Source organism: Lepidochelys kempii, chromosome 2, assembly GCF_965140285.1.
Source record: "Lepidochelys kempii isolate rLepKem1 chromosome 2, rLepKem1.hap1, whole genome shotgun sequence".
NCBI classification, from domain to species: domain Eukaryota; kingdom Metazoa; phylum Chordata; order Testudines; family Cheloniidae; genus Lepidochelys; species Lepidochelys kempii.
The window spans coordinates 270,128,318-270,198,783 of record NC_136381.1 but is presented as its reverse complement, the minus strand read 5'-3'; the positions used below and the strand labels follow the sequence as shown (position 1 = coordinate 270,198,783).

The 70,466-nt window shown below is 51.8% G+C and overlaps 2 protein-coding genes across 6 annotated transcripts in view; one reads left to right on the top strand and one right to left on the bottom strand.

The window, feature by feature from the left end:
- Positions 1-29,074, top strand: part of LOC140906205 (uncharacterized) — a 30,849-nt gene extending 1,775 nt beyond the window's left edge. Inside the window, exons 2-8 of the mRNA XM_073329697.2 lie at positions 1,191-1,311; positions 2,032-2,145; positions 2,932-4,300; positions 16,118-16,655; positions 20,093-20,219; positions 26,549-26,659; positions 26,778-29,074. Coding sequence (XP_073185798.2) covers positions 1,191-1,311; positions 2,032-2,145; positions 2,932-4,300; positions 16,118-16,655; positions 20,093-20,219; positions 26,549-26,659; positions 26,778-28,162 — 3,765 coding nt within the window. The 3' untranslated portion in view covers positions 28,163-29,074. The remainder of the gene's footprint in view (positions 1-1,190; positions 1,312-2,031; positions 2,146-2,931; positions 4,301-16,117; positions 16,656-20,092; positions 20,220-26,548; positions 26,660-26,777) is intronic.
- A 10,098-nt stretch (positions 29,075-39,172) lies between these two features.
- Positions 39,173-66,096, bottom strand: LOC140905768 (uncharacterized). Of its 5 annotated transcripts, none has more exons than XM_073329217.2 (3): positions 65,759-66,096; positions 62,569-62,695; positions 39,173-59,797 (listed from the first exon to the last, which is right to left on the bottom strand). In XM_073329217.2, the coding sequence occupies exons 1-3, from the start codon at positions 65,849-65,851 to the stop codon at positions 58,002-58,004; spliced, it is 2,016 nt and encodes a 671-aa protein (XP_073185318.2). In that variant the 5' UTR covers positions 65,852-66,096; the 3' UTR covers positions 39,173-58,001. The 5 variants fall into 5 exon arrangements, with proteins under 5 accessions (XP_073185318.2, XP_073185317.2, XP_073185319.2 ...); XM_073329216.2 differs by having other exon boundaries at positions 39,173-59,800; positions 65,759-66,095; XM_073329218.2 differs by lacking the exon at positions 65,759-66,096 and adding an exon at positions 61,253-61,389 and having other exon boundaries at positions 39,173-59,800; positions 62,569-62,655.
- Between the last annotated feature and the right edge of the window lie 4,370 nt (positions 66,097-70,466).

The following is a 70,466-nucleotide window of genomic DNA, read 5'->3' as shown; positions in this document are numbered from 1 at the left end:
TCCTTGCCACAGCATGATCCCTTCGCCCCGCTTCTAGCTCTCCTTGCGTTTCTCCTCTTTCACTCAGTTAGCCCATGTCTCCAGTGATTCAGGATCATTCCCCTTCCCCCACCCTTGTCCCTTTAACCTGGATCATCCCATAGCCTCCAACACAGGAGGGTTGAACCCTGGCCGGGTGATGTACGCAATGCAGAGGAGCAATCTAGAGCGGCATTACTGTGCAGTCTGACCCTTTCTCTCACTTTCCCCGTTCATAGAATCTTAGAATATCAGAGTTGGAAGGGACCTCAGGAGGTCATCTAGTCCAACCCCCTGCTCAAAGCAGGACCAATCCCCAACTAAATCATCCCAGCCAGGGCTTTGTCAAGCCTGACCTTAAAAATATCTAAGGAAGGAGATTCCATCACCTCCCTAGGTAACGCATTCCAGTGTTTCACCACCCTCCCTAGTAAAAAAGTTTTTCCTAATATCCAACCTAAATCTCCCCCACTGCAACTTGAGACCATTACTCCTCGTTCTGTCATCCACTACCACTGAGAACAGTCTAGATCCATCCTCTTTGGAACCCCCTTTCAGGTAGTTGAAAGCAGCTATCAAATTCCCCCTCATTCTTCTCTTCCGCAGACTAAACAATCCCAGTTCCCTCAGCCTCTCCTCATAAATCATGTGTTCCAGTCCCCTCATCATTTTTGTTGCCCTCCATTGGATGTTTTCCATTTTTTCCACATCCTTCTTGTAGTGTGGGACCCAAAACTGGACACAGTACTCCAGATGAGGCCTCACCGTTCTTGTCTTAACCCTTGATTTGCAGGATTACTGGATGCGTTTAAGTCTCTCAACCCACCCCAGCCACCCCCAAGACTGAAGGGCCCATCATGCATCAGGAACTAGTTACTGCCCCTGTGTCTTGCTGGACTTACTGCAGATTCAAAGCAGAGAGATTTATTGAAATAACCAGCAAGCAGTTTTGTTTTATCCTTTCCCCAGCAGCCCCTCGGAGCTCACCTCCTTGCTGTCAGTTTTCAGGTAATGCCATTACTGGCAGACAGGCCTGGTGGGGAGCGGGGAGCACACTGTGTGGCCTAGGACCAAGGGGGTTTGCCCATATCCGGATCCTACTGCAGTCCCCAGTGTGGGCTCTGGCTATCCGTGCAGCCCAAGATGTTGAGCTGGGCGGCTTGTTGTTGCAGGTGGCGTTCGAGGACGTCGCGGTCTATTTCTCCCCAGAGGAGTGGGCGGCGTTAGCGGAATGGCAGAGGGAGCTGTACCGGGATGTGATGAGGGAGAACTACGAGCTGGTCACCTCGCTGGGTGAGGATCCCTTTCACCATTCTCTCAGGAGCTGGGCCATTCTTATTTAGGTGCCTGAATATGGAGTTAGGCATCTAACTTCCGGTTTCTAAGCTTGAAAATTTGGCCCATGTACTACCCTATCATTAAACATTCCTAGCACACCATGAGTGTATGACAGGTTTCAGAGTAGCAGCCGTGTTAGTCTGTACTCCCAAAAGAAAAGGAGGCCTTGTGGCACCTTAGAGACTAACCCATTTATTTGAGCATGAGCTTTCATGAGCTACAGGAATGCATCCGGGTTAGTCTCTAAGGTGCCACAAGGCCTCCTTTCCATGAGCGTATGGTGCATTCTACAGACATTCAGTGAGACACAGTCCCTGACGTTACAATCTAACATGGACCAGGTAAAACATGGGACAGTGGATCGGGTAAGGAGGCCAGTATAGGACAGATTCCTGCAGAAAGAAGATTGAGAAGTGTCTCCAGAGACTGACAGCTGGAGCAGAAGAGGTATGTAGGGGCAGCAGGACAGAAGACACGAGTCAGAAGTGGGCCAGATAGCTGGAGGTAGCACGAAGGACAGAGGAGTGTGAAATGTTCGTGCGCCATGAATTTGGAGTGGATGGAGCTGAGATCGAGGGGTAGTACCTTTGACAATGAGGATGGAGGAGCCTTCTTCCAGATTCTAATGACATTAATGTAAATGTGAGACTTTGTTGTTCTCCGTCCCTGGAACAGGGTGGCCTGCTGTCAAACCAGAGATCATATGTAAAATTGAGCAAGAAGAAGAGCCATGTGTTGGAGACCCTCCACATCCCAGAGAGTGGGGGACCCCCCAAAGCTTCTGGGCAGGTGAGTAGTAGCAGGAGAATCCCAAAGGATGGGGGAGCTAGACAGAGAAGAGTTGGACATTCGAAGGGTGGCCTAATGAACAGGGCATTGGACTGAGAGTAACATTCATTAAAGGCAATGAGGGGCTGTGATGAAGCCTGTGTGTGTTGGAAGAGCATCCTAACTCTGTTAGTGTGTCGCCAGAATTCCTCCATGGCTGGAGCCAGCTGTGACTTCCCAACAGGACTAATTAACTCATAGCCTGAGTCCCTCCCCATCCCCCACCGCTCCAGGTGCGAGAAAGTTACTGGCTTATACTGCCACTCCAGAGTTCCCGTTCCTGTGAGCTCACGTTCTGCGCTGGGGAAGCTGGGGTCAGAACCTAGGCTGAATAAAATAGAAACATGACTGGCAGGAATCCCCAGTTTATGATCTTGACTGCAGGCTGGCCGGAATGGCCGAAATGTGCTTTCTTAGGCCAGAAGAGCTCTGTTGAAATCACTGGGCTGCACCGGTACGACTGACAGCAGAATCTGTGTCTCCGCGGGGGTTCTCTTTCAGGTCGTGGGAGCCAGACCCGTTTAGGTGAATGCAGCCGGCTTCCACTGTCTATTTCTTGGGCGGTAGAAACTTGGACATGATGGGAATGTCACTATAATTTGTGGGAAGAGAGGGGATTTCCAGAGTCTCTCTGGGAACCCATTGGGATTCCCTCTGGAATGGGGGGGGTCTTGTTAAATGGGCAGTTTTTTTCCATCCTCAGCACCTGAAATAACATCTGGACTCTTCCCCCTGTCTTCTTTCCAGTAGATGATGGAATCAGGATTAAAAAGGAGGAGCAGGAGGAAGACACCGAGACCCCAGAACCTCCCAGTGCATTCTCGGGAAAGTTGGAGGAAGAGAGCAGCCCGCCGCGGTGTGTGAAGAAGAAGAGCAGCCTGGCTCAAAGCAAATCCCACCAGAAGCTGCGAAGCCGTGTGGCCAATGCTCAGGACAAACCCCCGAGGCCTCCTCCCCCAAAAGCCTCTCTAAAGAAGATTCCCCCGACGTGTCCAGAGTGCGACAAAAGCTTCAAGAGTAACACGGCCCTGACCATCCACGAAAGGAGTCACACAGGGGAGCGGCCCTTTAAATGCCCTGAGTGCGGGAAGGGCTTCCCATCCAAGGGGGACCTGAAGAGACATCAGAAAACCCACGTAGGGAAGAAGGATGCTGCCCCCGAGAGAGGGAGGAGCCTTCCTGAGAAGCTGCAGCTCCTCAGGCACCAGAGAAGCCCTCAGGCACCCAAGAGGCCGCACACGTGCGCTCAGTGCGGGAAGAGCTTCAACAAGAGCCGAGACCTCCGAAAGCACCAGCGCACCCACACGGCGGAGAGGCCGTTCCTCTGCCTGCAGTGCGGGAGCAGCTTCCGGCTCAAGCAGATCCTCGTGTCCCACCAGAAAGTGCACAGGGGAGTGAAGCCGTTCCAGTGCTCGGACTGCGGGAAGAACTTCAGCCAGAAGCACCATCTCTTGAGCCACCAGCGCACCCACACCGGGGAGAAGCCCTTCTCCTGCACTCAGTGCGGGCACAGGTTCAGCCAGAAGCACCATCTGATCAGCCACCAGCGCATCCACACGGGGGAGCGGCCTTTTGCCTGCACCGAGTGCGGGAAGAGCTTCAAGGACAAGAAAACCCTCATCATCCATGAGCGGGTCCACACAGGCGAGCGGCCCTACAAGTGCAACGAGTGCGGGAAGACCTGCAGCCAGAAGCAGCACCTGAAAAGCCACCAGAGGGTCCACAGGGGCAAGAGGCCACGTGGCGAAGTGGGGGAAGGCCTGGAGGATGAGGTGGGTTTCTGCCGCCAGAAGGTCCAGGCAGAGGAGAAGCCGTATCAGTGTGCGGAGTGCGAGAAACGGTTCCGGGACGAGCGGATAATGCTGGCGCACCAGAGAACCCACACTGAGCAGGCGCTGCTGAAGAGCACCAGGACAGGCGCCAGTCGGAGCCCACAGCCCGTGGTCCAGCAAAAGCCCTTCGCCAGCACCCCACAGTGCAGGGCAAACGTTAGCCAGAAGCCGCCTCTTAGAGCCCACCAGGGAACCCCGGCTGGAAAGAGACCTTTTGTGTGCAATGAGTGTGGGAAGAGGTTCGTGCAGAGCAGACACCTTGTGCGACATCAGAGGAGCCACACGTGAGAGAGAACCATTTGTGTGGGTGGAACATGGCAAACGCTCTGTCTGGGAGTTGGGATCTGACAAGATGCAGGAGTGAAGTGTCATGAGCACTAAATTAGGCAGAACTGCTCCTGTGAGACAGCATGTCTTCAGAGGCCACCAGAAGCTACCTTCCAACCTGGGTGTGCAAAAGTGACATTTATGACACACAAACTCAACTCCCCAGGCCCATCCTTGCCGTGGGACCTTGCTTAAAAACAACTGACGTGTCAGTCTCCTCTCCAGAGTACGAATTTTCTACAAGCAACTGGATTGGCCTCCTAAATGTATTGGTTGTTTGGCTGCCTAGTAAATACACTAAAATATCTTAACCAAAATATAAATAAGTGCCCCATTACCTACGTTAGCTTTCTAAGTACAGTAGAACTGTGCTACTTTGCACAAGTGTCTGTGAAAATTGATGAATCTTGTAAATGAGACGCTCAGCGTATCATCAAAGAGCAAGGACGCCGCCCTGTAATGAACATGGTTCATTTATTCGGGCATGACATTTAGGTTTATTTATGCTATAGTCTATTAGGAAGTGCTCTGCGGTGTACTTTGTGAAAGTGAGGAAGTCTGAGTCGTATGAGAATTCACTGCACCACTCGATCAGATCTTGGCAGAAAATTGTGGCAAAGCTGTCTTTTTTTCATTTGTTTAGTGACGTAATTAGCAATGGTCTGCTGTGTCTGCTTTGATTTTATCCTTCCCATATAAATCACAGACCATTGTAAACTAGCAGGTATTAGCACTAAGATGCTATTCCTAGTCACACTAAAGTCCCTATGGAATGTTGCAGCATGCTGAATAAAATCCATGTTAATACACACACAAAAGCTGGGGAGGTTTTTCTCTCTAATTAATAAATTAAAAGCTTCTAAAAATGGCAGATGCCCTGTCAGGTGCATGCCATTCCTTGGCAGTCCTGCATTTCTCCTTCCACCTGGCACACTGCTCCTACCCATCCGTATCTCTCTTGTGCCCTGAACCCAAGTGTCTGGTGTGTCCATTTCCTGTCCTTTAAAGCTATTTCTCCTGCCAGTTTCCTATCACCATACAGCAGTGGATTCTCTGTGCTCTTCAAGAGTTGGATCCCTTTAGGGATAATCCAGTCCCACTGATTTGACTTCAATAGGAGTCAGAGTGGGCCCGTTGGGTGTGGGGGTGAGATCTTAGGGTGGCCACCACCTCCCTGTGACTTGTGGAGGTGCCACCCGAGGCTGGGCTGACAGCTGACGTCGCTGCCTCCCCACTGTTCTCTACAAGAGAGTTAATTGGCAGGTTTTCCCCACAGAACCCATCACTTCGACCAGCGATCCTCAGACTGCAGCTCGCGAGCCACAAGCGGCTCTTTACTGTGTCTCCTGCGGCTCTTTGCAGGCCACGGTATTAACACGTGGTGTGATTGAATTATTAATCCATCAGAATACTTTTACTACGTTATTAACCAATTCGGTTGTCAGCTTGCTCTAAGTTAGTAACTTATTTGCTGTGAGAATAATTATATATAAAACCAAGCGTTCCCCCTGTCGGTCACGCTGCGGGGGCTCTTTTGGGTCAAGTTGATTGCTAATTTGGCTCCTGAACCACTAAGTTCTGAGTATCACGGGCCTAGAAACGTCAGTCCATCTGCTGCAGGTATTTCTGATGTTCAGTATTTGTGGTGGCTTCTTGCCTGGGCCCTTGTGGGTTTGATAATCATCTGGTTGCTTCAGGGAGATGTAGGTACAAAATGTAGCCTCAGTGAAGGTTTTGTAAAACCCAACAAATAAACCCACTTCCGTGTTGCTTTTTAGTTTAAATGAAACAACAGGTTTCGGGGTTCAATCCCTCCCCTGCAGGGCTGAAATCCAAATCGCAGCGGCACTGTGAGGGCAGGAAGTGAAATGGACGACAAACGGGAACGCTTCTAGCAAAGCTAGCTGTCTAGCTCCACTTCCCAAGAAGACTGAAGTGCAAAACATGAACAAAAACCAGCCTCATTCATGAGGAGCCAAAGGAGATGGTTTCATTTTTTCTGCGTTAATACTAAGAGCAGAGTTTTATGTATGTATTATGTTGACGGTTTCCCTTTAATAGGTCATGTGGCATATTCTCACTGGAGACTAGCCTGGCCATCAAAAGGCCAGCCGTCAAAAACACAGACGTCAACAAAAAAGTCTTGGTGCAGAGTGGGGTGCCGGCGGCAGGGGCTTAGCCAGGTTGGCGGGGGGCCGAGTCAGGGAACGCAGTTCTGTTCTCTGAAAGCGGATGCCTGAGTGAGGAGCCAGGCAGTGAGTGCTGCTGTGGGGATTCAGTGAATGTACCTTAGCCGCAGTTCTGCATGCTCTGTGTTGTGTGGGCCGTTCGTAACGGTGTAGCACGGTAATGGCTGTAGGTGGTCTTGCTTTTGCTTTCGCTTTCTTTTTCCTTCAAAAGAACAATTAAAATAATATAAACTTAAAGTGAGTGTGTCAGCTGGGACCTCACCAGCCATGCTCTCCGAGGGCACGCGGTAAGGGCCAGGAGGTGGCTGGCGGTAGTGCAGATCCCGTTCTCTGTCCCGCACCAGGAGCCGGTGAGAGGTAATAAAGGGGAGAAGGGCTGCTTTGCAGGAGTCCAGGTCAATGTACAATGGGCATGGAGGCCAGTCCTGAAAAGTGCAGGTGGTGCCCAGGCCGAGCTCTGCAGAACAGATAAACGAGATCAGTGGTCCTCAACCAGGGGTCTGGGGCCCCCTATGGGGCCTCGAGCAGATTTCAGGGGGCCTCCAAGCAGGGCCAGCATTAGACTCGCTGGGGCCCAGGGCAGAACGCCGAAGCCCCTTTGCATGGGACCGAAGCCCAGGCCCCTGAGCACCCGGGGCGGAAGCTGAAGCCTGAGCAATGTAGCTTCCTGGGGGCACCTGTGGCGTGGGGCCCCAGGCAAAGGCCCGGCTTGCTACCCCCTAACGCCGGCCCTAGCTTTTATATGAGAAAACCAGTTGTGGCCCAGGTGGGCCGTGGAGATTTTATAGTATATTGCAGGGGCCTCAGAAAGAAAAAGGTCTCTGACCCCCATCAGACAGACCACTCCAAGGAAAGCCAGGTGATTAACCAGACATGCTGAGCACCACTGTTCGATCAGGCAGCTTTCTATTGCACCCCTCCTATGCCGGCTGCATGGGTCCCAGGGGCCAGCGGAGCAGTGGGAATCGGTGAAGAGCTGGCTGGCTGCATGATGCTGATTTGTTCTGTTTCTAGCTTCTAGATTGCAGCTACAGCGACATCAAATATTTCCCTAGTGTTACTTTTCCATAAAGCAAATTGCTCTTGTCGTAACTGCAGTTTAGCCTGGGATCAAGCCTGGGCAGCGGTGCGAGTGGAATCCATTTCTTACTGGTACGGAGGTAGCCATGGGGGGCACGTGACCCCCCACGTGACTCTGCCCTGCCCCCAGCCTGGGGACCCCACGCTCTCCCCGTCCCCTCCCCATGATCCACCCCCCTTACCTGGGGGTGGGGCTCTGTCCTCCTCCCGCTGCGCCTTCGGAACCACAGCGGTGAACGGAGCAGAACGTGGGGCCACGGGGCGGGGCCACGCCCGCAGCTCCTCCGGCGCAGCTGTATCGCCCCCAGCCCTTCCCCGCAGGACCTCTTCCGTCTGAACAGCAGCCGGCCCTGCCAGAGGACAGGGCTGGGGGGTGGCCCAGCAGCCGTGCCGGAGGAGCCGGCAGCGTGGGGCCACCCAGTGCCCTGACGTTCTCCCTGCCCCGCTGCGGTCAGGGCCCGCCCAGGAACTGCAGCGGGGAAAGCAGCAGACTCCTGACAGCAACGCCGGCGGCTGTAATGCCCCTGCCCTGTCCTCCAGCCGGCCGCTGTCAGACAGAGGAGCCCTGCGGGGAAGGGCTGGGGGTGGCACAGCTGCCCGCCCAGTGCCCTGTCACGTCCTGCTGCTCCTCGTTCCAGAACGCCATATCTGCTGTAAATACCTTGCTGGTACGGCGGACCGGACCGCCCTACTTGCACTGCTGTACCAATAAAATAAAAACCAGCAGGATCTTATTAAAGGGAAAAAGGCAAAATACCACATTTATTGTGAATACAGAAAGAATCATAGTAAGCAGTTAGTTATAGCTATAACATTCCATTCAATCTCATATTTAGTCACACATTCATTCATACAAACACACACCCACACCCACAGGTTCTGCAAGGTTGTTATCATAGTTACCAGCCTTAGAGTTGCTCATGCCAAGCCACTGGCCAGGTGGCCTGGACATGAGGAGGGAGCAGGGCCTTGTCAGATGCTCATCTGATGCTCCTGGAAGTTGGTTTGCAGAATCAGACCCCAAAGTTCTCACTTTTTAGAGTCTATTTTTATAGGAATTTCTTCCTATGCCAGTCTATGGGAATTGCTTCATCATGCTGTTGCTGAATCAATCAGCAGATAGCACATTCCTGACGGCTCCAAGATGTTAACTTGTTCTTTGGTTCTCCCATCCTTGAGGCTGTTGGGTGGATTCCAGTCTGCCCTCCGGGGGGTCCTCTGGTTATTTCCACTTGACGCCTTCTTCAGCCGATGGACACTGGATTCTTAGGCTGGCACCTCCCTGATCATTCAGTTATTATCCACACCAAGCATCCATCCACATACATCCTCTATCTCTATTTTAATCACAATGGTTAATACAACAAAAGGGCGGGGAGTCTCTGGGTGCTGTTTCTGTTGTTAGAGTATTGCTTTGAGTCTCTCTCTCTGTGAACTGCTTTGAGAACAGACTCTGTCTTAGAATGTACTAACACAGTTAGCAGCTTGCAAGTTTCACACATAGAGGGAGAGAAACAGCACCAAAAACCAAGAGACCTCTTAATTAGTAATACCCTGGAATTGAAACTCTGGGGAATCAAACTCATTTGTGATTTTAATACAGAACTTCTTTAATATGATCCAACAGCACTGCTGAGCCTGGGAAAAATAATGGAAAAGCTGAGGAGGGATTGAGTTGATTAAAGAATTAACGGATGTGAATATAATTAATGCCAGACAGCACGGTTTTATGGAACATGGGTCTTGTCCAACAACCGGAGTACATAAGGACAGCCACACTGGGTCGCACCAAAGGTCCATCTAGCCCAGTCTCCTGTCTTCCGACCGTGGCCAGTGCCAGGTGCTTCTGGCAGTCAGAGGTTTGGTGACACCCAGAGCATGGGGTGGCATTCCTGCCCATCTTGACTAATAGCCATTGATGGACCTATCCTCCATGAACTTGTCTAATTCTTTTTTGAACACAGCTATACTTTTGGCCTTCACAACATCCTCTGGCAAGGAGTTCCACAGGTTGACTGTGCGTTGTGTGAAGAAATACTTCCTTTTGTTTGTGTTAAACCTGCTGCCTGTTCATTTCATTGGGTGGCCCCTAGTTCTTGTGCTATGAGAAGGAGTAAATAGCACTTCCTTATCTACTTTCTCCACACCAGTCATGATTTTATAGACTTCTATCATACCCCCCCAACCCCCGTCATCTCCTTTCCAAGCTGAAAAGTCCCAGTCTTATTAATCTGTCCTCATATGGAGACTATTCCATCCCCCTAATCATTTTGTTTCTCTTCTTTGCACCTAAGATATTGAATTCTTTGATGAGATTACAAATTACTATGTAAACGTTAGACTTTTGTAGGAGATTTGACTTAGTACCACATGGCACTCTTATTAAAAAATAGCACTATACAATGTCAACAGAGCACATGTTAACTGGTTTAAGAACTAGCTAACTGATAGATCTCAAAAAGTAGCCATCAATGGGGAATCAGCAGCAAATGGGGGTGTTTCTAGTGAGGTTCCACAGGGATCAGTATGAGGCCCCACACTATTCAACACTTTCATCAGTGATCTGCAAGTAAATATAAAATCCCGGTTGATAAAATTTGTGGATAACAGAGGTTGGCAGGAGGACAACAGGGCAGTCATACAGTGCAATCTGGATCACTTGCTTAAGTGTGCCCATTCAAACCAAACACATTTTACAACAGCCAAAGGCAAGGTCTTATACATTTAGGAACAAGGAACGCGGACCGTACCTACAGATGGGGGAACTGGATCCTGACTCTGAAAAGGGTCTAGGGGTGAGAGTGGACAAGAGACTGTACCCGAGCTCCCAGAGTGTTGCTGTGGCAAACAGGGCTAATGTGACCCTTGGATGTATAAACGGAGGAGTGGTGAGTGGGGCAGGGGGGGGGATTTCACCCTGGTATACAGCACTGGTGAGACTGATGCTGGAATACTGTGTCCAGTGCTGGTGTCCACATTTCAAAAAGGGTGTTGGGCAGAAAAGAGCCACAAAAACGACTCAGCTGAAGAAAATGTGAGAGACTGAAAGAGTTCCATCTCTTTATGGAAAGGGAGCCTGAGCAGGGACTTGGTTACAGCCTGGAAGTACCTTTCTGGGGAGAAAACACCAGGTACCTAGCAGGCTCTTTAATCCTGCAGAGAGAATCATCACAAGAACTAATGGCTGGAAGCTGAAGCCAGACAAATTCAAATGAGAAATGAGACATGAATTTACAACAGTGAGAGGCTTAACCCTGGAAACAAAGAGTCAAGGCAGTGGTGGATTCTCTAGTTCCTGATGTCTCCAGATCCAGACGGCCTGCCTTGTGGGAGATAGACAATAACATACAAGCGGCAAAGAGTCCTGTGGCACCTGATAGACTAACAGACGTATTGGAGCATGAGCTTTCGTGGGTGAATACCCACTTCGTCAGATGCATGTGACGTCTGTTAGTCTATCAGGTGCCACAGGACTCTGCCGCTTTTACAGATCCAGACTAACATGGCCACCCTCTGATGAATAACATACAAGTTATTGCATTGCATTTAGTAAAATACAAGTTACCGGGTCAATACAGAGGTAACTGGATGGTGTTTAATGGCCTGTGAGATGCATGAGGTCAGACTAAGATTGGTGGTTTTCAACCTGTGGTTCGTGGACGCCTGAGGGGGCTACAGAGTGTCTAAGATTTCCAAAGAGGCCCGCACCTCCATTCGGAATTTTTTAGGGGGCCACAAATGAAAAAAGGTTGAAAACCACTGGACTAGCTGCTTGAATGGTCCCTTCTGGCTTTAACAGTAACCAACCTTTACCACTGCTCCTGCTAGCCCCAGCTACACAGCGCTGGCCCGACTGGTGGGGGAGACAGAACCGTTCTAACACTCTCCCGATCTAGCCCTCAGTCCACTCTGACATGGCTCCACGATTCAGTCACGTCGCTCAGCCCTAGTTCTACAGGGGCCCCCCAACGCACGTTGTGCCACAGACTCCCAACAGTTGGGGAAGTTCAGAGGTGAATCTGGATCCAATCTCCACAGCTCCAGCTCGAAGTGAAATAACTCTGCTTCTCCAGCCCAGGATCTCGGGGCACTTGACAGAAGTGAATACAACGAGAGCTTCACAAGTCACAATTCTCCTCTGAGTGCTATGAGAAAGGTCAGTATTATCTCCGTTTTACAAGCGGGAAACTGAGACACAGAGAGGTGATGTGAGTTTCCCATGGTCATCCAGCAAGAGCGTGGCAGAGCCAGAAAGAGAACCCAGATGTCCTGAGCCTGGTCTTGTATCTTTAACCACGAGACCATTACGATCTCAGCATCCTGTCTCCAGAGCCTTCTACAAAGAAGGACCCTGCTGCATTTATAGTGCTGCAGCGCCCAACAGTGCAGCATGTGTGGTGGGTGCAGTCCTGCAAGGCTGGCTAAGGGAAGAGGAGATCCGGCCGCCCCTGATGCCCTCACGATGCCTAACCATATAATAATACCATCATCTTACTATTATGCATGCAACTGAGGCAGTACTATGCACCAATTAAATCTCAGGCAACCACACTAATTTTTCATACTTTCATGAAATGTCTATATGTTCATTGTGTGCGGGAGAGGTTTGTACGTGCAACCGCGGTGTGTGTTGGGGGCCCGTGGTGTGTTAACAAACCGTGGTGCATGGTTGCTTTCACTATTCTATCTGTGGGTAGCATGGATTGAAGTAGGTCTTTCTGTGTGGATTTACAGGTGGCAAGATACCTGGACAGCCAAGAGTAAAGTATTCGGGTGGTTTATGGTCACTGGTGATTTGAAATTCTTTGTCATGGATGAAGAAGATTGTCTGAGATTTTCAACTTGTGTCACGAGAGGAGCAGCGTTAAGGTTGTTTTGATGTGTGTTTGCATTTGAGAGTGGTGGAAGAGGCACCTGTGTGGAATGGGGCTGGGTGAAGCTGGAACAGTCTAAAAGTTGTTGTTCTGTGAATAATACGATTTATGTTAGAATAGCACCTAGCAGCCCTAGTCATGGGCCAGGAGCTCAGTGTGCTAGGCACTGTACAAACACAGACCATAAAGACAGTCCCTGCCCCACAGAGCTGACAATCTAGGTGTAAGACAAGAGACACCAGATGGCTACACACCATGAGAATGGCCACACTGGGTCCGACCAATGGTCCATCTAGTCCAGTGTCCTGTCTTCTGACAAAAAGAAAAGGAGTACTTGTGGCACCTTAGAGACTAACCAATTTATTTGAGCATAAATATACAGCTCACGAAAGCTTATGCTCAAATAAATTGGTTAGTCTCTAAGGTGCCACAAGTACTCCTTTTCTTTTTGCAAATACAGACTAACACGGCTGCTACTCTGAAACCTGTCTTCTGACAGTGGCCAGTGCCTAATGCTTCAAAGGGAATGAACAGAACAGGGCAATCATTGAGTGAGCCATCCTCTGTCGTCCAGTCCCAGCTTCTGGCAGTCAGAGGTTTAGGGACACCCAGAGCATGGGGTTGCATCCCTGCCCATCCTGGCTAATAGCCATTGATGGACCTACCCTCCAGGAACTTATCTAGTTCTTTTTTTAACCCCATTATGGTTTTGGCCTTCACAACATCCTCTAGCAATGAGTTCCACAGGTTGACTGTGCGTTGTGTGAAAAAATATTTCCTTTTGTTTGTTTTAAACCTGCTGCCCCATTAATTTCATTGGGTGGCCCCTCGTTCTTGTGTTATGAGAAGGAGTAAATAACACTTCCTTATTCACTTTCTCCACTCCATTCATGATTTTATAGTCATAGAATATCAGGGTTGGAAGGGACCTCAGGAGGTCATCTAGTCCTCTATCATATCCCCCCTTAGCCGTCTCTTTTCCAAGCTGAAAAGCCCCAGTCTTATTAACCTCTCCTTATACAGAAGCTGTTCCATTCCCTTAATCATTTTTGTTGCCCTTCTCTGCACTTTTTCCAATTCTAATATCTCTTTTTTGAGATGGGGCGACGAGAACTACACGCAGTATTCAAGATGTGGCCATACCATGGATTTATATAGAGGCAATATGCTATTTTCTGTCTTATTAGCTATCCCTGTCCTAATGGTTCCCAACGTTCTGTTCACTTTTTTGACTGCCACTGCACATTGAATGGCTGTTTTCAGAGAACGATCCACAATGACTCCAAGGTCTCTTTCTTGGGTGGTAACAGCTAATTTAGACCCCATCATTTTATATGTAGAGTTGGGATTATGTTTTCCAATGTGCATTACTTTGCATTTATCAGCATTGAATTTCATCTGCCATTTTGTTGCCCAGTCACCCAGTTTCATGAGATCCCTTTGTAGCTCTTCGCAGTCTGCCTGGGACTTAACTATCTTGAGTAGTTTTGTATTGTCTGCAAACTTTGACACCTCACTGTTTGCCCCTTTTTTCCAGATCATTTATGAATATGTTGAACAGCACAGACCCAAGTACAAATCCTTGGGAGGCCCTGCTATTTACCTCTCTCCACTGTGAAAATTGACCATTATTCCTACTCTTTGTTTCCTGTCTTTTTTTCAGTTACTGATCCACGAAAGGACCTTCCCTCTTATCCCATGATAGCTTACTTTGCCTAACAACCTCTTGTGAGGGACCTTGTCAAAGGCTTTCTGAAAGTCCACGTACACTATATCCACTGGATCACCCTTGTTCCCATGTTCGTTGACCCCCTCAAAGAATTCCAATAGATTGGTGAGGCATGATTTCCCTTTACAAAAGCGGTGTTGGTTCTTCCCCAACAAATCATGTTCTTCTATGTGTCTGATCATTCTGTTCCTTACTGTTGTTTCAACCAATGTGCCTGGTACTGAAGTTAGGCTTACTGGCCTGTAATTGCCAGGATCGCTTCTGGAGTCTTTTTTAAAAATTGGTGTCACATTAGCTGTCCTCCAGTCATCTCAGTGATAGGTTACATACCATAGTTAGCAGTTCTACAATTTCAAGTGTGAATTCCTTCGAAACTCTTGGGTGAATATCATCTGGTCCTGGTGACTTATTACGCTTAAATTTATCAATTTGTTCCAAAACCTCTTCTATTGACACCTTAATCTGCAACAGTTCCTCAGATTTATCACCTGCAAAGAATGGCTCAGGTGTGGGAATCTCCTCACATCCTCAGCTGTGCAGACAGATGGAAAGAATTCATTTAGCTTCTCCTCAATGGCCTTGTCTTCCCTGAGTGCTCCTTTAGCACCTCGATTATCCAGTAGCCCCACTGCAGGCCTCTAGCTTCTGATATACTTTTTAAAAATTGCTGTTAATTTTTGTGTCTTGCTACTTGTTCTTTAAATTCTTTTTTGGCCTGACTAATTATACTTGCCTGGCCAGAGTTTATGCTCCTTTTTATTTACCTCACTAGGATTTGACTTCCAGTTTTTAAAAAATGCCTTTTTGTCTCTAACCACCTCTTTTACTCTGGTGTTTCACCATGGTGTCATTTTTTATTTTTATTTTGGTCCTCTTACTGCTTTTTTTTATTTGGGGTGTGTAGATATAGTTTGAGCCTCTATTATGGTGTTTTTTTAAAAAGTTTCCATGCAGCTTGCAGGCATTTCACTCTTGTGACAGTTCCTTTTAATTACCGTTTAACTAGCCTCCTCGTTTTTATGTCATTCCCCTTTTTTTAAGTTGAATGATACTGTGGTGAGTTTCTTTGGTATTTTCCTCCTACTAGGATGTTAAATTTAACTACATTATGGTCACTATTACTGAGCAGTTCAGCTCTATTCATCTCTGGGACCAGATCCTGTTTGCCACTTAAGACCAAATCAAGAATTGCCTCTCTCCCCTTGGGGATTCCAAGACTAGCTGCTCTAAGAAGCTGTCGTTAATGGTGTCTAGAAATTTTGTCTCTGCATCCCGTCCTGAGGTGACATGTGTCCAGTCCATATGGGGACAGCTGAAATCCCCCATTATTGTTGGGTTTTCTGTTTTTGTAGCCTCTCTAATCTCCCTGAGCATTTCACAGTCACTAACACCATCCTGGTCAGGTGATTGGAAGTATATTCCTACCGCTATATTCTTATTACTAGAGCTTGGAATTTCTATCCATCGAGATTCAGTCTGATTCATTTAAAGATGTTTACTATATTTGACTCTATGATTTCTTTCACATACAGTGCCACTCCCCCACCCGCATGACCTACTCTTTCCTGTCTGGGCTTTACTAGAGGTCTTCCTTAGTGGAGTTAGACGTGACTGGACCTTAGCCCTTACCTGAGAGCTTGCTCAGCTCTTCACTGAAAGGGCCAAAGAGCTTTTCTCCACAGTGGGTTTCAGGGGCTCAGTTAAACAGCTGTTACCAAAACCAGATCATAGCCTTTTAACCGGTTTGAATAAAACTCCTTCCTCTTTCCATTCCTCACGTTCGCTTCCTTGGTGTTTTGGTGCCATCGCCCGGCGGCGCGCCCAGGACCACAGGGCCGGCCAGCCCGACTGCGCAGTGTCCCGCCAGCAGAAACACGCCTCGGGCCTCCTGCTCCCTCCCAGAGAAGCGAGACGCGTGCACAAGCCCCGCTCCCCCGGGGCAGGTCCCCCTCGGGGCTGTGTGGAAGCCGCGGGCGGGTACGAGGTGGGCCGGAGGCGCCTTTCCCCGCTGCAGCAGCCCCGTCCCCAGGCGGGCGCTTGCGCTGCGGAGGGCCCCGGGGTGCGACCCTCGCTGCCGGCCGCCCGGCCAGCCTGGGTGCCGGGCCCTGCTCGGGCCGAGCCCGGCGAGCTCCGGGGCCAGGCGGGCGGAGGCGGCGCCGCGCTACGGGCTGCCGGGAGCTGTAGTTTTTTCTCCCTCCCGCAGCAGGGGGTTGCCCGGGTCCCCCCGCGCGGCTCCCCGGGAGAGCCGGAGACCTGCGCGCCCGAGCTCCGGCTGCGCCCCGGGCCCCGCTGCCCCGCGCGCCCCGCGCAGCGCATCCTGCGCCCGGACCGCTCCCAGCCGGGGGCGCGACGCCCTTGGAGCCCGGCGCTCGCCCAGCTTGGTCCCGACGCGCCTGCCGGCCGAGCCCGGGGGACGATGCCCCGCGGGGGCCGGGCGCAGGTAGGCGCCGGCTTGGCCCGGCTCGGGGCGCAGGGAGCGGGGCGCTGCGCACCCGGGGCCAGCCGCGCAGCGGTAGCGCGGTGACAATGGGAGCCCGGGGCCGACCCGGGCCGGGCCGGGCCGGGCCAACAGCCCTGCCCGCGGTCTGTAGCCACCTTAGGGACCGCAGCCCGTGTGTGCCCCGCCCGGCCCGGCCCGGCCCGGCCCGGCCCGGGGGGCGCTGGGTGGCTGAACCCGGCTGGGGCTCGGCTCTCGGGGCCGGCCCGCTGTGGGTGGGGGCCCCGGGGGCGGGGGGCAGTGTCCCCGCAAGCCCAGGGGAAGCCGAGACCGAGGGGCAGGGGGGCGCTGGGGGATCCGCGTTGGGCTCCCTCGGTTTAGCCTCGTATTACGGCCCCGGGGAAGGGGGTAGAGGGCAGGGAAGCCGCAGCCTGCTGTTCCCGGACCCGCCGGGCCGGCTGCGGGGAGGACAGAGACAGGCCAGGCCCTGGGGAAATACAGCTAACAAGGCTGCGCCTGGGAAACGGCAGGGGATCCCCCCTGAGACCCCAAACTTTCATGGGCAGGGGGCGGCCTGGGACCCCTCCGCGCCAGCAGAGGCCGAGGGGTGCCCTGGGCAGCAAATTGGACAGGGACGTGCCATGGCTAGGGGGGCCCTGGCAGGAAAGGCCAGTGCTGTTTGGAGCTGCATCTGCAGAGGCCTCCGGTCTGGGAGCCGAGGAAGGGGCCGTGCACCCCTTCGTGGATCGGGTGGGGTCGCGCTGGGCGCCGCGCCAGGGAGACCCCCTCCGAGAGTCCCACAGAAGCAACAGCAAATTATTCAGAGGCTGAAGGAAAGATTTTAATGCACGAAGTCGGGTGTGTGGAAAGGACGACGGAGGAGGGAAACGTGGTGCAGAGTGTGGGCCTGACGCAGGAAGAAGTGTTCAGACGGCACCAAGACAATCTGGACTCACAGGCCGCAGGGGCTTCTCTACAGACGAGAAAGGGCTCTTTGATCTAAAGGCAGAAGGAAAGCCAGTGGCTGGACGCTGAAGGTCGGTCGATACATTCAGGCTAGAAATAAGATGCAATTTCTGAGCAATGTGGCAATTAACCAATGGAATAATTTACCAAGGGACGTGATGAATTCGCCATCACTTGAAGTCTTTAAATCAAGACTGGATGGCTTTCTAGTAAATATGCCCTAGCTCAACCACAAGATATGGGCTTGATGCAGAAATCACTGGGAGAAGTTCTCTGGCCTATGTTGTGCAAGAGATCAGGCTAGATGATGAGACTGGTCCCTTCTGGCCTTCCAAACGATGAATCTATGAAAAAATCCTGCCCAAGAAACTCAATGGCTTTTTAAAAACCAATGACTAGCCATAGGGGATGAAGTAGTTATAAATCCAGTTGCATTTTAGTTGAGAGTGTGAAATCTTAGGTGAAAAATTAATTTGCAATGACTCATCTAGAAGCACACATCGTGTGGACAGAAAACTGCCTTGAACCCCGCAAACATAGGGCAGTGATAAGCCCTAGTGCATCGGTAGGGACTTCTGAAATTAGACCTTTAGGTTGAGATTTTCAAAGCTGCCTATGGGATTTAGACCCAGAGTCCCCACTGGGAGCTGTGTGCCTCCATGAGATGCACCAACAGGAGAATCGTCTCCATGAGGGAAGTGCTGGAAGCCCTGAGGCTCGGCACATTTCAAACTAACTTAGACAAAGCCCTAACCAGCATCGCCGGGTCACTCCTGCAGCCCTTACTGGTGAGAACTCCCCTGGATTTCAGCGGAAGTTTTGTCTGAACCCAGGCTGCAGAATCTGCCCGGCATGGTGGCCAAGACTGGACTGGCAGAGGAGGCCAGGTGCTACACAACCTCATTTCTGTTCATTTGTGTGGCCGTGCAGGATGATTTGTACACATATAAATTAGAATGAGGTTGATACTGTGGCTCTGAGTCTGTGTCCCGCTGTCTCTTGTGTGGTCATTTACACCTGGGCCAAGTGGGCGTGTAAAGCCACGCGGTCGGAGCAGTTCCATCTTACGCCCATTGTGCACTCCCTTTGCAAACGGTTACACTGGGGCAGGGCAATGCAGAGTCAGACCCTAGGCCTCACAGAGATTCTGCGGGCTGATAAAGCCAGCCAGGAGACACAGTGAACTCTGGAGTGAGGAAGCTATTGCCAGGCTAATGGGCCTTATTCAGGTGAGTCAGTTCCCACCATGCTTCAGCTTCCCCATCCGCAAAACAGGGACCGTGCTACTTGCTAAATGGAGTGCTTTGGGATCGCTAGATAAAGAGCGCTCCACCTGTTACTAGAAAAGGAGGACTTGTGGCACCTTAGAGACTAACAAATTTATTTGAGCATAAGCTTTCGTGAGCTACAGCTCACTTCATCAAATGCATCCTGCTGATCATGAATAAAGAGGGATGTTTGCTCCGAAAGACCCAGGCTGGAGGGATGATCTTCGGGAAAAGTCCAAAGTATTAAAAAAATAAATACTGCAGCTGATCAGGAAGGGCCAGAGATCTTGATGCAGAAACATTTATGGAACCAAATTCCCTTTGCACAGAATCAAAAGAATTATTTGAAAGCTGCCAGGTCCCTTTGCTGTGCTCAACTGCAGATATGGAGCAAGGAGGCAGTGAGCTTAACCAAACGGTTCTGAGATGGGGACCGTGTGGACGAAGCCCTGACACTAAGCAGAAATGCTAATGGAGCGGTGTTTCCGTAGAGCACCCAGCCCCAGGGGTACCTGGAATGGGCCCTCCTGTTACAAGAAAGGGAGGTGTGCGGGCCCTTGGGTGGAATTCCCTGGGCCTTGCCTTGTCATGGACGCTTGTGGAAAGTGGATGCAAACCACGGCCACACTGCTGGGAGCTGGAAGTCGTCTTTCCTTGTGGGCTTTTCCCCTCGCTTGATTGAACCACTCTAAAGCCCATGTCTGGGGCCCTCAGCAGCCCGGAAGGTCTCCGGCAGTTTATTTGCTGGGCTGGGGCCTGGACCAGCCAGGTTAAACAGGACACAAGTGGGGTGAACCTGGCCATTCATTAATATATGAAGGGCATTTTGGAGGCAGCCGCTGCTATTGTTAATATTTCCGAGAGGGCAGTGCTCACAATGCACCGGGCACCGTGCACACAGAGAGGAGGAGATGGGCCATGTCTAAAAGGCATGCTGTGAACCCTTATCAGCCCCCTTTGTGGCATGGCTGATGTAATGTCCTCCTCTGTAACTCATGGAGTTCCAGCACTTGTGAGCCTGCTTCTGACCTGCTGTGTTTTCTAACCCGGTCGATCCGTGCGTAGCCGACGTTGTTTCTGATCAGACACACGTGTAAAACAGCCTCGGTTAGCGCTGTGACTCAGACACATGGAATATCCCCCGTCTGGATGGCAGTCAGGGCTGCCGGTGGTGGGAGGTACTGAATGGGGCCACTTGTTTTGCAGGTACCGGTGGCATTTGAGGACGTCGCCGTCTATTTCTCCCCAGAGGAGTGGGCGGAGTTAGCAGAATGGCAGCGGGAATTGTACCGAGATGTGATGAAGGAGAATTACAAGCTCATCGCCTCTTTGGGTAAAGAGACACTTCTCCTCATGTTACCGAGAGCTGGGTGGTCTGTGTAAGGCTGGTTCCTGGCACTTTCAAGGATTCCCTCTCTCCCAAGAGTGGTAAAGGATTGTTATCCTGAAAGTTCGCAGACCCTTTGCAAATAGAAATGCAAAGAGCATTGTTCTTATGGAATTAATTTGCAGGTGCCCAGGAGAATTGGGAGCTCCTCCCACCCTCCCCAAAGAGGAGAGTTTCAGGCCCCAAAACTCATATATTCAATCCCCCCAAACTCAGACCTGTGGAGCTGAGGTCCCTCTACGTATCCCTTACAAGAGCATCAGTGTCACAATTGAAACACAAACGTCACAAAACCAGGAAATGCAGAGTTCAGGGGACACTTCCCACACAGCCTTAACTCTGCCCTGTGAGGGGTACCAGCACCTTGTTGTTTTAGGGGTGGGGAATATTTTTCCCCTGAGAGACCTGGGTAAAGTACAAGAAAGTAATTAGGAGAAATCCCCATTGCATCATTAGCCCCTTTACATTGTGATTGTGCAGCAGGAAAGAAGGAGGCGGGGTTCAGTGCGATCTCCATCAGCCAGCAATCCAGTAGTGCTGCCCCACCCTCGTGGAGAGGAGGCCTGCAAGGGAGTGGGGCCAGGCCCAGAGATAGGGCAGGTTTCGTTGGCGAGAGGGATACGGTATTGTCATGCTCCAAGTGCCTCTTGGCATCCCAAATGGGCAGCGTTCGAGGGATGTTTCTGACACTGATTATAAAGAGAGGTTCTTATATTTCTCAGGCCACGTCTACACGATAAAATTAAGTCAATCTAACGCACACCGATGTACAGCCGCTGCAGTAATCTCCGCGCTTGTGTCGACACTTGGCTCCTTGCGCCAGCGGGGCGTGTCCGCACCAGGAGCGCTTGGGTCAGTTGTGCTGTCAGCGTGGGGCATTATGGGAAGGCTCCTGAAACCAGTGACAACACGGTGTCTGCACTTGACCTGACTACATCGACCGTGACGCTACGCCACTCGTGGAGGTGGAGTTATTAAGTCGGCGTAGTGGGACAGTTACACCGCGGAGCAAAATTTTAGTGTAGACCAGGGGCTTAAACTCAGCCAGAGCCCACCAAAGCAGAGCTCCAGTAAACATTTTCAGACCCACGGAAGCCCCAGCACCTCCCATGGGGCTGAAGCCCTGAGCCTGGCACCTGCCGTGGGGCTAAAGTCCCTGCGCCCCCTGCCCCCCACAGGGCTAAAGCCCCAAGTCACAGCACACCCCGTGGGGCTGAAGCCCCGAGCCCCGGCACCTCCTCTCATGGGGCTAAAGTTCCTTTGTGCCCCCCCACCAAGGGGCTAAAGCCCCAAACCCCCGTGGCTCTTCCGCAGGGCTAAAGTCCTGAGACCCCCTGCTACGCAGCTGAAGCCCCTAATGAGGGTGGGGGGAGCCGGGAGATAATCTCTGAGAATTGAAGCCCTGGTGTGGACCCTTCCATAATTAGGGGGCGTAAGCTGCCTTATGTCAACCCAGCTCTCTAGTGTAGACCAGGCCTCAGTAATGTAAGTTCAAAGCTACTTGGAATGCTGGCCAGTTCCCTGCCTCTCCCGACTCTGAAACATCCCCCTCGTGACTACAAATAACCAGCTTAGGTTAAAATCAGTGTGTGGCTGTCGCTGGCAGGGGTGCCGTCTGTGTAGTCACCTGGGCCAGTCATTGGGGAGTCACCAAAACAAACCCAGACAGCTTAGCCAGAGTCCATGAAAACCCTCCTGTCTGTTGCTGGCATGCTGAGCTTTGCTGGAGTGTGTCACCCTCCAGGGAGACACGGTGGGTAAGGTAATATTTTATTGGACAAACTTACTCATACTAAGTTTGCCAGTCCCGAGGAAGGGCTCTGTGTAGCTCAAACGCTGGTCTCTGTCACCAGCAGAAGTTGATCCAATAAAAGATATTCTCACCTACCTTGTCTCTCTACTATCCTGGGACCGACACGGCTACCACAACACTGCATGGCCCTCCCGTGTCATTTACAATCCAGGTCACTGTCGGACTCGCTGCCTTTCAGGACCCAGAGAGGGTTTCAGGAATTAAGAAGCAGCTGGGGAAAGCCACTCACCCTATATGATCAGGGGGATGGAACGGCTTCCGTATGAGGAGAGATTAATAAGACTGGGACTTTTCAGCTTGGAAAAGAGACGACTGAGGGGGGATATGATAGAGGTCTGTAAAATCAGGAATGGTGTGAAGACAGTGAACAAGGAAGTGTTATTTACTCCTTTTCATAACACAAGAACTAGGGGCCACCAAATGAAATAAACAGGCAGCAGGTTTAATACAAACAAAAGGCAGTATTTCTTCACACAACACACAGTCAACCTGTGGAACTCATTGCCAGGGGATGTTGTGAAGGCCAAAAGTATAACTGGGTTAAAAAAAGAACTAGATCAGTTCCTGGAGGGTAGGTCCATCAGTGGCTGTTAGCCAAGACAGTGAGCGACGCAACCCCCGGCTCTAGGTCAGTGGTCTCCAAAGGGGGTGCGCAAGACGATTGATTGGGGGGCGCAGCAGGAGGAGAACCGCCGGAGCGGGAGAGAAAAAGGGGGCGGCCCTGAGTCCTCCGGCCCGTGGGGAGCAGGGGCAGCCGCGCAGCCAGCAGCCGGAGAGAAGCGGGACTCTGAAGGGGAAAGCGCCGCTTCTCTCCGGCCGCTGGCTGCGCAGCTCCCCTGTTCCTCCCGAGTCCTCGGGCCCGTGCTCGCAGGGCCGCATTCGAAAGGGGCTTGAGAGCTGCAGGCCAGGGCCCCGGGGCCCCCTTAGCCCAGGGCCCTGAAGCCCCTAAAGCCCCTGCGTTCCAGGTGGCCCTGCCTGCCGGGGGGGGGGGAGAGCTCCCAGAATCGCAGCTCCCAGAATCGTGGCCATGGGGGGGTGCTGCACTGCACAGAGCCACCTGCACACCCCCTGCACCAACAGGAGCTGCCCCAGGTAAGTGCTCTGCACCCCCTGCCTGCCCCAGCCCTGAGCCTCCTCCAGCACCCCCCCCGAGCGCCCTCCCGCACCCTAACTCCCTCCCAGACACGGCGCCCCACCCTGAGCGCCCTCCCGCACCCCAACTCCCTCCCAGACCCCGCGCCCCCACCCTGAGCGCCCTCTCTGTCACGGAGTCCCTGGGCGATGCTCTGGAACTGCTCCCCATGAAGCCAGGCAGGACTCTGGGGCAGTCGCCTTTCTGGGAGCAGCCTGTCTGCAGGACACACAGCTCACCCAGCTTCCACCTTCCCGGGTCTGACCTCGGAGCATTCAGCATCCTCTGCCTCTCCATGCGCTTCCCACAGCGAGTCCGCCCAGGCGGGGTCCTGGGGAAGCCAGAGGGTCCTGCTCCCCAACTTCACAGACAGACATGACTCTCAGTTTCTTGACTTTAGCAAAGCTTTTGAGACGGTCTCCCACAGTATTCTTGTCAGCAAGTTAAGGAAGTATGGGCTGGATGAATGCACTACAAGGTGGGTAGAAAGCTGGCTAGATTGTCGGGCTCAACGGGTAGTGATCAATGGCTCCATGTCTAGTTGGCAGCCGGTATCAAGTGGAGTACCCCAAGGGTCGGTCCTGGGGCCGGTTTTGTTCAATATCTTCATAAATGATCTGGAGGATGGTGTGGATTGCACTCTCAGCAAATTTGCGGATGATACTAAACTGGGAGGAGTGGTAGATACGCTGGAGGGGAGGGATAGGATACAGAAAGACCTAGACAAATTGGAGGATTGGGCCAAAAGAAATCTGATGAGGTTCAATAAGGATAAGTGCAGGGTCCTGCACTTAGGACGGAAGAACCCAATGCACAGCTACAGACTAGGGACCGAATGGCTAGGCAGCAGTTCTGCGGAAAAGGACCTAGGGGTGACAGTGGACGAGAAGCTGGATATGAGTCAGCAGTGTGCCCTTGTTGCCAAGAAGGCCAATGGCATTTTGGGATGTATAAGTAGGGGCATAGCGAGCAGATCGAGGGACGTGATCGTTCCCCTCTATTCGACATTGTTGAGGCCTCATCTGGAGTACTGTGTCCAGTTTTGGGCCCCACACTTCAAGAAGGATGTGGATAAATTGGAGAGAGTCCAGCGAAGGGCAACAAAAATGATTAGGGGACTGGAACACATGAGTTATGAGGAGAGGCTGAGGGAGCTGGGATTGTTTAGCCTGCGGAAGAGAAGAATGAGGGAGGATTTGATAGCTGCTTTCAACTACCTGAAAGGGGGTTCCAAAGAGGATGGATCTAGACTGTTCTCAGTGGTGGCAGATGGCAGAACAAGGAGTAATGGTCTCAAGTTGCAGTGGGGGAGGTTTAGATTGGATATTAGGAAAAACTTTTTCACTAAGAGGGTGGTGAAACACTGGAATGCGTTACCTAGGGAGGTGGTAGAATCTCCTTCCTTAGAGGTTTTTAAGGTCAGGCTTGACAAAGCCCTGGCTGGGATGATTTAACTGGGAATGGGTCCTGCTTCGAGCAGGGGGTTGGACTAGATGACCTTCTGGGGTCCCTTCCAACCCTGATATTCTATGATTCTATGATTCAGCCAGCCAGTAAAACAGAAGGTTTATCAGACGACAGGAACATGGTCTAAAACAGAGCTTGCAGGTGCAGAGAACAGGACCCCTCAGCTGGGTCCATTTTGGGGGGCAGTGAGCCAGACAACCCCGTCTGCACTTCACTCCATGTCCCAGCCAGCCCCAAACTGAAAACTCCCTCCAGCCCCCCCTCCTCTGGGCTTTGTCCCTTTTCCCAGGCCGGGAGGTCACCTGATTTCTTTGTTCTCCAACCCTTTAGCTCTCACCTTGCAGGGGGGAAGGGCCCAGGCCATCAGTTGCCAGGAAACAGGGTGTCGGCCATTCTCTGCGTCCAGACCCCTGCACACACCTGCTCTCTAGGGCTCTGCAATGATCATACACCCTTACCCCACCACCTAGATACTTAAGGACTGCCTAGGGGAAACTGAGGCACCCCCACAATATTCGGAGGAAACATTAAGAACAGTCCCATTTCATCACACTCCCGCACCCTAACTCCCTCCCAGACCCCGCGCCTCACCCTGAGCGCCCTCCCGCACCCCAACTCCCTCCCAGACCCCGCACCCCACCCTGAGTGCCCTCCCGCACCCCAACTCCCTCCCAGACCCCGCGCCCCACCTTGAGCGCCCTCCCGCACCCTAACTCCCTCCCAGACCCCGCGCCCCCACCCTGAGCGCCCTCCCGCACCCTAACTCCCTCCCAGACCCCGCGCCCCACCCTGAGCGCCCTCCCGCACCCTAACTCCCTCCCAGACCCCGCGCCCCCACCCTGAGCGCCCTCCCGCACCCTAACTCCCTCCCAGACCCCGCGCCCCACCCTGAGCGCCCTCCCGCACCCTAACTCCCTCCCAGACCCCGCGCCCCACCCTGAGCGCCCTCCCGCACCCTAACCCCCTCCCAGACCCCACGCCCCACCCTGAGCGCCCTCCCGCACCCTAACCCCCTCCCAGACCCCACGCCCCACCCTGAGCGCCCTCCCGCACCCTAACTCCCTCCCAGACCCCGCGCCCCACCCTGAGCGCCCTCCTGCACCCTAACTCCCTCCCAGACCCCGCGCCCCACCCTGAGCGCCCTCCCGCCCCTTAACTCCCTCCCAGACCCCGCGCCCCACCCTGAGCGCCCTCCCGCCCCTTAACTCCCTCCCAGACCCCGCGCCCCACCCTGAGCGCCCTCCCGCCCCCTAACTCCCTCCCAGACCCCGCGCCCCCACGCTGAGCGCCCGCTGTATCACAAAGTGTTAAACCAAGATTTTCAAAAATAATAAAGCGTATTCAATCACATTGCTCTCACTAAAAATATTATTATTAATAATAAACTTGTTTTAGTGACAGCAAAAAGTTTTTTTATACCGTTAATAAATAAAATAAAAAAATATTTAAAAAATATTGTTTATTTCATCTTTATCTCATCATTTTTTAATTTCTGTGTTTTGTGTATGTTTTATCATTTACACACTATATCAGTACAGTAGTACATGTCTATAATTTATACATAAATAAATATACATATATTGGGGGTGCTTGCTAAAAATTTTTACTGATGGGGTGCACGATCAAAAGTGTTTGGAGACCACTGCTCTGGGTGTCCCTAAGCCTCTGACTGCCAGAAGCTGGGAATGGGCGACAGGGGATGGATCACTTAATAACTGCCCTGTCCTGTTCGTTCCCTCTGGGGCACCTGGCACTGGCCGCTATGGGAAGACAGGAGACTGGGTGAGATGGACCTTTGGTCTGACCGTTCTTATGTTCTTCTGAGCCCGTCTCATTGACCTGTGGTTTTTGCCTCCTGCACAGGGTGCCGGGGTGCCAAACCAGAGATCATCTGTCAGATGGAGCGTGGGGAGGAGCCATGTGTGGGGGAGCCCCAGGGCTGGAGAGAGAGGAGACCCCAGAGCCCCTGCTCAGGTGAGTCAGGAAGGAAACACCCTAAGAACAGAGCCCATCCCATGACTCTTGTTTAGTGTTAGGAGTTTGCCTTTGTTCCAGCGGAAGAAGTGATGTCTGGACTCTCTCCTCTCTCCAGCAGGTGTTGGCAGCACCGTTAAAAAGGAGGAGCAGGAAGAGGGATGTCTTGGTCAGGAAGATCCCGAAGCACCGGCACCACCAGGGACCGTGTCCGGAATAATGGGGGAGAAAGGTCTCCAGCTCTTGGGACTAAAGAGCTGCAAGAGAGAAAGCTTGTCCCGCCGGAAGCAAAGAACCCAGGCCGGAGACCCTCAGGGAAGACGAACCGGGAGGGTGCTAGAGAGGCCTCATGCATGCCCGGACTGTGAGAAGAGCTTCAAGGACAAGACGGCTCTGATAATCCACCAGCGGATCCATACGGGCGAGAAGCCCTTTCCCTGTGCTGAGTGCGGGAAGCGCTTCACACAGAAGCAGCACCTCGTCAGCCACCAGCGCACCCACACCGGGGAGCGCCCCTTCTCCTGCGCCCAGTGCGGCAGCAGCTTCCGGCTGAGGAAGGTCTTCCTGACCCACCAGCGGGTCCACGCCGGGGAGCTGCCCTTCACCTGCGGCGAGTGTGGGAAGATCTTCAACCACAAGCACCACCTGATCACGCACCGCCGCACCCACACGGGCGAGCGCCCCTTCCCCTGCACCCAGTGCGGCAAGCGCTTCACCCAGAAGCACCATCTGCTGAGCCACCAGCGTAGCCACACGGGCAACCGGCCCTTCTCCTGCGCCCAGTGCGGGAAGAGCTTCAAGGACAAGACGCCGCTGAGCATCCACCAGATCGTGCACACCGGGGAGAAGCCGTTCTCCTGTGAGGCTTGCGGGAAGATTTTCAGCCACAAGCACCACCTGGTGATCCACCGGAGAACCCACACCGGGGAGAAGCCCTTCACCTGCGCCGAGTGCGGCAAGCGCTTCACGCAGAAGCACCATCTCGTCAGCCACCAGCGCATCCACACCGGGGAGCGCCCCTTCGCCTGCTCCCACTGCGGGAGGAGCTTCAAGGACAAGATCACCCTGAAGCTGCACGTCAGGCTGCACACCGGGGAACGGCCCTTCGCCTGCGCCGAGTGTGGGGAGCGCTTCCGCCTCAGGAAGGTGCTGCTCACCCACCAGCGGGTGCACACGGGGCAGGCCCCGCTGATATGCACCGAGTGCGGGAAGAGCTTCAATCACATGCAGCGCATGGCCATGCACCAGACGAGCCACCACGCCCAGCCGGGGCCGTTCCGGAGAGCTCAGCGCAGGGAGAGCTGCTCGGGGAAACCACAGCTCCTCGTGCACCCACAAGGCCAGCCCGCTGGCTGCTCGGCACACACAGCGACCTTCCAGCCGCACGCACCTGGGGGTTCCCCCTGCCGAACAGGCAGAGAAAGTCCTGGGCCTGACAAACCACCTTCTGCACAATTATACACGGAGCCGGCCCCGCGGGATCGCCCAGAAGAAACCATCTGACTGCTGGGAGCAGGGAAAGCGTCCCTCACGAGCGCAGTCTGAACACCCCCCCGCCCCCCTCCCCGGTCCTGTGCGATGGGTGTCGTTAATCCAGCGCTCGCCCTCTGCAGCACGGCACCGGCGTGAGACAGAAACCAAAGACAGCCAGGCTGTCCCTGAGTTTTCCTGGAAACGGTCAGCGCTCGTCAGCGGGAGAGACACTTCGCCCTCAAAGGGGGCTGCGGAGACTTGCTTAGGGCTGCGTGTACCTGCATCAGGCAGCCAAGGAGCGTCCTGGTGGCCGGCGTTCTGCCTGTCCTGCCTGAGACCCAGCAGAGCGAGAAGGAAAATATTTAGCACTTATGCAGCAGATTAGCAGCCAGCTGCCCAGTGAGAGACACATGGAGGGCTGCGGAAAGTGGGAGTCTCTGTTGTAGGACATGCGCGGACAGAGGTGTCACCGCGTGGTAGAACTAGAGATGGACAAGCCCTGTTAGGTCATTCGGTCCCTCTCCCAGGGGCTAGCATTGGATTGTTTCCCTTCAGCACATCTCCAGCCCCTTGTCCAGTCCAGTTCCAAGCGGTGGGGCTCCCACCCCGTCCCTTGGCTGACACCCCCCCGCCAATGCATCTCGCTGCCAGGAAATTACTCCTGAGATTCAGTCCACGGCTTGCCTTTCTCTGTTACATCCCATTCTTCCTAGTCATGCCCAGGTGCCAGTCGTGAATAATCATCCCTCTTTGGTTTGTACGCGCTACGTATCCATAGACTGTCAAAAGATACTGTTAAAGCAGGGCTGTCGCTCAATCACAGTTAACTCATGCGATTAACTCAAAACAAATTAATTTGATTAAAAAAATTAATCGCGATGAACTGCCGTTTTAATCGCACTGTTAATAATAGAATGCCAGTTTAAAGTTATTATAACTATTTTGGATGTTTTTCTGTATTTTCAAATATATTGGTTTCAGTTACAACACAGAATACAAAGTGTACAGCGCTCACTGCGAAAAAGAAACAAAAGAAATGGTATTTTTCAATTCACCTCATACAAGTACTGTCGTGCAGACTCTATTGTGGAAGCATGTCCTCTGAAATGGTGGTCAAAGCATGAAGGGGCATACGAATTTTTAGCATTCTGGCATGTAAATACCTTGCAATGCCGGCTACAAAAGTGCCATGCGAACGCCTGTTCCCACTTTCAGGTGACGCTGTAAATAAGAAGCAGGCAGCATTATCTCCTGCAAATGTAAACACACTTGTTTGTCTGAGCGATTGGCTGAACAAGAAGTAGGACTGAGTGGACATGTAGGCTCTAAAGTTTTACATTGTTTTATTTTTGAGTGCAGTTATGTAAAAAAAACAATTCTACATTTGTAGGTTGCATTTCACAATTAAGAGACTGCACTACAGTGCTTGTGTGCAGTGAACTGAAAAATTCTATTTCTTTTGTTTTTTTCAGTGCAATTATTTTAAATCAAAAATAATAATATAAAGTGAGTTCTGTACACTTTGTAGTCTGTATTATAATTGAAATCAATATATTTGAAAATGTAGAAAACCTCTAAAAATATTTAAATAAATGGTATTCTAGTATTGTTCAATAGTGCAATTAAAATTGCGATTAATTGTAATTATTTTTTTAATCTGACAATCATGATTAATTTTTTTTAATAGTTTGACAGCCCTGTAGTAAAGCTATGGCTTAGAAGTCAGCGTGCCGGAGAAATCCCTGTGGGGGAGAGGTTCACTGGAGGCTAAGCTGCCCCCCCAGCCTGCTCCCTCGGGCACCGTGGGGCACTTTGGAACTTTGACAGGTGTCTGGACCCTGCCCCTGGAGGCCCATCTTCCTGCTCTTGCTGTCCTGCCCTTTGCAGTTGGGTTGCACCAGCTCTGGGAGGCTCCGCTTCCCCTTGGACGCTGGGGTGGAACCGTGCCCGGGGCAGAGAGACCAGCCACCTGTCTCGCCACCCGTCTCCAGTGGAGGGGTCAGCCCTGGGGACCAACTGCAAGTGCGGCAGCAAGGCCGGTGGGCAGGAGGGACCTATGGGAGAGCAGGATCCCAGGCCATTCCGGTCTGGTTAATGGTGCTCAGACACCAGAGGGACGAGCCCCACGTAACACCAGGCAAGAGAGAGCAGGAATTGAATTACCCCCAGAAGCCAGCTGGTAGCCAGTGAGTGGCCCAGAACACTGATGCGTTGGGCCCCAGTTGCAAGCTGGGGGGCTGCATTCTGCGCTAGCTGCAATGTCGGATGATCCTCCATGCTCGCCCTGCCTGGAAGCGATTAATTACCCGTCACCGGGGTGAGGTCTGCGCCAGAGCAGAACGGCACAGCCTCCTGACAGACGTTCGGCTCGGCCCTGAGAGACACCCGAGCGCTCCCCAGCGTGTGAATCGTGAGACGGGTCAGGCAGTACCAGGTTTACCATGGCGCCACGGCGCTGGGCCCCCCCACACACACACACTCAGAAGGGCCCATAACCACAGCCCTGGTGTCTCGATGGCGGGTCCCACCCACAGGCTGGACGGGATACAGGACCAGGCCCAGCTGCTTCCATTGCAGAGAGAGAGAGAGAGAGAGACCTCCCCACCCGCCTCCACCGGCCCAGCCCCCTATGGGACCCCCCACAACCCAGCCCCACAGAGACCCACTGCCCCCAGCCCCACAGAGAGAGAGGGACTGGCCCCCCGGGACCCCTAGCCTGTCCCGCCATACACAGAGCTCCCAATGACACCTCCCCACACACAGCTCCTGGGACCCCCCAGCCCAGCCCCACAGAGAGAGAGAGAGAGAGAGAGAGACCACCCCCCCACACAACTTCCCCTGCCCAGTGCCTCATTGCCCCCGGCCGGCCCCTTGCTCTGGGAACCGCCCCCGCCATGCCCTGCCCCATTGTCTCTGGCCGGCCCCTCATCCCTGAAGCCCCAAAAATATGTTTGGCGCCGAGCTCACAAAAAGTTCCCCCGGGCCTTGCTGGGTGCCGTGTTGGCCGGTGGTTCGCCGGTGCTGGAGGCTGCAGGTAACCCCCCGGTCGCGGCCGTGGCCTGCGGCGTGTAACCCGGGCAGCTCGCTGGCAGACAAGGCGGTGATGGAACCAGTGGCTCTGCGGGCAGGAGTCTTGCTGCCAAATGCGTCTGGCAGGGAGGCGCCTCAGCGGTACGTGGCACGTGGAGCTCGCACGTGGTGACTTCACGCCGCTGCGCGGACATCACCGCGTGTCTCCTTCGCGGGGTGAGGGGGGTACCAGTGCCAGGCCCAGGGGCCGGCGGCAGCTCCGGGCTCAGAACAGGGGAATCCCTGTTTGCCAGTCGCAAATGTGGCCGCTTCGGCCTGCTGCGTGCTCCCAGTGGATGACGGGTAACGGCTGGGCGACAGCGGGCTAGTGCAGAGGGCCCGTGTCCCTTTCCTGCGACGAAATCCCCCCGCAGAGCCGACGTCCCGCCCTGCTGCAGCTGCAAACGTTCAATAAAGACGGCCTGTGTACAGAGAGCTCTGGGGCTGTGCGTGTTCTCGCCGGTCCCGTGGCCCTGCGGTGGCCCTGCTGGCCCAGCGCTGGGGACGCCTGGCGGGAGGCACAACAGGGCATGATTTAACTGGGAATTGGTCCTGCTTCGAGCAGGGGGTTGGACTAGATGACCTTCTGGGGTCCCTTCCAACCCTGATATTCTATGATTCTATGCTGGCCCTTTATGGCAGCCTCCGGGCCCAGCCTGGCCTGCTTCCGGGGCCAATGCCAAAGCAAGCCATTCTGGGACTTGCAGTTCCCGGGGCTGATGGGAGCTGTAGGCCTTGCAGCAAGGGGTGCTGGGAAGGGGAGCAGTTTATATAGGAGTGCCCTGGTGCTCAGTTCGGTGAACTAGTAGGGGAGAACTCTCCTTGGGGGTTGGTTTGTAGCATGGAAAGGCCTAGGGGTATCTGGGGAGAGCCTGGAAAGGGGGCTAGAGGCTGGGGTGTTTGACCTAGAAGACCCTGAGAGGGGAAGTACGCGATGAGTCGGGGGGATGGGGCATGACCGTGATGGCAGGGGGTGAGCCAGAGTGGGTGGGGTGGGCTGTCTTTCCCACCAAAGGGTTCAGTTTAGCTGGAGGGCCTGATTAATTTACTGGGAGAGGGAAACTGAGGCCGGTCCTGGTCATGCTCCGGGGAGGAGGAGGAAGCCGCTGCTGCTTTGGTCCCCCACCTAGCATGGTGAAGGCAGAATTGGGGGATCTCTGTATTTACTGACTAGCATCAGCCCCTTATTCGACTCTCAAATTGCCCAGGTCAGCGCCAGTTAAACAAGAAAAATTGGCCATTAATGGGCTGGAAGGGGAAGAGAAACAACATTAATTACAGCTCGCCGTGCACCTCACTCCTGCAGCAAGCCCTGGCAGAGACGCAGAGCTAGCCGGAGAGCTCGGCCGGAAGAAGGGTGGGGGACCCCACCTTTACGCCCTCCCAGTGCGCTCGCAGAAGCAACTCAGAGGCAGGCATTGATGGGCCTGGAGCCCGTTCAGCTGTGTGGCCCAGGGACCATCCGGCTCAGGGAGGAGGCCGTGCTCCGGGGTTTAAAAGAGCATGTTGGGTTTAAAAGAGCAACGTGGTGAAGGTCGGGTGCACCGTGAGCGCTATTGTGGGCTGGGCAGGGGGGCCACACAGGCAGTGCAGTGAGTGGGGCGGCTGGGGGGACGAGGGGCGGGTGAGGGAGTCGTGCAGGGAGCATCGCTGGTTGGGGGAACAATGGGGGGCAGAGAGGGGTCATGCCGTGAGCAGTGCCAGTGGGGGGTGCAATGAGGGGGCGGTGGGGGGGATTGTGAGGTGATCCGCACTGGTTGGGGGGGGCGCACGGTTGGGAGGGTCATGCAGTGAGCATTGCTGGTGGGGGACGCAAGGGGGGGGGTCTCACACACATGCCTGCAGGGAGATTGGGGCTCTTTGTCAGCAGCAAGCTAATTTCCCCAGCCCCCCCCAGTTCACGTGTCTCTGCCCCCCCCTAGCGGTGCATTGGTGGGGAGTGGATGGGGGGGTGCAATGGGCCCTGATCCCTGGGGGTGCAGCTTGGAACCTGGGTAGAGGATGGCTTGATGGACAGCTGGGTCCCTGCACTCTTAGCCAATCAGATCTCTTTGTGGGTGGAACTAGAGGGGAGCGACCTGCAGGAGGCAGCGCTCTGGGGCTGAGGGGGCAGGGGCTGGGGTGTTGCTCTGGGGCTGAGGAAAGGGGGGGTGCACTGGGGCTGAGGGGCCAGGGAAGGGGGGGTGCTCTGAGACTGAGGGAAGAGGGTGGGGGGTGTCGCTCTGGGGGCTGAGGAAAGGGGGGGTGCACTGGGGCTGAGGGGCCAGGGAAGGGGGGGTGCTCTGAGACTGAGGGAAGAGGGTGGGGGGTGTCGCTCTGGGGCTGAGGAAAGGGGGGGTGCACTGGGGCTGAGGGGCCAGGGAAGGGGGGTTGCTCTGAGACTGAGGGAAGAGGGTGGGGGGTGTCGCTCTGGGGCTGAGGGGGCAGGGGCGGGGGTGTTGATCTGGGGCTGAGGGAAGGGGATGGGGGGGTAGCTCTCTGGGGTTGAGGGCACAGGAGAAGGGGTGTCGCTCTGGGGCTGAAGGAAGGGGTGGGGGGTGGCACTCTGGGGGGGAGGGGCTGAGGAGGGGGCAGGGTGGGGCTCGGGCTGAGGGTGCAGGGGGTGTTGCTCTGGGGCTGAGGAAAAGGGGGGTGCTCTGAGGCTCAGGGAAGAGGGTGGGGGTGGCTCTCTGGGGGTGAGGGGGGCTGGGGAGGGGGCAGCGCACTGTGGCTGGGGGGCAGTGGGGGGCACTCTGGGTCTGAGGGAAGGGGACGGGGGTGTGCACTGGGGCTGAGGGGCCAGGGAAGGGGGGGGGTGCTCTGAGGTTGAGGGGAGGGGGAGGCGAAGCCTCTGAAATCCAGCGGGAGTAAGGAAGGGGCTGATCCAGGCCTGTGTGGGATGCGCGGGGTCAGGGGCTGGGGCGGTTGATGTAGGGTGAGGCCTGATGGACCCCTCTGCTCACAGGGGCTGCAGCCCAGCCCAGGCCTAGACTGGCTGGAAGACCCACTGCATGAGAAAGGTTTCATTCTCGGGGTGAGCTGGGGGGCCAGAAGAGGGGGGCCTGGGGATTTGGAGGGATGGGGCAACGAGCCCATGGCTGACAGTGGGAAATCGCCAGCTCCGGTACGGGTGGGTACTGCTGACTTATTGAACGCTGTGACTGTGAACGAGTGACCTCCTTACCCGTGCTCTGACCAGCCCCCGGCTCTCACGCGACCCCACGGGGACTGGGAGCAAAGCCGCCCTTGTTTCCGGGAGCCCTTCTGGAGGGCACCCGCCCCGCGACACTGCCCACGTGGCTCCAGTGGTTGGCGCACCACCTGCGTGGGCCTGCGGGGGGCGTGAGTCGCACAGCTACCAGCGCTGACTAGGGGCTGTGGGGCCCGGCTCGCGTGGGATCAGGCTGACACAGGGCCCGAGCAGTCCGCGACAGTAGGTTACCGCACTGAATGACACCTGACAATGACACTTCCTTGTGCACACAGCCCGTGGCATGGTCCAGCTGCAGCCGGGCAAACCTTTCCTACCGCAGACTTGGCCCGCAGGGACCAGACTGAAAAACGCAATTGGTGGCGCGTCCTGCTGGAGGCCCCCCGCCCGCAGAGCCTGCGGGCTCCTGCACGATCAAAACTCAGCCTACATACGCACAAAAGAGTCAAGCCGCCCACCTGCCTCCGCGGGGGGGGGTCACTTACTCTTGCCTACCCGCTGGGGTGCGGGAGCTGCCATCCCCTACCCTGTCACTCACCTGCCTCCCTCCTCATCCTGTGTGCCCATGACCCCACCCTGTCTCCTGCACCTCTTGCATCCCCTCTTCCTGCTCCCGGACAGTCTCCTGTATCCTGCCTCCTACCGTCACCTGCTACTTCCTCATCTGTCTCCTGCCCCTTCTGTGCCCCATACTCGCATATACCCCCACTGGCTTTCTCTGTCCCATCTCCTCACTGCCTGCCTGTGGCACCCTGAGTACAACTAATTATGTGGCTGGCTTCGGCCCCACTGACATCACTGGGAGACGGATGCTTTGGGTGAGGAGAAAATACATTTCTGCCATCCATCACGAGCCCCCGAGACGCGCCTTTAAAAATAAAGAACATCGAAAATCTTGAGACGTGCAGTGACATCGCAGGAAGGGGCAGCTCTCAGACAAGCTGGGCCCAGGCTGACCTGTCCATGCGGCTCCCAGGGCAACGAGCCCAGCCGGCTGCCCCCCAGCGCCTCCCTACGCACTAGCTGGATGGGCTGCCAAAGGCAGTGCCCAGACCTGTGCAGGGTGGGGGCACCTGGTCCGTGACAAGGGCTCCGGCGCACAACAGTAGTGCAAATACAGTCCTAATGCAGCCCTCGGGGCCACAGTCCTGGGCGTCAGACAGCCCTGAGAGGAGACTGCGCCCTTAGAACCTGCTATGGGTCTGCTAGACAAAGGCACGGCTTTCCTTTCGATTTCACTGCCTCGCTGTAAGGGAGCCGTTAAAAATACCCAAGTCCTGCGATGCCTTTCTCTGCTCCCCCGTCAGACAATGGCGTAGAGCCCTGGGCAACCGCCTGAGGTTGACACAGCGTGAACGCAGACACTGCACAACTTGTGTTGGCCCCAATGCTCCTCCAGCAGCTGTCCCCGAATGCCCCGTTCCCTGCAACAGTGACTGCTCTGGTCACCGTTTTAAATGCCATGGCCCAGGGGGTCACAGAGACCAGGCGTGAGGCCTCTCCCCTGAAAAACCCTCTGCGGGTTTTTGAAATGCTTTTTCCTGATTGCCCACCGTGGCGACACACCTAGCAGCTCTCCTTCGCCGTGTGCCTCTGCCCAGCTGACCCTGCCGGGCCCCTGCACGCCGAGGGGCACCAGCCGTGCGCCTGCCTGCCGGAGACAGGAAGCATTGGAACTCCTGGGCCTGTGGGGAGAGGAGCTTGTGCAAATGCAGCGATGCACCGGCCATAGAAACGTGGCCACCTGCGAGCAGGTCTGCAGCAAAGGGGTACAGCCAGGATCAGCTGCAGCGCTGTGTGCACGCCCAGGAACCGCACCAGGGACACCACACGGCCAGGGAGCACACCAATAGTTCCGGTGCTGCGCCACAGACATGCCACCTCTGCCGTGAACTGCAGGGCGTCCTTTGATCGGCACCCCCCAGCTCATTGTGGGAAGCTTGGAGGAGCCTGTGACAGAGGCCCCATGCCATCAACACCAGCGAAGAGGACGGGGAGACGTGGCAGGCGACTGCAGCCATGCCATGAGCCTGGATCTGTTGGAGACTCCATCACGGTTTAGCCCAGCAGTCCCCAAACTTTTGAGGGTCACGCCCCCCCTCTTACCCCTGTCTGTGCTCCTTGCCCCCCCGAGCCGGAAAAATTGGAAAGAGTCCAGCGGAGGACAACAAAAATGATGAGGGGACTGGAACACATGACTTATGAGGAGAGGCTGAGGGAACTGGGGATGTTTAGTCTGCGGAAGAGAAGAATGAGGGGGGATTTGATAGCTGCTTTCAACTACCTGAAAGGGGGTTCCAAAGAGGATGGATCTAGACTCTTCTCAGTGGTAGCTGATGACAGAACAAGGAGTAATGGTCTCAAGTTGCAGTGGGGGAGGTTTAGGTTGGATATTAGGAAAAACTTTTTCACTAGGAGGGTGGTGAAACACTGGAATGAGTTACCTAGGGTGATGATTTAATTGGGGATTGGTCCTGCTTTGAGCAGGGGGTTGGACTAGATGACCTCCTGAGGTCCCTTCCAACCCTGATATTCTATGATTCTATGACTCCAGGGGTGAGGGGTGTGGACAGGGGTAAGGGGGCTGAGGCTAGGGCCACACAGCTGGGGGTGAGAGTGGGGCAGGGAGTGGGGCCACAGCCGGGCTGCGGTGGGGGCTGGCAGGCAGGCTGGCAGCCAGGTGCGGCTCAGCTCCTGGCCTTGCCCCCAGCCTCAGCCCCAGGCCAGGAATGGAGCTGCGGCCAGTGGTTGAGGCTTGGAGCTGGCACGGGGCCGAGAGCAGAGCTGTACCAAGGCTGGGGATGGGGCCAGGCCCAGGGCCAGGAGCCAAGGACACAGTTGGGGGCCAGACTGGAGCAGAGCTGGGGGCGAGGAGGGGCTGGGTGATGCTTCTTCCCTGCCCCCGTGGGGGCTAGTCTGGGCCCCACCGCGTTCCTCTGTGCCACCTGAGGGGGGGGGGCCCACACTTTGGGGACCTCTGGTTTAGCCTGTCCCACCATGCAAGCGCGGACGAGCCCGATGGAGGGGAAGGGAACTTGGGTAAGTGTGTGCATGCACTTTTCTTTACACTGTTACATTTAAAGATGACGCCCGGCCCAGCTCCAAGTTCACAAGACAAAGCGTTCAATGTTTCGTTGTTTTCCTCGTAGGGGCAGAGGCAGAGTGACCACAAACAGAGGGAGAGTTGGCATCTGCCGTTCATTCCCCTGTTGAGTCAGGTGGGGGGGCCCACGTGGAACACTTTGGGTATGTGCCCAGGGCTGCCCCGTTTATCCTCCTCAGGGAGACTGATGACACGTCCATGGAGATGCTCTGCAGTCCTGTCCCGGAGGTTTTCAGGGTTGGCTGCTGTATTTCTTCCTCTGCGTAGAACACTTTCCTGTGCCACTCTGCGATGAGTCCAGCTGGCGGGGAGATGACGGCAGTACCCAGACGAGCAGCATACGGTCCCAGGCGGCTTGGGGGGCCAGTAGCAGCTATGCTCTGTGACCCTCAAGGGTGAGTTATCAGCTAAAATCACCATTGCCTGTGGGAAATCGCGCCAGTACTCAGTGACATTGCCCTGAGCTCGTACCCATCGAATAGGGACCAACATCTTATAGCTTCACGCAACAGAAACTCTTTCCCCCCTCGCCCTGATGGGCCGTACTCACAAGGGCTGGGGCTGAAGAGCCATGCTGGGCCGAGGGGCTCTAGAGCTGAAGTGGAGCATTTCTAATTAAGAGTGTTTCTGGGAAAAAGGGAAGGGAGTTCTGAAGCTTTTCTTTCCCTTTCGACTGTAAATCCAAGGTCCATCTGGCTGTTTCTATCAGCAGCTTCTGGTGGGGCAGCTTTAAAGGATGCCCTCGCCACACCCACAGAACATCTGACCCTCGTGAGGAGAAAGAAAAGAACCAGGGAGAACATGTTCTGCGAGATCCTGCAAGCTCGAGCTGCACTGGCGGGCTGATATGACCAACAGCCTGGAGAAGGACGGAGTGGCCAAGAGAAAGGCCCAGCAGGACACAGAGTGGGAAATGCACCAGGACAATGGATCATCTCAGGCAGCTAACTCAAATGCTGCAGACCCTGGCTGACCTACAGGTCCAAAAATCCCACTTTTGCAGTCCTTGGAGGACTCCATGGTCGCTGCTCCCTACACCTGCCAACACACCACGTGGCAACCACTCCACATCACGCCACACTGGGGGACAGCAAGGAATACCAGTTTGACATACACTGACCTGAGAGAACCACGGCTAGTGTATGAGTAGCCACAATGGGCTGCCTTTGTGTACTCAAATAGATGTAAAAGTTCATTCCTTTCCACTTTCAAATTTTCACCCCGTTAAGCTATGTGACATTTGTTTAATGTCGCCTGTGGGGTTTTTGTGACCATTGGCTTTCTGCACAGTGCACTGGTTCCCCCCCACTTGTTAAAAGTTCTATTTTTGGCAAATCAAATGGTCTTCTAGTTCCCAGCAAATATGGCAGACTGGTGGCCAAAGCAAGCTGTACTTGTCAACACACACCAAGCACCACAACATTCATACTTCAGGAAAACACCCAGACAGATTTATAAATGTACCACAAACCCTGCGCAAAGCTCTAGGCCCAACAAACACACACTCCCAGGGCTGACCATTCAAGTGCTCTTTCAAAACCTGCCTCCACTGCCTAACTCCACCTTGGGCTCATGTAATGGCCCTTGTCTCTGGCTGTTCAATGTTAGGGGGCTTATTCCTTCACCCACTTACTTCCCTGGTCCTTCTCGCATGAACAGAGAGCAACAATACCCGAAGTCCGAAGGTGCAAACAATTCGATGTTTATTGGGGTGAACTTCCAGCAAGCTTAAATACAAGTTCCTTTTTTCCTTATTTTCGAATCCCAACTTACTTCCTGTTTGCCCCTAATTTATATAGTAATATTCTTAGCTATACCTTAACCAATCATTCTACTAACATTTAACTAACCAATCCTAACATGGATTAGCTAACCAATTATATCCCACCACCTTAATTAGTTTACACCCAGCAAAATTAATTATACAGCAGACAGAAGCAATCACAGAACCAGACAGAGACCATGCCAATAAACAATAGCAAAGTGGGAACTATAATGACAAAACAATACAGAAGTGAGGATTTCACAACTACATCTGTAAAGACATAAGAGTTTCCCAGCTGTGTCTATTGATAAGTGAGTTCTTACCAGACAGAAAACTATCAACCTCAATTTCCTTTTACAGCTTCTAGGCACTTCCCTTTCTCTGGAGGTGATAGGCACTATAAGGACAGGATTAAATTCCTAACAGCCCAATAGCACCTGATTTCAATGGGACTAGTTTGGGATGTGAGGAGGTGACCGTTCACTTCCCAGCTTATGGCTGCCTCTGTCGCTTAGCCAAAGGCCTTAGCCTAAGAACAGGGCCTCAGACTGTCACAGTAAGAGAAGGCCCTTACACTGGCAGACAGTGATTTTGATTCTTTCTTTTATACCTCTAACTAGCCAAGTGATAGGAATACACCTAAATTCTTAGAGTATAGGCCTTTACAGACAGGCCTGAATATCTATATCCTAACACTCCACCCCTTTTTTTTTTCTTTTTCTTTTGGGATCCTCCTGCCCAGGTATCCCTGGAAAAGCATAGGACATATGGTGACACATTTCCTGATAGGGCCAGGCATCGAGGTGGAAGGTGTCGATGCTCCATCTGTCCCACTGCCCCTTGTGTGGTATAGTGCCCTGCACCTTCTCTCGTACGGGCATACCACACCTATTCCAATTAGTGTTCCAGACTTCCCAGTGTAGTGGGCCCGAGAAGGTTGGGTCCGGGTTGTCTAGTACACTTGGGGGGGCTTACTACATTACTTATAAGTTATAATTAGTGGCTGTTCTCTAGGGGGTTGTGCCCCCCGTGATCGTTTCCATATGCAATGTAACACACATATAGTTAACAATACACCAGCTGCTATGATAATCCACAGCAACACCGAGAGTCCTGACCACTGCAGTATGGTCCAACATCCTGGCCACCACCAAAAACACTGCTTCTCCTCCTTTGATAAGGTTAACATTTTGTCAGCGCCATCCTGTAGTGTGTATTGTAAGTGTGTCCAACTGTTGTCGCTTGCAGCAAGTTGCTCTTGTAATCTCTGTGTACTTTTGTCCATATTGTGTGTCCATTGAATATCCACAGTGAAATTTGGTATTGTCCAAACCAATTCAACTACTTGGTACGGTATCGGGTAGTAGGTGCTGGTTCGATTGTTTACAACGATTGAGTTCACTGATCCATTGGTGCACCATAGTCCAGGTGGCAGAGTATAGAAGTTCATAATTTTGTCATACACTGGAAGGATTTTGCCTCCTAGTGTTATATTGCAGGATTGCATACATTCCCAACAGAATACACCATACCCCATATACATTACCCCTAAATGCCCCCCCTTTGCAATAGGCCATTGATCCTGCTCCTCCATAGTCATAGGAGAGGGGCACATCCATATTCCTCCTCTGGATATACAACTGCTTAATGTGATGACAGTCCAATTTACCCCATTCCATGCCCCCCACCTATTCCCTAGTGGCTCCCAACGTGCTCCCCCTTCCCTACTTACTCCCATAGGGGACAAGGGAACCACCTTATTTGCATTTCCTTCCCATGGTATCATAGTAACAATTACACAAGAACTGTCCCCACAGGTCGGGGATGTTATTTTCCAGGTAGATGGGTATGTTTTTGCAATTGTGGATAAATATGGGCTAGCTTCCCGATTCAATACTGAAGGCCATTGTTCTGACCAAGCATCTCTCATAATATCCATTAACATTATTAACTGAGCATTTTGAATACCTATGCACACTTCTCCCCATGTTAGTCTTCTGAAGCCATCTTCTACCCATGTCACCAGGTCCCCTGCCCAATGAGTTAACTGCAAGTTTACCTCTACTGCTGTCCTCCACCCTGTGGCAACTGCTGATAGTTGCTGTGCCATTAATTCATTAATTTGTTGTTGAAATTTCACATTTTGGCTTACTAATTGTTTGGTTACCCACTCGTCCCCCAGATTCCATGTACCCAGCATAGTGTTCCCAGCTGCCCACAATCCCCTTTTCCGACGACGATTCCAGGTGTGTCCCCTCACCCATGCATTGAATTGTTGTTTCAATCCTTTTATGTACATACTACAATTAGGATGGATTTGGTCCACCCACCATTCCTTGGGGCGTACCACCCATGTAATAGAGTGAAAGGACATGTTAAAAAGTGCTGGCTGCACCTGCTCCCACAATGGCTCCCAGACATTTGCTCGTCGGGGAATATTCTTGGCTCCAGGCTGTGGCCACTTTAAATTTGGATTCTTCCAACTTGGCATCCATATCACCTGTAGGGTTACATTCTGTAAAATGGTTAACTCATCGTACACCCAGCGTCCCAAAGGGGATTTTACGCCTCATGTAATATGTACATAACAATCACACCTTTGGGGATTATCTTCCATGGAAGTACCATTGTGGTTACATATGGTAACATCACACCCTCAATGTGGGGCCCTATTTTCCCAAGAGGGTTCATTTGCTCCAGGAGACCAGAGGGTTATATTCTTTGGACCCTCTGTAACAAACCACATAGCTGGGTAACTGTGTTTTTCACTATCGTTAATCATGGCAGCACCCAGGGAGTACCATGCAATATTTCCTGATAAATTTGATATTCTCCACCTGGTTGGGATTCCCCCATCTAATCCATAAACCATATACCGACACTGCCAAATTCCTGTTGGAGTATTAGTGGTACATCTTTCTATGGGGAGATTCTCATAGTCTTCATTAGCTTTATTACCACAGGTTGCATGTGTAGCCGTCCATGTGTTTCCTCCTTTTGACACTTCACATCGTGGGATCTGAATAGAATTTGTAAATGTGACAATCGTGATTAGCACTAGTAATTGTTCCATCCAGGGCCAGGGAATTTTCATCCTTTTCTCCTTTTTGAATTAACCTGTAATACACACATAACAAAATTTACATGTCCCCTTTCCCAATCCCCTGTTTGTACCTTTTTATTTGCGTGCAGTGAACCCACTCCCGTCCTCCATTCTCTGTACCCAGTAATAGCAGACTGGGCCCTAATTGGTCAAGGACAAGATAGGGGCCCTTCCATTTAGGAGCTGGGAATGGATGGTGTTGACCTGGAATCTTGTACATCACTAGATCTCCCACCTTGGGTAGATCACGCTCCCCAGGCAGGTCGTACCACGCTCTGACTCTTGCTGCTCCTTGCTCGTCTCGCCAGGCCACCGCCTGCTGTACTTGTTTTACATGGTCAATTAAAGTTAAAATCCATTCTTGTGTTAAGCCGTGTGTAGTGACTTCCCCAGGTACTGGGGTAAGTAGATTTTCCCACTGTTCCATAGGCCTTCCCATGAGAGCTTCATATGGAGAAAATCCTGTGCCCTTTGATTCTCGGGCCCTTATTCTCATTAAGACAAAGGGCAGTAACTGTGACCAGTTTTTTCCTCCGACTTCCACTCCCTTTCTTAGCTCACTTTTAATGGTGCGGTTCATGCGTTCCCCCTGCCCCGCAGCCTGGGGGTGGTAAGCAATGTGGAACAACTGTGTGATTCCAGTGAGGGCCGATAGCTCCCCTAACAGATCTGACCGAAAAGCAGCTCCTTGGTCTGAGTCAATCACCTTTGGGACCCCCCAGCGAGTGAATACCTCATTTACCAGTATTGCAGCAGTTACCCGGGCTGTTTGATACTTTGTGGGGAAAGCTTCCACCCACCGGCTGAAAGCATCCACTACCACCAACATGAATCGGTTTTTCCTGTGATCTGGTGGTAGGGGTCCTGTGTAATCAATTTGTATTCTTTCCCATGGTCCCCTTGGGGCTTGTCTCATTAATTCTCCCCTTAGCACCTTGTGAGGTGGGCTGTGCCTGGCACAGTCCAAACAACGTTCCAGATGTGATTTTAAATCAGCTGCCATTCCTGGCCACCAGCACAACCTTTTTAAAGTTCCCAGGGCCTCCTCAAACCCGGGGTGTCCCCCTGCCAAGCTCCCATGCACCCAGCTTAAGAAAGCTGCCCGACTTCCCTGAGGGCACAACATGACCGGTCCCTCAGTTGTTAAGACGCACCAAATCCCTTCCATTAGTTCCACCTTTGGCACATGCCTGGCCCCAAGTTTCATGATGCCTTCCAGTCCTGGGTCAGATTCCTGCAACTCTCGAATTCGCCCTCCCCGATCTGTATCCACCCCGCTTCTTGTTAACACTGTGATAGACACACTCTCTTCTGGCTCCCAGGGCCATGGGGGTGCCTCTGTTGCAGCCTGCTTGGCCTCTACATCGGCCAGATTATTCCCTTTGCTTAGGGGTCCTGTTTTCTTGTGTGCCTTTACCTTTACCACATTGATCCATGTAAAAGAGTGACTCAGCTCCTCCACTCGCTTCCACCAGGTAGCATGCTTGATTGTGGAGCCGTCTGTCGCCCTGAAATGATTATCTGCCCACCATCTCAGCATTAATGTGGCACCACGAAATACATAATCTGAATCTACCACCACCCAACATTCTGCCTCAAATTTGGGATCCACTTCATTTAAAGCTGTTAGCAAGGCTGCCAGTTCTGCCTCCTGAGCTGACTTTGCTTCTAGTGAGAAACCAATGGTGCTGACTGTCTCATTGCCTCTGATTCCCACAACAGCTAAGCCTGCAGTTTTCCGTCCCCCTTGATAGCTACAACTTCCATCCAAAAACCATACTAGTGTCCCCTCCTTTACCTGATTGGGATTAGCTGCCCGAAACACCTGATGTTGGGTTTTACCTGGGCTGGCTTCACATTGGTGTGGGGTGCCAGCCAGATGTAATCCAGCTACCCAGACTATGGGTTCCTTTAACACCTCTGCTTTAATGTTTTCTGCCTGTAGAGCCAGCAACCATTTAGCAATACGCTACCCACTCACTTGTCCCTGTAAGATAGTGTGCATGTTTAACAGCCACAGGGGGTCATGAGATCGGACTATGACTTTCTGCATTCCCGTAAGGTATTTAAATTTCCCTACCCCCCAGTAGGAGCACAACAGCACCTTTTCACACCACCCATACTTCAATTCCACAGCACTCAAAAGTCGAGAGGCAAAGGCCACAGGTCGGTCCTTTGCTCCATACTCCTGTGTTAATGCACAACCAATGGTAGTGTCCGATACCAAAGGATACAGATAAAAGAATTTCTCCCCATCTGGGGAGGCCAGCACTGGCCAGGTTTTCCTTTAGCACTCTCACTGCCTCAGTACACTCTTCTGACCACTCCCAAGTTGAGGCTCGGGTTAGGTCAAATAGAGGCTGGGCTATTTCTGCATAATTGGCCACAAAATCCCTGCAAAATCCAGTTAGACCCAGAAAACTTTGCAAGCTTTTAACATCCGTAGGCAGTGGCAGGGACTGGATCAGTTGCACCCGTCCCTTATCGATTTCCTTTCCCATCTGAGACACTTCCACTCCTAAGTAGTTCACTCTTGTCTGTCCCATCTGAGCCTTTTTCTCATTGACCTTCAATCCTGCTCTTGCCAAAGCTTGCAGGACCTGCTCGGTTAGTTCCCTGTCTTCTTCCTCTGTCCCTGACATTAGCAACAGGTCGTCTACATATTGTATGCACCTTGCTGAATCCACCCCCTCCAGAGCCTGTCTCATGTATCTGTGAAAAATTGCAGGGGAGTCCCTATATCCCTGGGGTAGGACTGTCCAGCAGAACTGTCTGCCCTCCCATGTGAATGCAGTTTTATACTGACATGAGGTAGCTAGTGGCAGAGACTAAAACCCATTAGCTATGTCCAAAACAGTGAAAATTCAGAATTGGGGTCCAATACGGGCCAACATTTCAGGGTATGCTGCCACCACTGAGGCTGGTGAATTGGCCAGAGAATTTAGTGCCCTGTAATCCACAGTGAGACGCCAGGTACCGTTTGGCTTCCTCACGGGCCACACAGCAGCATTACGAGTCACGGCACCAAGATGTTAGGGGGCTTATTCCTTCACCCACTTACTTTCCTGGTCCTTCTCGCATGAACAGAGAGCAACAATACCCGAAGTCCGAAGGTGCAAACAATTCGATGTTTATTGGGGTGAACTTCCAGCAAGCTTAAATACAAGTTCCTTTTTTCCTTATTTTCGAATCCCAACTTACTTCCTGTTTGCCCCTAATTTATATAGTAATATTCTTAGCTATACCTTAACCAATCATTCTACTAACATTTAACTAACCAATCCTAACATGGATTAGCTAACCAATTATATCCCACCACCTTAATTAGTTTACACCCAGCAAAATTAATTATACAGCAGACAGAAGCAATCACAGAACCAGACAGAGACCATGCCAATAAACAATAGCAAAGTGGGAACTATAATGACAAAACAATACAGAAGTGAGGATTTCACAACTACATCTGTAAAGACATAAGAGTTTCCCAGCTGTGTCTATTGATAAGTGAGTTCTTACCAGACAGAAAACTATCAACCTCAATTTCCTTTTACAGCTTCTAGGCACTTCCCTTTCTCTGGAGGTGTGTAGCCAGACAGCCGCCACCCCCCTCAGACCAGCATTGCTGGAAACACAGGAGGAAGCAGGAACAGAGCACTTAACATATATTCCAGCACAGCCTTTGAAGCTGTGAAAGCACAGGTGTGCTGCTACAATGTGCCTCTGGGAACAGATACAAGGATTAAGCTCACAGCAGGCAGAGGCCCTGTGACAGACATGGCTCTTAGCCCCAACTAAATAGCGTGATGCACACACACCAACATCCTAGTTGGGAAAATATTTACCCTGATAAAAGAAATGTCCAGTAGTCGACACTTATTGTTTCTCTCCTTTGCAAGTGTAAACTACTCTTGTGAAAGCTGGCGTCACCCCGACAGACCAGCCTCAATTTGGCATAAGAAAGGAGAAAGAGAATAAAGGAGTACAGAGGTATAAGTAGGGGACCTACAGCACCATGATTTTTGAGTGCTTTTCACTATCTATCTGCTGGTCAGATAAGTGACAGCCTCCCAAGGCTTCTGCAGCTAAGAGGGTCCCTACGCCTTGTCCCTTATTCGTCTTTCCGCGGAATTGAGTGACCGATCCTGGCTTGGCACCGCTGGAATCGAGAGATGCAAGGAGGGTAAGAAGCACCCACACCTGATCTCCTATCTTTAGTGTACACATATTTTGAAATAGAGCTCTATACTTTGTTTTCTTTGGGATTGTGGCTTCAGTTTTGTAACTTGTTTGTGTGTGTAACATCTCTACATTTAAATAAGTAGGCACTAGCAATTTTGTAACCACATGATTAGAATCTAGCTTAATAAATTTTGGTAACCATTTATGCATAAGCCTGACTTGTTTTCTCTGGTTTACTGTAAAGCAGCCAACACAATTAAAGAACCTCAGCCGTTTTGGCTCTAAAGCCTGGCCATTAGGTGAGAGTACTAAGAGCCTAGCGTTGAGTTGTGCCGCCTCCACGGGGCAAACTCTTGGGGCACCTGTCAGTCAATCCTGGCTGCCCGCTGCAAAGGAGCTCTGAGCTCTAGCAGTTAAAGTCACGGGTGTGGAGAGGCTCTTAGTGCTGCCATTGGGGCACCTGTCAGTCAGTATTGACTGCCCGCTGCGAAGGAGCTCTGAGCTCTAGCAGTTAAAGTCACGGGTGGTTAGGACCTTGGGGCATCCGTCAGCCTAGCCCGGGCTGCCCGCCGCGAAGGGACAGTGCGTCCTAGCGGTTAAAGTCACGGATGATATAAACGGGCATAGCTGGCACCTCACTAAACATCCTTGGCTGTCGGCTAACAAGGTGATAGGCACTATAAGGACAGGATTAAATTCCTAACAGCCCAATAGCACCTTATTTCAATGTGACTAGTTTGGAATGTGAGGATGTGACCGTTCACTTCCCAGCTTATGGCTGCCTCTGCTGCTTAGCCAAAGGCCTTAGCCTAAGAACAGGGCCTCAGACTGTCACAGTAAGAGAAAGACCTTACACTGGCAGACAGTGATTTTGATTCTTTCTTTTATACCTCTAACTAGCCAAGTGATAGGAATACACCTAAATTCTTAGAGTATAGGCCTTTACAGACAGGCCTGAATATCTATATCCTAACACTCAAAGTCAGCGGCCAGCCACTCCACCCCAACCCTGGCAGAAGCTTTTCTCCCTTTACCTCACAGATCTTGCTGAGAAGGCCAATGGCATTTTGGGATGTATAAGTAGGGGCATTGCCAGCAGATCGAGGGATGTGATCATCCCCCTCTATTCGACATTGGTGAGGCCTCATCTGGAGTGCTGTGTCCAGGGCCCCACACTACAAGAAGGATGTGAAAAAATTGGAAAGCGTCCAGCGGAGGGCAACAAAAATGATGAGGGGACTGGAACACATGACTTATGAGGAGAGGCTGAGGGAACTGGGATTGTTTAGTCTGCAGAAGAGAAGAATGAGGGGGGATTTGATAGCTGCTTTCAACTACCTGAAAGGGGGTTCCAAAGAGGATGGATCTAGACTGTTCTCAATGGTAGCAGATGACAGAAAGAGGAGTAATGGTCTCAAGTTGTAGTGGGGGAGGTTTAGGTTGGATATTAGGAAAAACTTTTTCACTTGGAGGGTGGTGAAACACTGGAATGCGTTACCTAGGGAGGTGGTGGAATCTCCTGTCTTAGAAGTTTTTAAGGTCAGGCTTGACAAAGCCCTGGCTGGGATGATTTAGTTGGGCGTTGGTCCTGCTTTGAGCAGGGGGTTGGACTAGTCGACCTCCTGAGGTCCCTTCCAACCCTGATATTCTAGGATTCTATGATCTTATGCAGGACAAAACAGGCAGCTATAACCATTGGGATGTTTTTCTCACTAAGATCTAATCAAGTTAGTAAACTCCAGCAGCGTCCCTTCACTCTACCAAGGAGACATTCAACATTCAATGCACCTCCTGAGCCAGTTGCTGAATCTTCCCTGGGTGCTGTCAAGGTGGCTGGTGTACAGCTCCATAAGGCAGGGCAGGCTGGGTCTCCAGAAATCATTACTGGCATTTCACGATCGCTAATGGTGATCTGCTGGCTAGGAGAGAATGTCCCTGTGTGCAGCTTTCGGAACAGCCCTGTGTTTTTAAAGATGCAAGCATCATACACTTCCCCTGGCCAGCTACAGTGATGTTGGTGAAGTCTCCTGATGATCCACCAATATTTGCATAAACCATAGAAAACTAGCCCTTTCTGTTGCTGTACTCTGTGGCAAGGTGGGATGGTGCCAACATAGGGACGTGTGTGTCATCTATCACCCCACCGTGTTTCAAGAACCAAATTACTGCAAATCCATCCACTATTTCCTGCACATTGCTGAGGGTCACTGTCCTGCATAGCAGAAGATGATTGATGGCCCGGCACACTTGCATGACAACAGCTCCCACTGTGGATTTGCCAACTCCAAAATGATTTCCCACTGACCAGCATTCCGGCATTGGAAGCTGCCCGTGTGTGATCACCATTCACTTTTTCATTGTCAGTACAGTTCTCATGCTGGTGTCATTGCGCTGGAGGGCTGGGGTGAACTTGGCACACACGGCCAGGAACGTGGCCTTTTGAATCCGAAAGTTCTGCAGCCCCTGCTCATCCCAAAACTGCATTACGATGTGATCCCTCCAGTTAGGGCTCAGAAGCATCATTCCACCAAGGGCAGCTGCTCTGTGCATGCCACCAGCAACCCTGAATTGTTTTTTTTGCAAAGTACCTCAGGAAACTGTCCTTAAAGATGGCATCACGTCCCCTGTTGCGGACCTTCCTGTGCGTCTGCAAATACAGGAGCATTGTGCATCCTGGAGCTGCAATGTTCATAAGAATAGTGCAGAGTTTTGCATGCTCTGTGCTTCGCTAAGAGGTGGCAGGCACTGAAAAGTGCTGTACAGGCTTGTGGGATTTTTTTTTAAATGGTGCAAAAATTATGGACTATCGATGTCGTTATGGGATGGAGAAGTTGCATGCTGGAAACCTGATCTGTAGCACCCAGAGCTCTCTGGGCAAGTCATTACTATCCCACAACACTGTGAACATTCCCCCAAAGCCATTATCCTGGAAGGTGGCGTGTGGCATGCTGGGATACCTACCTGTGGTGCACTGCACTTGACACTTACTCAAGGACCCCTGGGGAGTCCACACAGAGCCAATGCAAGCAGCCACGTAGGCAGACAATGGTGGCTGTAGGCCGATGTAACTTGGACAAACCAGTTTGTAGTGCAGACATGGCCCAGTAAAACCCAGTTTCATCCCCAAAGATTTCATAATCTAAATAGCCAAGACAAAGTGCAGGAGAAAGGATTTTTTCCCATTTCCACCCTGAATTGCCTCCACTTGCTTTGTGCTTTTCAAACATCAGGTACCAGCTTTGGGAGGCTCAGCCTACGCAATGTTTGAAGGACTCAGGGAAGCTTCATTCAGGTGTAGCGTTGCCTCATCCTAGATCTCGGCTTTTGGTTTAAACTCTAGAATCTTTATTAACTGATGCTGTACTTACAGATTAATCAAGTTAAGGCCAGGCAGGACTATAAAATCATTGAGACCAACCACCTGTATATCCCAGGCCCTTAAATTTCACCCAGTTACCCCTACATTGAGCCCAGTAACTTGTGTTTGACTAAAGCAAACTTCCAGAAATGCCTCCAGTCTTGATACCCTAGATAACCCTAGAAAACATGAAGAGCTGGAGAATCCACCACTGGCCTTGGGAGTTGGTTCCAATGGTTAATCACCCTTATTTAAAACATTGTGCCTTATTTCCAATTTGAATTTGTCTGGCTTCAGCTTCCAGGCATTGGTTCTTGCTCTGCCCTTCTCTGCTGGATTAAAGAGCCTGTCAGTACTTGGTATTTTCTCCTTGTGAAGGTCCTTAGACACGGAGATCAAGTCACCTCTCAATCTTTTTGGTAAGCTAAATAGATGGAGCTCATGGAGTCTCTCCCTGCAAGGCATTTTCTCCAGCACTCAGATCAGGTTTGTGGCTGTCTCCTGCACCCTCTCCAATTGTTCTACATCTTTTAAAAAATACGGACACCAGAACTGTCCACAGGATTCCAGTTTCAGTCTCACCAGGGCTGTGTACAGAGGCCAAATCACCTCCTCACGCCTCCTGTTTATACATCCAAGGATCACATTAGCCCCTTTTGCCTCCGTCACACTGGAAGCTCATAGCCAATCACCTGTCCACTCTCAGCCCTAGACCCTTTCCAGAGTCACTGCTTCCCAGAAGCCAGTCCCCCAGTCTGGAGGGCAAGCCAGCATTTCTTTTTCCTACATCTATCACTTTATATTTGGCCATCTTAAAACGCATTTTGTTTGACTGGGCCCAGCTTGCCCAGTGATTCTCTATTGCTGTCCTCTCATCATCAGTTGCCGTGCCACCACATGGTGTCACGTGCAAATGTTATGAGTGGTGATTTTATATTGACTGCCCGATCACTGCTGAAAATATTGAATAGCAGCAACCCTAGTACCAGTTCCTGCAGAACGGCCTTAGAAACATCCCCATTCAAAGATTCCTCATTGGCAAGTACTTTTTGAGATCTGTTAACTGGCCAGCTCTTAATCCATCTAACGTGTGCTTCCCTGATACTGTACAGTGCTCGTTTTTAATCGGCGTGTGTGGTACTATGTGAAATGCCGCACGAACGGCTATTTTATCTGTTACACTCGCACCTGACAGAGATTTTGACTTTTCCTCCTTAACTTTTTCTTTCCTCTTTATTTAGAAATATAGAGAAGAACAAACGAGCAAAGAAGCAAAAAAGAGCCAAAGATTAAATAAAGTAATCAACAGGCATAAATTATGCATACAGAATAGCCAAATACATGTGAGACATGGATGCCCTGATTACCTTATATATATAGACAACCCTTATTTTCTTTTGCATGTTTACCATGTGTTTCATTATTCGTACACACTGAGTAACGAAGCCTAAAACACGAAAAGTACCTGCACCATAGCGGGCTCAGAAATATTACTCGGTATATAAGACAGAGCCAACAGCCGCTCCAGCCCCAGTCCCATATCTTGCTAGAACTTCCAAGCATCAAGTATGGCTGTATCTTCCTGAGGTCTGTCTGTCTTTGAATGTGCCATATGACTGTAGTACAGTCTAAGGCTGTAGTCATCATACTCCCATGGCCACCCAGTGCTGCGTTATCCAGTTGGAGATCATGCCATTTTACATCCCATAATACTGTGTCCCTTTTAGATTTTGTTAGGATAATCTCTCTTAATGTTTGAGTGTTTTGCACGCTATACAAAGTTACCAGCCTGTACCTACATAGTCTCTAAAAGAAACAAGCCTTTATTGGTGACGTTGATTGACAAAAGGAAAAAATTTAAAATGTTCATCTAAATCATACAGATTGTAGCAGTCTAAGATTTGCAGACCTTTTCTTCTGAGATCATTCTTCAAAGCAATCAGCAAAAAGAATGTATTAAATATACAAATTCTCTTGTAAGGAATATGTTCATTCCTTATAAAACTAGCTGAATTATTTTGTTTAGGAAGACAATTAAGTGCCAATATTTCAGGCCTACTTTACCCCAGAAACCTGAAACTTTGTTAAATTCTATTTCACGCTCTGCGTAACGCTGGGAATAGTAGCTTTGTAGAATCAACAGCACAGCAGACGCATACATGTTTGTACTCTCCTACTCTAATAGCCCGCACAGAACTAGTTTTTATGCGCTTTGCAAAAAGTTCTAGCACTATAGAAAACCATAGTGGAAATAAAGGACTTTTTTCCCCAATTCAGCTCTAAACCCTGCAGCAAGCTACCACGTGGGAAAGGATTCCTCTGGCTCAGATGGAAAGTGGACACCATCACATCAGCTTGTTTGCGGGGTTTCTTCTTCTAATCCCCTTCCGGGCTGAGCAATGAAGATAATAGGACCCTATATCTGACTTTCCCCTTTCTCTCTGATTCTCACAGTGCTACCGTGGAGCCCAAACTCGTACTTGGTCAGACGAAATAACTAGACCCATACTTGGAAAACCTGTGATCACACCTGGAAAACAAATCCCAAGGATCAGAATGAAAAGTGAAACCCTGTCCCACTGATTCCAACAGAGGCACGCCTTGGCCCTGGCTTTATCCAGCCTCTCTCCCTGTTTCTTTGTAGAGAGACCAACAATACAACGCATGATAAAAAAAAACATAATTAAAATCAGAAACCCATGCAATGTGTCCTCGTTGTATTTACATTCAAACATTTCTGTTTACAGCCCCTACCTCATCTTCTCAGTAGGTTAAAGAAACACATTTCTCCTATCCCCTTTGGCAAGGTTCCACCCTGGGGCCCGATTCCACTCTTCCACACAGCAACTGAATTATGGAGCAGCTTCCCTGACTGCAGTGGAGTTCAGGCCTGATTCAATGCTGTGAAAGTCAGTGGGAGCCCTTAGATTGGCCTCTAATGGACATTGGCCTGACCCTCCCTGTGGAATTTACATGGTTGTAAATGAGACTGGGTTTGGCCCCTTATCATGGAGTCCCTGCAATGGTAAAATAGAAAAACCAGAAATCACTCATCAAACACTGAAGACACTGGAAAGCATCATGACCCCTTTCTGAACCTCAGAAGTCACCCTCAAGCAAACTCACAAAGAGGCCACTTTAGTTTCAGTTTCAAGGACTGGTTGAGCCCATTACGTTAAGGCAACAAATGGCTTTATGTTGTGTTTCCTCCAGGACTAGAAAGAAAGGTGACGCATCAGGAATCGCAGCTATAGAGCTCAGTGTTCCCGTTTTCCTCACACATATGCTCAGAGTCTGCTCCGACTTCTGGCAGTTCACCCTCTTCTGCTGCTTCTTACCATCTTGTTTAACCCATGTTCCATTTACTGTAACCCAGATGGGCTTCTGGATTCTGGTCCTGCCATTTTCTCTGAGCCACTTCTCATTTCTTGAGGCATCTCCAGAACCTCTCTGGAAAGATTTAGATACCAAATCTTTACCTTTCAGATTCACAGAACAACTTAAATGGAGAAACCAGGTAGGATCTTAAGTTCTTACATCCTGGGGCTTTCCCGGGGCTTGTCTTCTTTTTAAGATTTATGCTGAAGAGGCTTGAAAACGTGTCCTTCAAAACCCATCATTCAGTTGCCTGAATTTATGGCCTTTTCTCCATATTAGTATATTAATGTCCACTTTCTATATTTGCTGTAACGGCTCTTTGTAAATGGAGCAAATATTCAACTAATTTCCTTCCCTAACCAAAGGATTTCTCAAACCCAGCACTATGATTCTATGTCAGTCCTCTTGAGCTTCCTTTCTCAGCTCTGCACTGACGGAATTGTCTTGTCTGCCCTGCCCTGCCCCCATAGCATCTGGCTGTTCTCCGCTGGTGCCTTAACTGCCCGATAGCCAGGTGGTTAATTGGTGTAGCATGTCTGAGGCTCCTCACAGCACTCATAGGCTGTTCTTTGATGCCTACGTCCAGTCCTTTCAACCACATTTATCTAGCCCCTGGCATCATCCATCCTTTGGGTCTAACACTCACCCGAGGTGAAATTCTCCTACTAGGCAGAGGGCAGCAGAGAGGCTGACATGGGACATAGGCCTTGTGCTCTATGAATTTCATAGAATCATAGAATATCAGGGTTGGAAGGGACCTCAGGAGGTCATCTAGTCCAGCCCCCTGCTCAAAGCAGGACCAATCCCCAATTTTTGCCCCAGATCCCAAATGGCCCCCTCAAGGATTGAACTCACAACCCTGGGTTTAACAGGCCAATGCTCAAACCACTGAGCTATCCCTCCCCCCCAAATTTCGCCCTCTAGCGTAGGTGGGGATGTAATACCTTGTATTGGATCAGCTTCTCCTGGTGAGAGACAAGCTTTCAAGCCGCACAGAGGTCTGGTCTACACTGCAGACCTGAATCGGTATAATCACGTCGCTTGGGGTGTGAAAAATCCACACCTAACACACACACACACACCCCCGATGTAGACAGCACTATGTCAGCAGAGTTTCTCCTGCCGACACAGCTACCACCTCTCAGGGAGGTGGGTTAACTATGCCAATGGGAGAGCTCTTTCCCATCGGCACAGGAGCAGCTTCACTTACACACTACAGTGGCGCAGCTGCGCTGACAGGGTTTTAAGTGTAGAGCTGCCCAGAGCTCTGGGAACTGTTCTGGGAGCATCACAGCTAAAGGCCAGGTGGGACGGATTGTTTGGCATGAGTAGTTAGCGCATACTGCAAGGGACCATGCAAGGTAGAGTGTCCCGTTAGCACCTCTGTGGTCAGAGGACAAAAAGCAGGGGGTTAGTAGGTTACAGATTGCTGTAATAAGCCAGGACTCCCGTGTCTCTGTTCAGCCCACGAGCTTTAGTGTCTAGGGATTTAAGCTCCCAGGCTTGTCTTTTGAAAGCGTTATGCAGGTTTCCTTTGAGGAGGAGGAGGACTCAGTTAGGGCTTATTACAACAATCTGTAATCCATTAACCCCCACTTTTTGTCCTATGCCGTCCTCCCTGCTCCCAGTCTCATCCAACGTGCATGGAAATACACAGCAGGTTCCCAGACTTGTTTTCTGAGTCGAGGATTGCCCTTTCTACCTTATAAATGGTATTTATGTGCACAGAGCCAACCAAATTTTGGCCAGTGACATCTGTACAACCTAATGGCAGTCCATGGGGTAGCATAGTTTTATTTGGCCTTGGCCTTTCCACCATACATTAGTGGCAGTGTCTTTAATCATTTGATTGTACACCCAAGCCAGGGATGGTAGGGGAAGCAGGATGTCCATGTTAGGCAGCACCAGCAGACTCCTGGGTTCAGAAGCATGGGGCTGGATTCAGCCACTGAAGTCAGGAGCACTATGCTGATTTACTGCAGCTGAGAATATGACCCATGGTGTCTTTCTCCCCCTGCCTGCTATTCCTACCTCTTTATCTCTTATGCAACACAGCTCAGTGCAAATGTATGGAACCAGGCAGCGTGTCAGGTGAATCTGTTCACAGTTCCCATATGCACCCCTGGGGCGTCCGACTCCCCAAGCTACCGAGGAGGAAGATAGACTGGCCGTAGTATTTCCTTTAGAGCAAGACCCAGCCACTCCAAAGAACTGATTCTGCCATCTGTTGCATTACCACTTGTGCTCTGTGACTAGTTCCATTGAGGGGAAGGCAGGATGGTCCTAATTTTTTATTAATTTGTGGCTTTAGTGCCCAGATCCTTTGGTAACTGGCATATTAGGAAAACACATGTAGAAAGTGCCCATAAGAACTGAGAGCAGTGGAGCAAACCTCTCCCGCAGAAATTGCTTAGTGAGGATAATACTCGCCCTGTCTCTAGTGCCGTTCAGCAGTGCATCTCAAAGCCAAATATCAACATTAATCCTCACAACCCTACATGTTCCAGACAGGGAAACTGAGGCATAGAGCGGGTAATGTGACATCTCCATGGTTACATACTGAGCCAGTGTCAGAGGTGAAAGTCCTGGCTTCCAGTCCCTGGAGCTTGTACATGTCATGCCTTGAATCCTCAAGAAGGTCAGGGGACCGTGAGTGACTCATTTTCCCCAGCGAGATCATCTCTGCGTCCTCTCAGAGCGACGCTCAGCATTTAGGGCTGTGATCAAGAGGAACTAGCTCCACTTTGTGGCTGGAGAGCCAGCCCTACTTGCCTTTTACAGAAGGGAAACCGGAGCACAGAGAGGGGCAGTGACTCAAGGTCACACAGGGAATCCAGAGCCGAGCCCGTTAGAACCCTGGAGTCCCCAGCTCCCAGCCCTACCCGCTCCGCAGCACCATCAGCATCACATGAGCACCTGCGCTGCCTTGAGCCATAAACATCCACAGACGCTCTGAACAAAGGCAGCTCCCGAGGTGCGTGCAGGACAACTGGGAGACATCAAGGACATCCTGAACGATTCCTGTGCAGCAGTGAAGGAGCTGGGAGAACCAGATCTCCAAGCCCTGGAACCTGCGGGACAGGCGCCAACCATTGGTGTTAAAAACTTCTGGGAGTTATTCACCGGGAAGTGTGACAAGTCAGAGACACTGAGCACCAGCCAGAACACCCGACCCTCTGAACACCACCTCACAGAAAAGGAAGCTGCTTCTGGCCCCAGGACACGCCATGCGGAGCTGACACAGGAGAGGCCTGGCTGTGGGGATGAGTGAAAGCCAGCCCCATCCCCAGAGGCTGTATCAGTACAGGGCCCTACAAGATGCTATCGTTTGACCTGTCCCACAAGGATAAGGCCCAGAGTTAGTAACTGCAAAACTCCAGGGGAGCCTGGCACAATATCGGTTGCTGTGGGAATAAACCTGAGAAAGGGGCAGAATGCCTTCTCCTCAGCCGCTGTTGCCCAGTGTCCCTCAGGAACTCGTCCAGCCCAATGTCCGGGGGAAGCAGAGCCCCCTAAAACACAGATGCAGGAATGAAGGAAGCTGGCTGGGGCAGGTCTCAGTCACATAATCACTTAGATGATCTCGCAGCTCTTTTCCATCTATGATTATGATGATCCTTGTAGTCTCGTCCACCTTCTCCAGGGAGTTAGCCTGGACCTCTTGCCAGCAGCTCTTCTGCTGTTTGCCACCTGCCTTTGGTCCCTTGCAAGTTCTCTGCTGTAGAATATAGAGGGACTTATTGCATGAATGTCATGGGCTCCATGCTGCCATTTCAGTGACTTTGGCTTTTCTCCCTCCCCATACATCTGACGGCTGCATGTGCAATGTCTCCCTTGGCCTCGAAGGTGGATCTTCTCACACGCTGCTCTTCCACCACCACCAGAACCAACATTTGTTCTTTCCAGCCTGGGCTTGCTGTCTAGTTCTGCCCTTTCTCCTCCGGAGGGAACTTTTCATGCACTGAGCACATCGATGATTCCTGGCCTCTTTTGCGGTTTGCTCATCTGTTACGTTAACTTGGGTTTTCAGTGAACTTTCTCAAACACGCGGCACTCCCAGAACAGGAGTCAACAGGGAGCAACAGACTGGATGATGAGTGGAATGGCTCAGGGTCGATTCTATGGCCTCTGCCATCCTAAGGAGGCTTCTGCAAAGTCCCAATTCACCCCGGTGTATCTCCAGTGAAGTTATACGTGGGATGAATGCAGCCCCAGAGCTCAGGGTTTGTATGTGATGCTAAACGGAGTCAGAAAAGATCATACGGATCTGGGCACTGGGTGGTAAAGGATCTGTATTGTGTAGGTGACTGCACTGACTGATCAGAAATGCAGTTCAATTAAATTAGTGTGTGAGTGAGCAAGCAATGGAGGGGAATCTATGCTCTGTATCCCTAGTCACCCAGCACGCAAGTGGGATTGATTGTGATAAAATCATTGAAACCACCTACTCAATGCGAAGCTGCAGCAAAAAAGCCAGACCAGATGCTATGCTGCATGGATAGAAGAGAAGGAAAACCAAAGGATGTGGTAGCATGTAAGGCTCTTGTGAGTCCCCACCTGGGGCACTACAGGACCGGGTACCATCCAGCTTCCTTGGAAGGGTGCAACAGGGGAGGGTTAGGAATTGGGAGTAAATGGAGGAACCTGGGCAGAGCTACATCATGCAAAAGGTAACAATAACCACATGGAATACGTCATCAGCAGGAGCGGGATGCCACATGAGCTCAAGAGACACCTAGATTTACTCCTGGGGAAAGTGGACAGGTCTGCAGAGCAAACTGGAAGCTGGGCTTTAAATCCATGACCAGGGGATAGGGATTTGGGTCGAGATGATCTTTCCCTGCTCTTAAAACTTCCTGAGCCAAATTCACTGGGTGCAACTTCACTGATGTCAGTGATGCGGCAGCAGGGCCGGCGCTGGGCCTGTGTGTTAGAACCTGTCTCTCCTGCGTGTGGGCTTTCTGGTGCGTTATTAAATTAGACTTCTGGCAGAAGCTTTTCCCACAGTCCTTGCAGGTAAATGAGATCATTTCTCGGTGGGCTTTCTGAGGGACAGTGGCAAGCATCTTCTGCGGGAAACCGTCCCCACTTTCGCTGGGTAGTATCACCGGCTCTTGGGAATGGGTTTTCTGGTGCACCTTGAGATAGCGCATGGAGGAGAAGCTTTTCCCGCAGTCGGTGCATATACTCAGCAGCACCCTGCTGTGGATCTTCAGGTGGATTTTCAGAGACCCCTCCGCAGTGAAGCTTTTCCCACATTCCGTGCAAGTGAAGGGCCTCTCCCCTGTGTGCATTCGCTGGTGGATCCGCAGGTACTTGGCAGTGAAGCTTTTCCCACAGTCAGAGCAGGTGAACAGGCCCTCCCCTGTGTGCATCCGCTGGTGGATGCGGAGATAGCCCTTCTGGGCGAAGCTCTCCCCACACTCCGCGCAGGTGAATGTGGTCTCCCCCGTGTGGCTTCTCTGGTGCATCTTGAGATATCGCATGGTGGCAAAGCTCTTCCCGCAATCACTGCAGATGAAGGGGGTCCCGTCCGTGTGGATTTTCTGGTGTATCTTCAGATAGCCCTTGGTGGTGAAGCGTTTCCCACACTCGGCACAGGGATACGGGGTCTCCCCCGTGTGCAGCCTCTGGTGTATCTTGAGATAGCCCTTGGTGGTGAAGCTCTTCGCACACTCAGTGCATGTGAAGGGCGTCTCACCCGTGTGGATTCTCTGGTGCGCCTTGAGGGAGCCCTTGGAAATGAAGCTTTTCCCACACTCCAGACATGTGAACGGCCTCTTCCCCTTGTGCTGTCCCAGGTGTATCTTGAGATAGCCCTTGGAAGTAAAACTCTTCCCGCACTCGGTGCAAGTAAAGGGCCTCTCTCCCGTGTGTTTCCTCTGGTGGACTTTGAGGTCCACCTTGCGAGTGAAGCTCTTCCCACATTCACTGCACAGAAAGGGCCTCTCCCCCGTGTGCTTCCTCTGGTGCATTTTGAGATCCCCCTTTGACGGGAACCTTTTTCCGCATTCAGTGCATGGAAAGGGCTTCTCCCCTGTGTGGAGTCTCAGGTGGATCTTCAGGTATCCCCTCTGGGTGAAGCTTTTCCCACACTCGGTGCATGCGTATGGCCGCTCCCCTGTGTGGATTCTCAGGTGGATCTTCAGGTCCCCTTTCTGAGAGAAGCATTTCCCACACTCACTGCAGGGAAACGGCCTCTCCCTCTTGTGGTTCCTCTGTCGTATTAGGAGATCTGTCTTCTCCACACAGCTTCGTTTGCATTCCTGAAGGGCGTCTGGTCTCTCCGTCACCTGGGCTTTCTGCTGAGCCGTGCTGTTTGTGGATAGCCCTTGCGTGTTTCCTACTGAGTTTCTTTGCGTTGTCTGGAGTTTGCTCTGACTCAGGCAGTTTTTCACCTTCACTGAACTTTGGGAAACTTTCTCTTTAAGCTTCACTGAAAAGGTCTTCACAGGAAGCAGGTTTTCAGCATCTTCCTCCTGATTCTTCTCCTCCATACTTTCATTCACAATCTCATCATCTACTAGAGAGAAAACAACAGACCAGATGTTATTCCATGTGATGGTAGCAAAAGAAACGTTTCTCGTTTAAACAAAAGTTTCTATTAATTGCAAACCCCCAGGGGCTGTCAAACCTCCCTGGGAGAAACACAGTTGGAATCTCAGACTTATTGTTATGTATTATTTGTGTGATGCGGACAGGCCGGATCCCTGCTCGGGCCCACGTCTCAGCTGGGGACTAAGAGACACACAGCTGGAGTCTGGCTGGGGTTTGTGCCCTGGTTTTGAACAGGCTGCACTGAGGTTGACATTCACGCTCTTGCATCACCGTTGGGAGCATTACAGTCTGTATAGCAGCAGCACCTAGGGATGCAGTCAAGGACCAGGGTCCCATTTTGCCAGGCACTGAGACATGCAGTGAAGAGACGTCAGACCATCCCTGCCCCAGACAGCTCCCGCTCTAGGTTGTATCAAGACACAACAGCTGGGGGAGACAAACAAATGGGGCTATGGGGAGGGAGGTGATGGGATACCAATAAAGCGAGCACATTGGTATACAATGAGCAACAGTCTTAACTCAGCATCTGCCTAGCCACTGTCAGCAGCATGGCTGGATCGGCCTCACTGCAGCTGGGCTCCCTCAGCAGGGGACCCGAGAAGGAAAGCTAGCTGCTGATTCCCCTCACCCCAGAGTTTCTCACACTCTGGAAGGGCAGCCAGGGAGACCACACAGAGGGGCTAATAGAAGCAGCTGGAGGAGGATGGAAAACACGTTGGGGTCCAGTTTGAAAGCTGCTCACTATCTAGGAAATCACTTTATGTACTTATTGGAAGCCCCATGGCCTTAAAATGAATCCCGGGCTTCCATGCTGCTGGTACTGTCCTGGAGAAAATTCACCTACCCTCTACTGAGACCAAAGTCTTTAAGTGGGTGCAACTTTATCACCGATCCTCCTGCCAGCTAGTCACTCATCCTGTACTGTACATCAGCTCCCATTCCCTGACACTGCCTCACTGCCCAGCTACTTCTACTTCCACTTCCCCTTGTGCATGCCTGCACCCAGCAGGCAGGTTACAAGCTGAGGGATAAAGCTCTATCAGCTTCCGCTGAATTCCGCCAGCTCTGAAACCGGCTCGTGGAAATGTTAAAGCACACAGGAGTCACCAGACTGGATCAGACCGTCATCTATCCAGTCCCCTCTCCTGTCGGACCATGACTAATCACACTGGCTTCAGAGGCAGGGGCGAGGACCATTAGAATATGCTGCCTATCGGAAAAGATTGTTCCTAACGCCCTGGAGGCTGGGGGATTGTGCAGCAACCAGGCTGCAGGGGCAAGTCATGAAGAGGGAGCACTTTGAGTCGCAAAGAGAGAACGGGAGCAGACAAGGGGGGGGCCATATGGGGCAAAAGCTAACTCCCAGCCACAGCCTCAAGGAGGCACACCTGGACTGACTGCAGCTCTTCAAAGGTACCTTTCAATTTCATGGAATGCCCTTGTCCTTGTACCAGGAGAAGTTATGGCTCCTACACACACGGAGCTGCCCGTGCAGCTCTCTCCCTCCGCGCCGCTCTCGTGGCATCTGGGTAGCGGGCGTGAGGTTCACACGGGCTGTGGGGAAAAATGGGTCCTGCCAGCGCGGTTCAGGGAATGTGGTGACCCATATCAAACTGGCTGCGGTCCCGAGCGTTGCTGAAATCATCTTCTCCAACAACTCTCACCATCTCGAACCCTGGTACCCTTCTCCAGCTGTCCACACTGCCTTCCGGCAGGAATTCCCAACCTCCTTCCCTTGCATTCAACGTCCTGCCCAACTCAGCCACTGCCTATGGCCCAGCTCGGTCTTCATGTGAGCAGGAGCAACTGACTCAGAGAAGCAGCACCTACGTACCCAAGTTTGCCTCTATCCCTCAGCACCCTAACTCCAGCTCCTCTGTAATTACCTGTCTGCCAGCTCCCTCTCTTCCCATTTCCCATTCTCTTCCCTTTACGCAGTGTCCTAGGCAGGAAACTCCCTCGCCCTTAGCACCCGAACACCCCCCACCTCACAGAACCCTTCCCTCCAAACTCCCACGCCCCTCTGATGCAAATCCTCACAGGGAAGTGAAGCATTCTGGTCAGTGTGCCGGCTGGCTGGTCTCGCCTACCCTGTTACAGCCTGATCGTTACTGTTGCTATCAGCTGGCCTCAGCGTCCAGTTCTGCCACCCGCTTTCAGATATCGATAACCTTTTCTTCCGAAGGGAAATGGAGCGATTCTGGTTCTGACCGTCACCATGTCACGTGGCGTGACACCATGAGGGGGAAACGACATCTCATGTGTCTTTTAAAACCAGTTTCTCTTCTGGAACAACAAATACTGAAGTGCCTTTACTCATAACACTGCAGCCATTGTGTGACCTCACTGGAGGGCAGAGTTGCGGTGTTCTGAGCCTTCACTGTGTGTTTCTTACCTTAGCTGCTTTAGATTTAACTTTGAGTTTCCTGGATTCAGAACTCTTGGTTTGGTTTACAACACCCTGCAGCGTTTTATCCCCCTAAAGTTATCCATGCACGCACCAGCTTAACTGCAGCCCGCAGTATTTTGTCTAGGAAATGAACACCACTTAAAAATGAGACTGCAGGACCTCGCTAGCAGGCGCTTCCCTGTCTGTTCATTCCCCCAAGAGCTGAGAATTGTCAGAGATACAATTCTCACATGCTCCACGCAGGGAGAATCCCACGCAACTGTCTGGTGACGTGGCTTTTCATGTGTTGCACGGCCCCCAGTAGCACAAACGTGTCTCTTTACCTAGCGAGGTGACGAGCTCGTAATTCTCCTTCATCACATCCCAGTACAGTTCTTTCTGCCATTCCGCTAACTCCTTCCACTCCTCCGGCGAGAAATAGACTGCAACATCCTCAAATGTCACCGGAGCCTGAAATCACAAATTGTCACCTGGTTAGCATCTTCTGCATCAGCAGCATCCTGCCCCTTACAGCCCTGACCCTTGTCCAGGGATGGGGCATTTTCGAGTCACAGCAATAATCCACTCACTGCTGACACAGGAATTTAGGAGTTGCCATACTAGGTCTGAGCAGGGGTACCCTCTCTCCAACAGCAGCAGTACCAGTTACTTCAACGGAAGTACAAGAAACCATGTCACAGAACGCGAATAACCTGCTTCTAGGGGAAAAGTCTTTGTGATTGCTATCAGCTCAGGCCCTGAAGCAGAATTTATAGTTTCCACAATTATATTTAATTATCCTGTCTAATGTAATGTTGGATGCTTGCATTAACCCTGAGTGCTTAATGTTTTTCTGAATTCTGCAAAGCTCCTGGACTCAATATTGCCATGTGGCAATGAGTTCCGCATTCTAATTTTACGTTTTTCAATTTCTGCTGCCTTTCAATGTCACTAAATGTTCCCTTGCTCTTGCACTGGGCAAGAGGATAAACAGAAGCAGCAAATTTACCCTCCCTATGCCAGTCAGTTCTTATACCTCTATCCTGTCCTCTCTCATTCATCTCCTCTCTAAACTAAACAGTCTCAATCTCACCTCACTCACAAGTCCCTCCTGGCCTCTAATTTGGCACCAGTCCCTGAACTCCCTCTGTATGTGCTATTGAACTGATGGGACAGGCTGACCAGAACTGAACACAATATTCAGGGCAGGGCACACCCCTGACACATGATGTCAGTGTGATATTTACTGTATCTTCAGGCACACTAACACGTCACATACTTTTCTGGGCCAGTGCTGTACGTGAAGCGGAGGTTTCCATTGCTCTGCCGCAATAACACCCAGTTCTTTGTCTGAGTGGTGACAATTGATCTAGAATCCAGACACGTGAATAAATAGCTCAAATGGATCTTTCCAAACTGCCTTGCTCTGCATTTGTTAGCAGTGAATTTCATCTGCTGTGGTGTTGCCCATTCACCCATCTTGGCTAGGTCTCTCTTGTTCCCAGGGGCACCATTTCAGATTTTGGTGGGGGGGGAAGGGGGAATAACCCGTGATTCCTGGGGCTATGTAGGCACTTGAAAACTCTAGTTTTTTGGCAGGTAATTTAGCAATTAGCTGACAGGAGCCCTGTATCTAATTCCTTTATAAAAAATAAATAAATAAATAAATATTAGACCCACTCAACTCTAACATCATCTTGTGGCAAATCACTTAAGGGACACTGGTTTAAAATTGTAATGTATATTCTTACTAACTCTGGAGAGAGAGAGAGAGAGAGAGAGAGGGTGCGCGCGCCCATCAGGACTCCTGGGTTCTATCCCAGCTCTGGGAGGGGAGTGGGGTCTAATGGGTTACAGTAGGGAGCAGATACATCTGGGTTCTATAGAAGAACATCAGAATGGCCATACTGGGTAAGATCAAAGGTCCATCTAGCCCAGTATCCTGTCTTCCAACAGTGGCCAATGCCAGGTGCCCCAGAGGGAATGAACAGAACAGGGAATCATCAAGTTGGCCTGTTGCCCACTCCCAGCTTCTGGCAAACAGAGGCAAAGGACATGCATGGATGTCTGCCCACCCTGGCTAATAGCCATTGCTGGACCTATCCTCCAGGAACGTATCTAGTTCTTACTGGAACCCTGTTATAGTCTTGGCCTTCACAACATCCCCCAACAAAGAGTTCCACGTGTTGACTGTGAAGAAACACTTTGTTTGTTTGTTTTAAATCTGCTGCCTATTAATGTCATTGGGTGACCCCTAGTTCTTGTGTTATGTGAAGGAGTAAATAACTCTTCCCTCTTTAATGACAGGTTTCAGAGTAACAGCCGAGTTAGTCTGTATTCGCAAAAAGAAAAGGAGGTCTTGTGGCACCTTAGAGACTAACCAATTTATTTGAGCATAAGCTTTCGTGAGCTACAGCTCACTCACAAAAGCTTATGCTCAAATAAATTGGTTAGTCTCTAAGGTGCCACAAGTCCTCCTTTTCTTCCTTCTTTACTTTCTCCACACCTCTATCATATTCCCCCTTTGTCTCTTTTCCATGCTGAAAAGTCCCAGTCTTATTAATCTCTCCTCATACCCTTAATCATTTCTGCTGCCCTTCTCTGTACCTTTTCCAATTCCAATGTATCTTTTTTGAGATGGGGTGACCAAATCTGCATGCAGCATTCAAGATGTTGGCGTACCATGGATTTATATAGAGGCAATATGATATTTTCTGTCTTATCTAACCCTTTCCTAACGATTCCCAATATTTTGGAAGCTTTTTTAATTGCCACTGCACATTGAACAGATGTTTGCAGAGAACTATCCATAATGACTCCAAGATCGCTTTATTGACGGGTTCAGCTAATTTAGACCCCATCATTTTGCATGTAGAGTTGGGATTATGTTTTCCAATGTGCATTACTTTGCATTTATCAACAGTGAATTTCATCTGCCATTTTGTTGCCCAGTCACCCAGTTTTGAGAGATCCTTCTGCAGCTCTTCGCAGTCTGCCTGGGTCTTAACTGCCTTTAGTAATTTTGTATCATCTGCAAATTTTGCCACCTCACTGTTTACCCCTTTTCCCAGATCATTTATGAATATGTTAAATAGCATTGGGCCCAGTACAGACTCCTGGGGGACACCACTATTTACCTCTCTCCATTCTGGAAATTGACCATTTATTCTACCCTTTGTTTCCTACCTTTTAACAGAATTGTCTGGCAGTGGTTTCAGGATCATCTAAGGATCCTTAATTTACTTTAATGACAAGCCTTTTGTTATCTTAATCACCCTGCCTATTTGTAAACAAACTCCCTGCCCCAAAGTCTGCTGCTCCCAGCTTCCAAATTCATCACATATCACACTGAAGCTGTTGCAGTTAAGAGCTCCGTCTGGGGCTAGGGTGAGTAGACCTCCCCTACGGAAGGGGCGGGGGGCTAGAGCCATCTCCTTGCCCCCCTAAATGGCACCCCTGCTAGTTCCTCACAGTCTCCTCTAATCTTGACTAACCCTGATTGTCTGCTGTGGTTTTTGCCACCTGGCTACTCACCCCATTTTCCAGGTAATTAATGAATATACTAAAAACCAGCCCTAGGTTAGAAGACTGCGGCATGCTCTGTGCCCCTTTGGCCACGCTGAACATCGACTGTCTAGTCTCATCTCGTAGCCAGTCACCGATCCACAACAGAACCTTCTCTCTTGCTCCATGACTCCCTTCGGTGCCCTTGGCAGTTTCTAGTGAGGGACTTCTGACAGAGGCTTTGAAACAGTCCCTACAAACGACACAAACCAATTGGTCTTTACCAATTATTTTGCTGACACACGAGAGAATTCACCTTCGTTTCCCCTGCTGGGTGCTCATGCTAGGAGCCATTCAGCACAGTAGAATCTCAGAGTTACGAACCCCTCGGGAATGCAGGCTGTTCGTAACGCTGAACAAAACATTAGGGTTGTTCTTTCAAAAGTTTACAACTGAACACTGACTTAATGCAGCTTTGATATTTCACTATGGAGAAAAAATGCTGTTTTATTTTTGTAGTTTACGTTTAATACAGTACTGTATTTGCTTTTTTTTTTTTTTTTTTTTTGTCTCTGCTGCTGCCTGATTAGGTACTTCCAGTGCCAAATGCGGTGTGTGGCTGACCAGCCAGTCCGTAACTCTGGTGTTCGTAACTCTGAGGTTCTGCTGCTCCGGAACAAGCACTGAGAGTTTGGTTTAACTCAATCATCATGCTGGTGAATGAAAACGGGTAGGACTGTGTTTGTTTTTAAAGCCAGCTGTGTGGGCAGGGCAGAGAAATAAATGTCCTTCACTGAAACGGCTCCTGAGGCACAAAGCCACCGGAAAGCTCAACACTCCAGCACGAGGGAGCTCAAAGAGCCCCGGGGGCCTACACCCCCCAGGGACTGGGACACCTCTGGACACAGAATAAGCTTGAGGTGACCAAGCTCCTATTGCCTTCAGCTGAGCCAGGCGGGCTCCCCCAGGCACTGAGGGCTGGTTACCCCTAAGAAGCCTGGGCACTTGTTTCTGGGTAAACGGGCTTGGGCGGGTTACCCAGAGGTTACAGGAGTGTCTTTAAACTAGGAAGATGGGGCAAGAGTGGGAGTGTTGAAATCAGGCACAAACCTTGGGCTCTGTCTAAGCTACAGAAATAGCAGCTGGATTGTCATGAGGGGAAAAAGAAAACACGTTACAACCATGTGAGGAAACATGTTCTATCTTTGATACGGAGGAGGGTTAAACTACGGCCCCCTTATATGGTTAAAGTGGGGGGAGGTGTTTCGGGGGGGGGCTGTTTTTTCTGTCCACACAGCCAAGAAGAAACCACATTATAATACCGTTGGGTCAAAATAACGTTAAAATGTGGCTTTAGAGTCACCCAAGACTGGAAGATGGATAAACCTGCACTGGGCCGGAGGATCGAACTCCCATCGCTACCATCCAGGGCAGTGTCTAACTGAAGTTTATTTCCAAAAGTTTCCCAACTTCGCCTCCCAGATTCAGCTCCACCCATAGCAGCAATGGGGGTGCTGGTGTAGACAGGACGACAGCTGGCCCTGGCATTTTAACCATCGTGTCCTGATCTGAGCAGAGCTGGAGGTCTAGAGAGCAAGGCAGTGAAAACACCAATGGCTGATCTACACTGGCACTCCTGCTGGCAGAGCAGCACCAGAGGCAGAGAGGGACGGCTTGGGCAGAAAGGCCCGATGTGGACAAGACCTATGGTTTGGAGCTCCCCCAAAACCCAGTGAGGTCCAGCTCCTCAGCTGGCACAAGCCAGCACTAGCCCCTTGGACATCAGTGATGTTTATACCCATCCCCACCAGCCGAGGAGCTGGTCGGCATGTTGCAGAAGGAACATGTCAGTTCTGCACAGCGGGGAGCACTCACCCAGGGTGCACATGCAGCATAGATGAAGGAAGCACTCAGCAGACTAACCAGCGATCCAAATCTGCACATATCCATGCCAAGTGGGTGAGCGGAGGTTGCTATGAGAACCTGAATTCTTACTTTGCCTTGCATAACTCTTGCACAGCCAACAGAAATTGGGCTCAGCGAGTCTTCCAAGCCTCAGGGAGTGTTGCAAGCCTTGGGTCCATCTGCCAGCCTTCTCCTAACACACTAATTAGCTGCTCCAGCACTGCTGTTCTTGGAAATAACCACCTCAGAAGGAAGAGGAAGGCAGCTTGCGACTTTCCTAGGAAGTAATATTCTTTCAAGTGTACCCACTGGTGCCTGGGGATCTGGTAATAGGCTCCTAGCAATACCAATATAATTAGTTTCCTGACTATTTTGGTCTTTAACCTTAATTTAGCTTTCATGTCTAGGCAGATCCGTGCATAACATCAAATGAATTCACCAGAGGCAAAGTTCACTGCTGGGGCTGTGCACCACTGATGCCCCACTTCAGCCACAAGTGCCGGCCCTCCACACACTGGTGCATTTTCAGCCCCACGTCACATCTTTACCAGAGGAATCTTATCGTTGGATGGCTCTAAGACCCGTGCATTGAGTAACCAATCCTCTTCCAGCTGACACAACACCTGTGGTTGCTTTTATGAAGCCTGTGTTTTTAGATGGAGATCAGTATATCGTATGTAATCAGCTGCCGGTCAGAGTGTCCAAACCAGCACTAGGGAACCAGGTGGGCATTCCTCTAACCAGGGCAGCTTAGGGTCAATACAGAGCATGGCTTCCTGCTCACAGGGCAAACCGCTGGTAGTCTCCAATGCTGGAGGAACATGCCCAATTCACCACAGTGCAGATTTTCAGAAGTGCCGAGTGACTCGGGGGGTCACACTTGTGACACGTTAAAGAGGGTTGATGTTTTTCTCAAGAGAGAGCGGGTGCTCAACTCCCCATGAAAACCAGGCCCCTTTACAGAGTCTCCCGTTGGGCACCCAAACACTGAGGTGCCCTGAATCACGACTTGCTTATGAAAATCTCTCCCCAGACCACGGTTCAAGAGAACAAGTGACAGTTAGTTGGATGCCAGTAAGTAGGGATATCAAAGGGGGCGTAGGCCTTAGCCACAGGCTTTCCTCCGCCCATGGACCTGGCTTAAACTGGCTGCCAGTTCGGGGTCTAGCAGACCCAGGGCGCACGGGCAGGGGTCTCGGAGATGGAGTCATTTTCCCCTGGAGCACTGAGCAGGAATCATCCACTAGGATCAACTAGGTGGATTTCCCATGATCCCTCTCCCATGGAAAAACACCCCCTAGACTCTAAGGCCAGAAGGGACCATCATGATCATCTAGTCTGACCTCCTGCACATCGCAGGCCACAGAACTTCGCCCACCCACTCCTGTAACAGATCCCTCACCTCTGGCCCAGTTACTGACGTCCTCAAATCATGATTTAAAGACTTCAAATGACAGAATCCACCATTTACACTAGTTTAAACCAGCAACTGACCTGTGCCCCATGCTGCAGAGGAAGGTGAAACCCCCCCCAGGTTCCTGCCCCTTTAATAACACCCGAAGGCTGGCTGCGGAGTCTGTCCTGCGAGGGGACCAGCGCCAGCCGCTTCCGCGCTTGTGGAAGGCTCTCCGGGTCCCAGCAGGACCAGACCCCAAAGCTTGTGCATGCTGGTTCCTTGTTTCAGATAAATGGGCACTTCCAGGGGTGCCCAAGAACAGGCAAGCTGTGCCCAGTGAGAGGGCACTGCTACCTGCAGAGGGGCATGCCAGGCAGGAGGGAGCAGCTTGTCTGGGGAAACAGCTCCCCTTCCTTTACAGCATGCCATGACAGGACAGGTCACTGGCCGGCCCCCAGTTTCTGAGCCTGGGACTTGAAGGACTCTGGCGGATTCTGAGTGGGGTTTGGCAGTGCCGGTTTCCTTGGGAACCCAGCTTCTGACACACCGATGCCCATCCCCGAATCTCCATTATCAGTGCCGGGTGAGCCCCAAGCTCTCCGGCGTGGCTACGCATAACCCCTCTGGAGCAGACGTAGGGCAGGGAGGAGCTGCCGGCGTTTCAGGGAGCTGAAAGGCAGTGACCAGAATTCATTCCTGCCCTGGTGCCAGGGGCTTTAAGGGGCCGCCCCTGGGGTGAGTCCGGTGCCATCTCCCTGCCACTCCCCCAGTGCGGAGAGAGGAGCCTTTCGGCGCTAGGCTCTGTCCCTGGAGGGGCTGGGCTGGCCTGGGAGGTTCAGCCCCGGGCCCTTCCCAAAAGCTGCACAACCCTAGCTTGGTAGGAGCCTGTCACCACCCAGCCGGGCAGCCAGGCCGGAATCTGGAGCGAATCAGGACCAGCTCCGCTGGACGCCATTTACACTGGTTACGGGGAGCTGAAGCTCAGGACGACCAAAGGGGAGCGAGCAGCTCAAGCAGCAATCGCCCCCGCAGTGCCCAGGCCGGAACCAGGGGGCCCTGGGCCTCTGCCCCCCCTGGGCAGCGCTGCTGAGTGCTCCGGCTGCAGGGCAGGGGGCCAGGCAGGGATGGGGCCAGAGGGGGAGACCCCGGGGGGGGTAAGGGGGGGCCTGGCAGGGAGGGGGCCCGGGGGGGAGATTCCATGGGGCAGGGAGGGGCCAGGCAGGGAGATTCTGTGGGGCGAGGGAGGGCGACCGGGGGAGGAGGGGGATCCCGGGGGGGGGCCAGGCAGGGAGGGGGCCCGGGGGGGGAGACCCTGTGGGGCGGGGAGGGGGATCCCAGGGGGGGCCGGGCAGGGAGGGGGCCCGGGAGGGGGAGACCCTGTGGGGCGGGGAGGGAGGACGGGCAGGGAGGGGTCCCAGGAGGGGAGACCCCGTGGGG

What these genes read in the sequence shown, in the direction of transcription:
- LOC140905768 (XM_073329216.2), bottom strand. Translation starts at nt 65,851, where the DNA reads ATGTTCAGCGTGGCCAAAGGGGCACAGAGCATGCCGCAGTCTTCTAAC. An exon ending in TTAATTACCTGGAAAATGGG is followed by an intron (nt 62,696 to 65,758) that starts GTGAGTAGCCAG and finishes TTGTGATTTCAG; the next exon opens with GCTCCGGTGACATTTGAGGA. An exon ending in CGAGCTCGTCACCTCGCTAG is followed by an intron (nt 59,801 to 62,568) that starts GTAAAGAGACAC and finishes TTTTCTCTCTAG; the next exon opens with TAGATGATGAGATTGTGAAT.